Source organism: Rattus rattus, chromosome X (genome assembly GCF_011064425.1).
Source record: "Rattus rattus isolate New Zealand chromosome X, Rrattus_CSIRO_v1, whole genome shotgun sequence".
Lineage (NCBI taxonomy): Eukaryota > Metazoa > Chordata > Mammalia > Rodentia > Muridae > Rattus > Rattus rattus.
Genome location: NC_046172.1, coordinates 6,853,236 through 6,925,324, shown reverse-complemented (window position 1 = coordinate 6,925,324; position 72,089 = coordinate 6,853,236). Strand labels below are relative to the sequence as shown.

The 72,089-nt window shown below is 35.8% G+C and overlaps 1 protein-coding gene across 1 annotated transcript; it reads left to right on the top strand.

The window, feature by feature from the left end:
- The first annotated feature begins 51,884 nt into the window (after positions 1 to 51,884).
- Tent5d (terminal nucleotidyltransferase 5D) lies at positions 51,885 to 53,366 on the top strand. Its single transcript, XM_032890409.1, has one exon. It carries the CDS (start codon positions 51,885 to 51,887, stop codon positions 53,055 to 53,057), a length of 1,173 nt encoding a protein of 390 aa, XP_032746300.1. The 3' UTR covers positions 53,058 to 53,366.
- Positions 53,367 to 72,089: the final 18,723 nt, after the last annotated feature.

Genomic DNA, 72,089 nt, shown 5'->3' with positions numbered 1-72,089 from the left:
TTGTTTTGCCCTGAAGGAACAGCGGTTCTGAAGGACATTGAGCTGTTCTGAAGACATTGAGCGGTTCTTGAAGGACATTGAGCGCTCTGAAAGGACATTGAGCGGTTCTGAAGGACATTGAGCGGTTCTGAAGGACATTGAGCGGTTCTGAAGGACATTGAGCGGTTCTGAAGGACATTGAGCGGTTCGGGGAACGCAGCTGTACTTGGGATTTAAAGACTGGGAACCTTATAATTAATTCAATGGCCCTGAGTGCTTAGCATGCACCAGAATTCAACCACAGAATAGACACACACACACACACACACACACACACACACACACACACACACACACACACACACTGTGGGGAAAGAAAGGAAGCAAAGGTTTTCCTTTTGGCAAAAGAAGTTAAGTCATGATCAGTTTTGAGGATAGACTTGATTTATACTCAGGGACGAACAGCGCCTACAGAGAAGCCCAGCAGCAACAACCAGCAAGCTTTTTTGTTTTGTTTTTTTGGGGGCTCAATTTAAAATACGTGGATTATTTTTAAAAAAGGACTGTTTAACAATAGCAAAGGTTACTTTCTAAGTAGTATTTTCAGTATGTCTCAAGTATCAGATAAAAAGCTATGTTTATTTTGTTAGAAGACAGTAACACTTTAAGGATAAATATCTCACTTCTCTAGTACCCTGCTTCTTGGACAAGTTCTCACACAGCCTAGGCTGATCTCAAACCCCCTATGTAGCAAGTATAATCCCCAGCTGTAGATCACCCTCCACCACCCAAATCCTGGATTATAGGCATGTGCCACCATGCCCAGCTTAAATTGTTTTGTTTTTAATAAAATATTATGTGTGGCCTTATTTCCATTTGTTTTTATTTTCTTTTTTTCTTTTTTTATCTTTATTAACTTGAGTATTTCTTTTATTTACATTTTGATTATTATTCCCTTCCTGCTCTCGGGGGCCAAATATCCCTCCCCTTCTATATGAAGCTTCCCCTCCCCATCCTTTTCCCCCATTACCTCCCCCAACAATCACGCTCACTGGGGGTTCAGTCTTGGCAGGGAATAAAGGGCTTCCCTTCAACTGGTGCTCTTACTAGGCTATTCATTGCTACCTATGAGGTTGGAGCCCAGAGTCACCTCTATGCATAGTCTTTGGGTAGTATTTAGTCCCCTGGAAGCTCTTGGTTGGCTACATTGTTGTTCATAAGGGGTCCGAGCCCCTTCAAGCTCTTCCAGTCCTTTCCTAAGATTCCTTCAATAGGCTCCTGTTCTCAGTTCAGTGGTTTGCTGTTGGCATTACCTATGTATTTTGCTGTATTCTGGCTGTCTCCCCAGGAGACCCACATCTGGTTCCTGTCAGCCTGCAGTTCTTTGTTTCATCCATCTTATCTAGTTTGGTGGCTGTATATGTATGGGCCATATGTGGGGCAGGCTCTGAATGGGTGTTCCTTCTGCCTCTGTTCTAAACTTTGCCTCCCTATTCCCTCCCAAGGGTATTCTTGTTCCCCTTTTAAAGATGGAGTGAAGCATTCGCATTTTGGTCATCCTTCTTGAGTTTCATGTGTTCTGTGCATCTAGCGTAATTAGAGCATTTGAGCTAATAACCACTTATCAATGAGAGCATACCATGTGTGTTTTTCTGTGATTGGGTTACCTCACTCAGGATGATATTTTCCAGTTCCATAGGGCACATAGCAATAAAATGGCCCCTTGTGACATTCTGCTATGCTCATTGTAGCAAAATCAGTGTGATGCTCAGGTATCAGTAGAGAAGTTTCCTCCTTCAATATATTGGGGAAAAGGATTCACAGCTGGACTTTATAGAGAGAGAGAGAGGAGAGAGAGAGAGAGAGAGAGAGAGAGAGAGAGAGAGAGAAACTACTTTTTTTCTGTGAAAATAAACTTAATGTCTTTATCAATTTTCAAATGCTGGCTTAAACACCTTTGATTATTTGATTCTCTTATTATATAATGTAAAAACACACATTTGGTTAAAAGCTTTTGAAAACTTAATTGTACTGACTAGATTTTTGTCAATTTGAACCATGCTAGAATCATCGGAGAGGAGAAAACTTTCATTAAGAAAATGACTCCTTAACACGGGAATGTAGGTAAGTGTGTGGAACATTTTCTTGATTACTGATTGACATGGAAGTGTGCAGTTCATTGTGGAGGGTGCCCTACATAGATAAAGGCAGGTGGGCCTATGTTGTACAATACAGCAGGCTGAGGAAGACATGAAGAACGTGCCGATAAGTATCATTCCTCTGTCCCCTCTCTATTAGTTCCTGCCTCTAGTTCTTGTTCTTCCCTCAATAATAGAGTATGGTTCGGACATTGTGGCACAAAATGAGCACTTCTCTCCTTAAGATGCTTTTGGACATGGTGCTCATCAGAGAAATAGAAGCACTAAGGCATTAGTTATAGGAATGTTTGTTCTAAAGTCATTTACTGTTTTCCCAGTGTAACCTGGTTTCCCTTAAATAGAACTTTATTTGTATTGGGAGTTATTAGAATAAAATGAGACCAAGGACTTGTTTTGAAGATAACTCTGATTGGGGTTCCCCTTACCAACATCTGAGGAATAAGCACATCAGTAAGATGTTTGTGAATACATACATAGCATCTTGTTCATCACTCTCTTGTACCTACTGAGCAGAGAGCATTGACTTTCTGTGTTCTTTTCCTAATGCTTGCATGTACTATGAGTTTCCTTAAATAAGGTTCCAAGGGTAGTCATCCGTGACAATGGTTATTATTTGAGAGAAGCTGCTGGTAAGTGAAGAGGAAACCATAAACCAGGCAGAGTGGCATGCTGGAACTGGCAACAGGGTGTATCAAGTGACTGGAATTAGCACTTTTGTTCAAGGAGACATCCTGAGGCCACATGTGTCATTCTAATACTGACTCCCTCATGAAGAGCGGGAACTGACTTTACACTGAGCCATAGTGAAAAAAACCAACTGTGTTTTTTATTTATGATCCAAAAGTTCCACTAGAGAAATCACTAAAGCTGATAAACAACTTCAGCAAAGTGCCTGGGTATAAAATTAACTCAAATAAATCAGTAGCCTTCCTCTACACAAAAGAGAAACAAGCTGTACTCCTAAATTCAAGTGGAAGAGACAAGACATTTTGCTCCAAGAATTGACAAAGAGGTCTTAGGAAACCATAGGCTCACACCAGAGCAGAATGGACAGATCCTTGGTCTTCCATCTGCACCCAGGAGCAACCCTGTGGCACAGCTCTCCGGACTAAACCCACCACCTGGAGAGAGAGTTTGTCTCCCAGGAGGCCAAGCCGTCACTGTCACCTGTAAGTCCATAGAAGGAGATTCTACATGGTAGGGTTTATAACGTAAGACTATTTTAAGTAGTAATAAATATGACTCAAGAATATATAGGGCTTAACACAGAAGAATGTATGCAAAAGGTAAAGTTTTGAATTCTCACAATTTAACATATTATCTTTTGAATATCTGCTTACTGTCTGGATAAACAGAAATCATATATTTTTACATGGTATTTTAAGGAATCTGTTTAAAGGAATGAACTCTTTTGTGACTCTTGCTATGACCTAAGAGCCAGGTATTATATCGTGAAATTATCTGTCTCTCATCTAAAGAAAGATATAACCAATTAATAATACCGCATTGCCAAACAAGAGAAATAACAGGTATAGAGGCATACCTTAATCCTGAAGAAAATATTATAAAATATCGGTAAACAAGAAAGGACTGAAGGAGCTGAAGGGGTTGCAATCCCATAAGAACAACAATACCAACCAATCAGAGCTCCCAAGGACTAAACTACTACCCAAAGTCTGCACATGGACTGACCCATGGCTCCAACTGCACATGTAGCAGAGGATGGCCTTGTTGGGCACCAATGGCAGGAGGGATTCTTTGGTCCTGTTAAGGCTGGACTCCCACACCCCCTGAGGTAGGGGAATGTCCCGGAGACGGGTAGGCAGAAAGGGGTGGGTGGTTTAAAGGGGGAACACCCTCATAGAAGATGGAGGATGGAGATGGGATGGGATAGGGGGTTTATGGACGGGAAACCGGGAAAGGGGATAACATTTGAAATGTAAATTTAAAAATATCCAATAAAAAATAAAAAGAAAAAAGAAAAGAATGAAGGTATATATTATGAAAGACTTTCATAGAAATTATAGACCACTGAATTTTAGTTCTCTCATACAAATTAGGTCTCAATTCTATTACTTTTATTCATTTTTCTGACTTAAAAAATGAGTTCAATATCCATTTAGGAAATAGAACATTTCTCTGGCTTATTTTTAATCATGTAGGTATTTATGTATAATATTTATATACTTATGTTTGGAAAATAAATGGGATATTTTTTCTGAAATGGTATGTAATTTAACAAGTTACCTTAAACAGATTTGTTTTGTGTAGACAAATATGTACATTCAAAACTTATTTGGTGGTCCTATTTTTTAACTTTTTAAGTTACCATACAATTAATGGGATTCACTGTATTTTTTCATACATATATGATATGATACTTTGTTCTTTATCATCTAAATCTCTCCATTTTTAACTGCCTTCTGGAAGTTTTACATGAGTGTGTGGGGGGGAGAGAGAAGGGGTAGGGAGTTAGAAAGACTGTGTGTGTGTGTGTGTGTGTGTGTGTGTGTATGTGCATGTGTGCGGGTGTGTTCTATATATATATATATATATATATATATATATATGTTATATCATCAAATCCTCTATTTCATTTAAAAGAAAAACAGTAAGTTTTGTCCCAAAACAAGGTAATTATTGTGTACTGTGTATATAGATGGTATAATTTTGATTGTGAAGGAAATATAAAAATATGTGTGAACAAGACATATATATATATATATATATATATATATATATATTAGACACATATATATTCATAAACCCATTAGGAAGATAAATAAAACCATATAAATGTTATCGTCCCTTAATAATTTTTAGAGATTAAAGCTAAGCGATAGAAGTATGTGCACCAGATAATTTAGTCATTTCTGCATAGAAATATGTCAAGTATTTACACTGCATCAAAATATTTTCTTTAACATTAAGCTTCTTACAGTAATGAAAACTTTTATATTATTAACAAAGCTAATACACTAATATAAAATCTTAGTAACATAATTCTTGTCACTGACTTTCTAATACCATAAAAAAAAACTTAAATACGAAGTATCCAAACTGAATACCAGAATCTTGTGTATAATATCTTAATTCTCATGACGTAACCAAAAGTAATATGTAACAGGGAAAGCAGATAACTTTCCTTGTGTTACCACTAGAATCTGAAGTGAAGTTTCTACATAAGAGAAAGACATTTTAAGGAATTTCTGATCAATACAGTGTAAATGAAGAAGACCAAAGAAAGATAGAGGGAAGCGCTTTATGTTTTTCCTTCCTGATAAGCAAATATACCATGAAGCACTAAGGATTTTGCCATGAACTTCAAACATGGTATTATTCATCTTAGAGAGACAGAGAGAGGCAAAAATCTTCTCTTATAGGTAAAATATCACTATATGTTAATATCAACAAACAAAGATTGAATTAACATTTTATAATTGTATATGTCTCTGTGTGTATGTACCTTTATTGTGTTGTGTGTGTGTGTGTGTGTGTGTGTGTGTGTGTGTGTGTGTGTGTGTGTGTGTGTAGTATAGGAAATAGAACCTAGAATTACAAAATGTTCTTTATGCTCTACTACTAAATCATGTACCTGATACTTATGGATTTTTTTTTTTGAGACAGGGTTTCACTCTGTAGCCTTGGGTACCTGGAACTCATAGAAAACCACCTGCCTCTGATTCTATAGTTTCTCTACTAAGGTACACCTGGCTTCTTGGAGATATGTGGAGTTAGATTTGAATTTTATATCCTGACTCTGTCACGTATGATTTTGGGGAAATCAGTTGTCTGAATTGTAAAACGAGAGTAGTACCCTTCCCACAGAGATCTCCGAAGGATTAAAAGATAATTTATTTAATGTATTTAGCAAGCTACATGAAAACAATTTCAATAAATATTCAGAATGACTATTTTACTTTAATAGCATCAAAACCAGAGTGAAGTATTAAAATTATCAGTATAGTATGCCCATACTTTTCTGTGCATATAAACTTTCACTCAATTTTTAGTTAACCTGATTGATTTCAATCTTACTTGTGATATTTAATAGACTTTTTCTCACATGCCAAGAAAGTTGAATTTATGGTGTCACTAAAAAGATTCCTGCAGTGGCGACTGTGAGTTACATGTGCATGTACATTTCTTATGGAACTTATTACATAAATTCATCAAACATCGTAATGTGACCACATGTCCAATAATTAAATAAATGTTAATACTGAGAAAATAATGCGTGTTTTATTTCTTTAGTACCTTGACTCTAGTATAGATCTTAACATCATTTATTGCATGAGCTATAATTAGGATTTTATTGTTTTATGAAAGTATACTTAAAATTATAATTTATTCCACAAAAAGTTAAAAATATGGTTTTGGCTATCATTTTTATAAGGATTTCAGGGTTATTCTTTGTCAGTGGACATGGAAGCTAAGTGCTTTCTTTTCCCTCTTGACTTTTTTCTTAGTTTTTGAGACAGAATGTCATTCTAAAGTCTACACTGGCTTCAAACTCCTATGATCCTCCTACCTTAGCCACTCAAATTTTAAGGTTACAGATGTGAGATACCACACTTGGCTGTAAATCCTGTTTGGGCTTGATTTGGTTTGGATCAGGTCTCATTCGAACACAGGCTTGCCTGGTAAGGACTTTGTACCTGAGAGTGACCTTGAATTTGCAACAGTCTTCCTATCTAAGCCTCTAAATGTTCATTAAAATAAGTCATGTAATCATTTGGATCTCTAATGTAGGGTTAAAGATTAGATATTTATTGAATTGTTTATTGTTCTTTTGTTCCCATTTAAACATCAGTGGTCATGTGAAGAATATTGTTATTATTCCCATTTACAAATGAAAAAGAGGAACAAGTATTTGTAGAGGAATTTTTATCCAGCAACATAGATGCTCTGACAAGGGATAATATCCAAAGACCTTCTAGATCTGTGAGATCTGGCTAGAATACAGACACACCTTTAATTCCTGGAAAAAAGACAAGCAGATCTCTGAGTTCAAGGCCAGCCTGGTATAGAGCAAGTTTCAGACAAAGTTTAGGGTTCTAGGCATTATGGTCCATGCCTCCTTAATCCTGGCACTCAGAATACAGAGGCATGCAGTTCTGGTCAGGTCTGTTTAGTCAGGAGTTCTGTTGAGTCAGTGATTTGAGAAGCAGTACAGAGAGGGGAGTTCATGGCAGTTCAGTTGGTGGAGGTTCAGTTGGTGGAGTTCCGAGGCATTTTTTTAACCAGGACAGTATTACAGACAGGCTGCAGGGAGAACAAACTAGACATAGGTGAAGACAGAAGGAGCCAGAGAATGGACAACAGATTTCTAGAGTTAGTTTGAGGCCAAACAGAGCAATTCAGTCAGAAGCTGAGAGAAGAGAGTTTGAATCAGTGTGTAGAGGAGTTTCAGCCAGAACAGTTGAACCAGCCAGCCAGAATTTAGAAAGAACTAGAAAGGCTAAGCTTGTTTAGCAGTAAGCTGTTGAGATAACAATTATATCAGGCAAGTAAAAGTTACTTTTACAAATATTAAGTAACTTAGGAATAGTAATGTTATTTTCAATATTGACACTGAAGCCCAAGCATATTAGGCTTCCAGTACTATAATATTTCCTATTATGCAATGTTGCTTTATTTAAAACTTTTTAATGGATATTTTATATATTTACATTTCAAATATTATCTCCTTTCCCAGTTTTCCCCTCTCCCTTCCCTCCCCCCCTGCTTCTATGAGGAAGCTCCCCCTCCCACCCACCCACTCCCACCTTACCACTCTAACATTCCCCTACACAGGGGACATGAACCCTCACAGGACCAAGGGCTTCTCCTCCTATTGATGCCAGACAATGTCATCCTCTGCTACATATACAGCTGGAGCCATGGGTTCCTCCATGTGTACTTTTTGGTTGGTGGTTTAGTTTCTGGGAATTCTGGGGGTCTGATTGGTTGATATTGTTGTTCTTCCTATGGGGTCGCAAACTCCTTCAGCTCCTTCAGTCCTTTCTCTAACTTCTCTATTGGGGTCCCTATTCTCAGTCCAATGGTTATCTGCAAGCATCCTCATCTGTGTCAGTAAGGCTCTGGAAGAACCTCTCAGAAGACATCCATATCAGGCTCCTGTCAGCATGTACTTCTTGGCATCAGCAATAGTGGCTGGGTTTGGTGGCTGCATATGGGATGGATCCCCAGGTGGGGAAGTCTCTGGATGGCCTTTCCTTCAGTCCCTGATCCACTCTTTGTCCCTGAATTTAAGACTGTTTAAGGTTTGATGTACTATGATGGGCACTTTAAAAATACTATTTTAATTTTCACAGCATCTATGAGATATGAATTATGCTATATTATAAACAAAATATGAAGCCTTAATAATTCATATATTTAACCCGTGGTTACTTAGCTATTAAATCAGAGGTGAACTATGAATCTGTAATAATACACTAATTCAATTCTAATAAAACTCCCACACTTTTATGTTCAACTAACTAATGAGAAGTGACACGATTCAGTAGTTGTTTGAATGCTATCATAATGTAGTACAATCTTTTTTACTATACATTTTGAAATGTGCCAAGAATTAATTCCAGGTCTAAATATGACTTTATATTTCCTAATTCATTTCAATATAGTATAGAGGCTCAATATAGTATGGAGTATAATAGCTCTGAAAAATGTTATGGAATGAGTCTTAAATATATTAAGGGGTGCATTTGGTTTACAAACTAGGTTATTACAGGTGGGCATGCCTGTAATTCTGTGCCAGGATCACTGAAATAGTAGGATTATCACAAGTTTGAGAATAGCTTAATCTCCATTGCAGTTCTATCTCTGCCAGGGCTATATAGTAAGATGATGTCTCAAAACTAAAGATAACTAATAATCCATATACTTTTTAAATTTTATTTTTGTTATGGGACTTTGCTAAACAGGCCACACTTGCCTCAAACTCCTGACAATCTTTCTGCCTCACTTTCCCTATACTGGAATGACAGGTATAGGCCACCAAACCTACTTGTAAATAACTCAACATTTTCCAGTGTTGTTAAATTAGCTATGCATAGTAATCTAAATATCTATGTACACAATCTTGTGCCTGCTAAAAATACCCATTAAAGAAAGTGAATATAGATGTTAGTAAGAGATGGGGAGAAAGAGATTATGAAACGTCTTCCATGGCTTTGAATTCTTAAATCACAAGAAGTCAGATGGAGGCTGTATCTCAGTTGGTAGAGTGATTGTGCAGTATGCATAGAGCCTTAGGTTTAATTCCTAGTGTCATAAATACTAACCATGACAGAACAATTTACAGTTCAATGTCATCCGCAGTTACTTAACCAGTGAAGGCCAACTTGAGAAACACAGTACTCAGGCAAGCGAGCAAGCAAGCAAGCAGGCAAGCAATAAATAGATAAATAAATAAGTAAGTAAATAAATAAATAAATAAATGCACTGAGAACAGAATAAAACACATGTACACAAAAATATAAACTCTGCTATCATGTTTGAAATTTGATGATTGATGGCTTTTAAGTCAATGGGATCTTTTGTACAAACTCCTTAAATGCCAAAATAAATACTGTGCTCTGATACATATTTAATTAGGCATGTCTTCTGGCTTCCTTTAATCTCTTTGAATTTCAGTATTTTCAGTCAGTAATTTATTTTTGAAATGAAATTGCTTAACGTTAAACATTTTTTGAAGTGTGTACTAATTTTCTGACACTGTATTTTCTGATTGATGTAAATGTTCTGGCAAATACAATATACTTACAGACATTATATCAATTAAGAATTATAGCAGGGAAATTGTATTCACAGACTAATTGTGAGCTTCTATAGTTATATTTGTGATAGCATTGTATTTGCTGTGAAAAGCACCATGACCAAAAGCAACTGTGGGAAGGAAGGACTTATTTGTCTCACACGCCTAGATCACAGTCCACCATAGTGCAAAGTCAGGGCAGGGATTAAGTACAGATTCCTGGAGGCAGGAACCGAAGCGGAGGTCATGGATTCCTGTTGCTGGCTGGTTTGCTAAGTATGCTTTCTGATGTCCTCCAGGCCTATCTGCCCATGGGTGACACCAGCCACAATAGACTGAGCCTTTTCACATCAGTCAGTATTTACTAACATGCCTTATGAGCTTGACTGCAAGCATTTTCGTAGAGATATTTTCTCAGTTGAGGTTCCTATTCCCAGATATATGTCAGTTTTGGTCATGTTGAGGAGGATCACGAAAACAATTGATGCCCAATGAACTTGACACACAAACACATCACTATTAAACCATAGCCTTTACTTTCTTATTTTTTTTAAAGATTTATTTATTTATTATACACAAGCACACTGTAGCTGTCTTCAGATACACCAGAAGAGGGCATCGAATCTCTTTACAGATGGTTGTGAGCCACCATGTGGTTGCTGGGAATTGAACTCAGGACCTCTGGAAGAGCAGTTGGGTGCTCTTAACCACTGAGCCACCTCTCCAGCCCCCTTTACTTTCTTATTTGTCCCCAAGGTCTCATATTGAAACCAACATCACAGTATAAAACAGCATCACATTAAAACTACAGTTTTAAAATACTTATCACTTTAAAAGTCTATTTTCTTTAAAATATCCAGCATCTGTTTCAAAGTCTTTCAACTTAAGGCTCCTGTAAAATATAGAGCAAGTTGAATACTTTCTTACACTGAGTGAAGAAACGGGGTACAGCCACAATCAAATCTAAACAACAACAACAACAACAACAACAACAACAGCAGCATTATTTTATAATAAAAGGTCAATGCTTGACATCTGGAACCCATTCATGATCCTCTGGGTTCTAACATTCCAAGGCAACTCCATTCTTCCAGTTCTGCCATCCGCAATATTCAGCATGTCTCATAGGCTCAGGCAAGCTCCACTCCTCGGCTACTGTTGTCTGCTGTTCATCCCTTAGTCCTGGTATCTCCAATATAATAAACATTCTGGGATCTCGATTGGAGCTTGGGATGAGCTTTAACCGTAGCCTCTCCTCTAATCCTGTTGCAACATAGTGCCAGGTCTAAATCTCTCTTCATGCCTCCTTCAGTTCTGGGGTCTCCACTGATTGAGCTTGTACCATCACCAGGGGCCTCACCTGGCCTCTCACAGTGCCAAGTCTCACCTGCTCTCAGTGACCCCCTTCATGCCTTCAAAACTACCTGGTGACTAATATGCCTTCTCAAATTTAGCTGCCAGCATGAGCTATACCTATGATCCACTGTGAACCACAGGTTATGTTTGCTGACCCTGAAATCCCAGAAGATTTCATTTCATTCATACTGTTTTTTTCTAAACCACGGTTAATTCCTCAGCTTTGTTAATAATCATCAATTGTCCCAAGCAAAGGCTTCACTTTAGTGGTACTGGTTTCTTTTAAATCGTACTTGAGTTTTCGTCTCCAGCTAACTCACTGGTCCTCAACCACTTTAAGGGTTGAAAGTCCCTTCCACAAGGGGTTGCCTATGATCCTTGGAACACACACACACATTTTGCATTATGGTTCATCACAGTAGCAAATTTGTACCATCACAATACAGTTTTGAAGAAGCAATGAAACTAATTTTATAATTGGGGTTACCACAACATAAGGAACTATGTTAAAGGGTTGTAGCCTTAGGAAAGTTGAGAACTAGAGCTAACTAGATACCATGTATTCTTAATTCAAAATGTCAAATAAATGGCCCTAGCAGAGTTACTGCTTCCTTCTGAAAGAAACATTATAAGCCAAGCCTCTGTTGTGTGCATCATTTTCGGCATTTCAATCTTTCAAGCACCCACAACAGTCCATTAAGATTGATTTTTTAAAAGAAAATGTGCAGTATATTGGAGAGGTGGAGGGAGAAAATGGAAAGGAGGACTGATATAATGACTTTATAATCTCAAAAATAAAATAATTTTAAGAGAATTTTTTTAGAAAGGTTTGTGCACTAAATGCCTTTTCCAACTTCAAATTCTAGGGACCTTCCATAAACTTTCCAAACAACATGATCAGAACTATCACAGCAACATCCCATGAAACTGGTACTAATTAATGTCTATCAAAGTTTGGGTCAATATTGTGATGAACACCCTGACCAAAAACAGCTGCGAGAAGAAAGGATTTATGTGACCTATACTTCTGTGTCATAGTCTATCACTGAGGGATCTCAATGCAGGAACTCAAGGCAGGGACTGAAGCAGAGCCACGAAAGATTGCTGGCAGGCTCTTTTTGCTTCCTCAAACACTTCAGGACCACCTGCTCAGGGGGGCCACCAGCCACAGTGAGTTGGGCTCTCTAACATGAATCACTCAATCAAGAAAATGTTTCTTGGACTTGCCTAAAGGCAATCTGATAGAAACACTTTCTCAATTGACATTTCATTCCAAAACACGTCTAGGTTTGTATCAAATTGACAAAATATGCCATCCAAGTCATAATTATCTCTTACTGTGAATTTTGTTCAGTCAGTAGCAGTCAACGATGAAGACTGAGAAGGGAATGAATGGTACAGTAAAATAAAATCATTCTTAATTTACAAGAAATAAATGGAATAGTAGTATTATATTCATATTTTGTGGCAACTATAGTTGCTTGAGACTATTTTTTAAGTAGCAAGAAATTGTGACAAGAGTTGTTACCTAGAAAAATCAATGATGTAAAAACAAGTGAAATAAAATAATCTGCCTTCTACTAAAACGACAGAAAGGACAAGCTATCAATGAAAGAACAAAATTTTATCTCATCTTCTGTCTCTGTTCTAAGCAAGCTTTCCCCACCATGTTTGGGATTTTTACTTTCTCTGTAAACCTTCCAACCATGTGACTGCTTGCTTCTGTATCTGACGTCCAAGCTGCCTTAGCCCAAAGAGAATGGCATTTTCCCCTTTTCCTTTCCAATCTCCTCCTCCAGGAAGATGTTGTGATTGACAGCTTCTTTGCTCTGGGGTTTTTCTTTAAACTGTAATAATATTGTCCTTATGCTTCAAAAAATAGGAAAAGAAATATTTGGAAATACTGTCAAGCTTTTACTCAAATTTATAAAGAAAAGGATGAGAATCAAAACAGAAGACCATCAAAGTTTTATTGTCTTAAACAAAAGAACAAGTAAAATTGGAAAAAAAGACCTCCATTTTGAAGGAATAGAAGGAATGCCATACTTCTTACAGAAATAATCCAAAATTTATAACAACACATGTATATTTATTCTTCAGAAACTGGGGTAAAGAAAAGAGAAAAACATGTCTTTGAGGTGCCTCATCAGGAAAGTGTGTTTGCCACCATGCCTGATCACCAGATTTCAATTCTTAGAATCTACATGAATTTAACAGGCTCTCTCAGGTTGTTCACTGACTTCTATATAACAACTATGGTGCATGCACACACACACACACACACACGCACATGCACACACACACATAAATTAATAAAATTTAAAAACAAAATAAAAATGGTCCAGGAAAGCATATGTTCAAAATATTGAAAGTAAGAAAATAGGTATGAAACATGAAACAACTTTTTGACATTTACTATATTACAAATGTAGAGTACTTCATAATAAACAATAATGAGAAAAATTAGTGCTATTGAGAGAATATATAATTAGTATTGTATAAAATTAGCACAACAAAATTAAAATTATATGAATTATATGATTTGTTTCAGATTATAACAACCAAAGGAGGATAATAAACTACTCCTGATGTCATATCAGGTTAATAAGTCAAATGTGTCACAGCAATAGGCTTATTTTGTGACTTTGTATCATCAAATACAATTATACAAAGATAATTTAGAGGGGTCAGATCACATTTTATTTCTTTAGTTGAATAAATTGCTTTTCAAATGATATGTTATTAAACTGAAATATATTAATTTTAACAAAAGTAATTTAAAAACTCATACCTCAAAGAAATCCGAGATATATACAACAATTTAATTCAGCATTTAGTTAAGTTTTATAGTAAGTTATATAAGTAAGTGCTCATGAATCTTATATTGAACACAACAGAATTCTGAAGTCTGTAGCTTTTTGGTTTTAGTCATTGCCTAATTTTAATCTCCTTTAGATTTTTTTTGTTTATTTGATGTAATACAATTTCAATTTAAATCTTTGTTCTTGGTGTTTCTCAAAGTAGTTAAAGTATATGGAAGGTTTAAAAAAAGATTTGATAATAATTCTCTAATTATTCCTTCCTGCCCTTCCCATAACTATTTCAGTCCAACCTCTCACAGCTTCATTTAATCATCCATTCATAACTTTATCTAAAACATTTTCTATGTATTCTTATCTGCTTTCATCTCATCCATGGCATGTTTAAAGAGCTGTCTAAAACGGACTCTGGCCATAGCATAAATCAGGGTTTTAACCTGTTCCCCAACATTTGCAATATAGAATTCAACATTGTTAACCTTATCACATATGATGTTACAAAGCATAATTTCATTTGCCCAGACTTCTATATAATGTGTCTTAGCAGCAACTCAAGTTTGCCTCCATTTTTCTTTCTTTCTTTCTTTCTTTCTTTTTTTTTTTTCTTTTTTTTTTTTTTTTTTTTTGAGCTGGGGACCGAACCCAGGGCCCTTCTTTTGCCACCTAGGCAAGCGCTCTACCACTCAAACTAAATCTCCAACCCCTTGCCTCCATTTTCATGTAATGCTGTTTATTATCTCTTGGTTTCCTTGCTATGGACTTTTACTCGGTTTTCAATCGCAATATTTTTTTAAACCCCAAGAATTCTTGTTTCTCATATAAGATTTGGCTATGAGGACAGTAATAGGAATAGTTTCTTGCCCCCTTTTAAAAAGTAATGTCTTTGTATAATTCTGTCATCCCTTATACTGGCAGATTATAATGCCTTTTGTTAATGTTTCCTAATATATTGAACTATTTGAAAGTGGGAAATCTTTCCATCTTTGTCACCTGGGGCTGAAGCTGTCATCATGCTTGGAATCGATTAGGTAATTCAGAATTATTTATTATTGCCAAAAATTTAAATTCCAGGCTTATCTTTGCTAAATTCATGCCCATGGAAATGACTTTATCAAGCCGTAAGCATTTGCTTATAAGGAATCAAGGATTGCAGATCAACATGCTTGTATTTGTCACAAAAGTCCCTCTTAATCAAAGTGGCATATACAAATACAAAAAGAAATTTGGAAAATATATTACTTGGAGGTATTATTAATTGAATATTGCTAAATGGTCACTAAGCTGCCAACAGTGGTCATGATTATTGTCATTTGTATTCAGTAAATAATTTTTTTATTATTTAGGATAGAGTAATACAACACCCCTTCGTGTTAAAAGTTTTGGCGAGACCAGAAATTTAAGGCCCATACCTATACATAATAAAAGCCATATACAGCAAACCAATAGTGAATATCAAACTAAATGGAGAGAAACTTGAAGCAGTCCCACCAAAATCAGGGACTACACAAGGCTGCCCACTCTCTCCCTATCTATTCGATATAGTACTTGAAGTTCTAGCCAGAACAATTAGACAACGAAAGGAGATCAAGGGGATAAAAATTTGAGGAAAAAAATAAAAATATCATTATTTGCAGAAGATAGGATAGATAAACAACCTCAAAAATTCTAACAGAGAACTTCCTTACCTGTTCTTCAGCAAAGTAGCTGGATATAAAATTAACTCAAATTAATCAGTAGCCTTTCTTTATACAAATGATAAATGGACTGAGAAAGAAAATAGAAAAACAAGACATTCCCAATAGTCACAAATACTATAAAAATACCTTGGAGTAACTCTAACCAAGCAAGTAAAAGATCTGTATGATAAGAACTTCAAGTCTCTGAAGAAAGAAATTGAAGATGATCTCAGGAGATGGAAAGGCCTCCTATGCTTATTAATGCTTGGCAGGATTAATATAGTAAAAATGGCCATTTTGCCATAAGCAATCTACAGATTCAATGCAATCCCATCAAAAATTCCCCTCATTTCTTTATAGGTTAGAAAGAGCAATTTGCAAATTCATTTGGAATAACAAAACAACAACAACAGCAACAACAACAGCAAAAAACAGGATAGCAAAAATTATCCTCAACAATAAAAGAACTTCTGGGGATCACTATCCCTGAACTCAAGCAGTATTACAGATCAATAGTCATAAAAACTGTATGGTATTGGTACAGAGACAGGCAGATACACCAGTGGTATAGAATTGAAGACCCAGAAATGAACCCCACACACCTATGGTCACTTGATTTTTGACAAAGGATCTAAAACTTTCCAGTAGAAAAAGGATAGCATTTTAAACAAATGGTACTGGTCTAGCTGGATGTCTGTATGTAGAAAAATGAAAATACATCCATATTTGTCACCCTGCCCAAATTTTAAGTCTCATACTCAAAATGTTTTGTTACTGTACATTGTATGAGTCACAGAAACATTTCTTTCATTAACCCTTTTTGTTTGAAACTATTAAATATATATTTTATTATGAAGAAAATATAACTTCAATACTTTGTTCATAGATGTTTTAACTTTCTTTTCTTTATTTTGTGTGCTGAGAACCTGCATAGTTTCTGGCTGTTTAAACCAGATGAACTTCTTACATATTTTCTTTTCCTAATCAGTTTCTGTGCTCATTCCTAAACAAGAAAAGGAAAAATTGTATCCCTGTAACTAATAAAACTCATACTAATTTTTACTGCAAGTTGTATGATAATTCAAACATGAAATTTTCAAACTAAAGTTAGAACTTTAATATAAAAATTACAAGATTTCAACATTGTACTATACAGAATTATAAAAATGCATGCTGGTTAATTTTGTATTTGTTCCTATTTCAAGTGAAATAGAATCTTGATTGTATTGAACAAACCAATAAACATCGGGTACCATATTATATTTCCATGTTATTTTTTGTCTGTAGTGATACATTGCATACATAATATGTTCATCCTATTGTGTGATTTAGTTTATTTAAAGACTGGTTCTCTTAAGGAGTATATTATAGATTTTTTGAGACAATTTAATATTTTACTACTTGTAAATAAACTTTATGCTCTAATTGTATATTTTTTCTGATTTTAATTTTCCTCCCTTAAAAGATCAAGAAATGATTTAGATACTTAATTCTATTTTTTTATATAATGGTAACATTCATTTATAAATTTAATAAAGCACCAAATGATTTCTTATGTCTCTGAAATATTGCTAATTTTTTCTCTGCCATGATCGTAAACAAATTTATTTTCTAGGAATAGGTAGAGGCAGAAAGTTACTTATTCAAATTGATGGCTAAAATTTATCCTTTGCTTATTTTTCTCCTCTCAGTGACTCCTGTCAAGTCTACTTTTTCTTCAGACAGTGTTTTAAAACATAGTGGAAAGCATACACTATTAGGGATTCAGTTTTTTTTCCAACACATGTTTTGAAGTTTGTGATTAAAATTCTTTCTAGAAATTCAGCTTTTCCCTTCTGTCATTATGTTATCATGTATGTTGTTTTTATGTATTTTTAATTTATCTGTGTAGCCAGTATATGTACACCTAAAGTGTATCATTTAAACTTAATCTTTCTCCTCGTCAGAAAAATACATGTAAACATGAATTTTCATCAAAAATCTATAATACATGATAAAATTCAACCTAGCTTGGAAGGGATTATTCATTACTTTGAATCATCTCTTTCTTTTCGTATGCATTGCTCATGAGCCACATTAGGTGATTGTATATCATAATAAATACTTACAATAGGAAATGCAGAGTATATGTAGGGTATAATGAACAGCTATGTCAGGGACAGAGTTTTATCAGTAATGGTAAAATCTGTCTGGACTTCCAGGCTAATTTGCATATTTTACAAAATGTTCCAAGGATCACAAATATGTGCAAAAAATAACTTAGGTCTCTAAAGACCCTGAATGAATGTTCATCTGAAGTAGGAAATTGTCAATTACTTAGTTTGTTTTGCATTTGATTTAGTAGATTGCTTGAATCTCTCTGCAATTATATTATCTTCATCTCTAAATACCATAAAACGCTTTCTGCTGCAGTTTGTTTTTCTCTAGGCAATCATATTCAAACTCATGAGAAATACATTTTGAAAATTTTTCTCAATACCTTTGCTCAAAGTTTACTTTATAATCTATCCCAGCTATTTGATTTTAATGGTGCCAGTTTGAACCTCATTTTTCTATCATGAATTTGAAATATTGTATAGTTTTTACATATATTCATGTCGTCTTAAACATGAATATATGTAAAACAGCTAATAACTCAGAAACCACTTGCATATTTGAGGCACTGACCAAGAAACTTGAATATAAATCATATATTTTCAGAACAACCCTAGTAATTGAGATAATACTCTCTCCATTTTACAAATTGAATCTCACTTAGATAAATTCAGAAGTATTTTAAAGCCAGACAAGTGGCTGGAATAAAATGCACTGTGCTCCAGGGTTATTACTTCTTCAATGATTGCTAATTTTACATCTTTTAAAATTTGCTGTGTAATTCTCCCTTCCAGTTTAAAATCCTCTTGCTCTTTTTACTACTCATTTTAATAGGACTTGAATTTTCTTTGGTCATGTGTCTTTAATACCATTCTCTTTCTCCCATTTATTTTGTATCATTTACTTCATAATGCAATATCTCAAAATTCCCATTTTCTAGGAAATGTTCCCTTATGACCATCACCTTATTCAAAACAGTTCATGATTTATTCATATACTGTTTTAGCACTATATTGCTTGGTTCAGTTCTGTTGTTTTAAAATTGGACTTATATCATTGCCAGGTGTAATTTTTGCCACACTTTCTGTTCAAATACATCATTCCAACAAATTTAGAGAAAATATTTGTTAAATTGAATTTAAGTTCACAGGGGAAGTAAGTAAAGAAATTGAGAACATAAACATTTTATAATTTACCACACAGTTCATTCCTACTATATTCTATGAAACTCTAGAAAGAGAATTTGGCATCAATTCAGGGAAAATTTTTCATAATATAGGTTAGGTTTTTAGCTTAATTGCTTATCTTATAGTATGTTTTATGAAGAAAAGGAATGGTCACTTTCTTCTCTCAAATAGTTGGTCCTAGGAAATGATGGCCCTAGATACATAATAATAGTTCTCACCATTGACTAAACCATGTGTACACACTCACATACGCAAAGAAACAAATGTAATGTTTAATCCATATTATCCACGTATAAAGTCAACCTGGCCTTCACATTTACCACTTGAACAACATACACACATCAAACAAGCTGAAAATATATATCCTTTCTCTTCTTAAACGTCTCCTATTAATTTATTCAAACTTCAGTTTTTTATGATTTTAAGATAACTACAAATACATCTTTAAAGAAATCAAGAATGTTTGAGAATTATGAAAGCTGGCTAGTCATTATATTCATAAAAGTGGCATCTACTGTTTTCTTTTTTTATACTGCTAACTTGTAAGCTTATGCTGCACCAAGAACTGACATGTGGGCTACAAAATCAGAGCAAGTAGCATAGTGACATGCTTGACAGATAAAATGGTCTCTGTTTGTTCTTAACTCAAAGCAGCCAGAGTTGTACTTTTTCTACACAATAAAGGACATTTTAACATGCTAGTCTATGGTTCTATTTTATTTCTCTGATAGTGACATTTTAATGGCTATTCATCACATAAGCAACCAAAATATAAGTATGTTGGCCGTGACTATATGTACTGTAAGTATAAATTTGAAACATTTGAATTAGCTTACTGGGTTTCATTTGTGGGTAATAAGCCTAGACTGTTGGTTAGAGAGGTGTCTCGATTAAGTTAGTACAGATACTGTTAATGTTGTAGCATTTCTTTAAGAGACCAGTTATTATGAAATTATAATTCAGGTAGTAAGAATTTTACAGGATCTCAGGATCATCAATAGAATATGTGAGGACATGGTGAGATGAGGTATAGAAAATAGCTAAAGCCGGGGTTGGGGGATTTAGCTCAGTGGTAGAGTGCTTGCCTAGGGCATAAGGCCTGGGTTCGGGTCCCCAAAAAAAAAAAAAAAAAAAAAAAAAAAAAAAAAAAAAAAAAAAAGAAAATAGCTAAAGCCATTGAAAGCTTACAATTTGAAGCCATTACATTTTATGGTCTGATAAATTCTCTTTGTCATCTACGGTAACCTGGACCCTCCAGAGATCCCAGAGACTGAACAACCAACCAAAGGGCTAGCATGAGCTGGACCTAGGCTACACACACACACACGCACGCACACAGACACAGACACACAGACACACACACACACACACACACACACACACACACACACATACACACATCAGATCAGATCAGATGAGCAGCTTGGTCTTCATGTGGGTCCTCCAACAACTGGAGCTGGGATTGTCCCTGAATCTGTTGCCTGTCTGTGGACCCTGTTCCCCTAACTGGGCTTCTTTGTCTTACCTCAGTAGGAAAGGAGATACCCAAGAAGGCCTCCCCCTTCTAAGAGGAGAAGGGGGTAGGGGGGAGTATACGGGAGGGGGAGCTAGGAGAAGAGACGGGGCAAATATTGGGATGTAAAGTGAATAAATAAATAAATAAATAAATAAATGAAATAAATAAATAGGATGTGCCAAACATAATTTAATTTGTTTTTTGAGTATTTTCAATGAACAATGTTATATAGAACATTGTTTCTCTTCTTGGGTCTAGGGAGATGGCTCACCAGGTAAAGTGTTTGCCACACAAGCATAAAGTCCTGGATTCAGATCCCAGCCTTCACATTAAAATGCCTGCATTCCCAAGTGTGTGTGTAATTTCAATATCAGGGGAAGGAAAGAGAGGGGGAGGGAGGAGACACACACACACACACACACACACACAGAGAGAGAGAGAGAGAGAGAGAGAGAGAGAGAGAGAGAGAGAGAGAGAGAGAGAGAGAGAGAGATAGATCTTTGGGGCTTCCTGCCAAACTATCTAGTTAACTGATGCTTTCTAGATTTAGTGAGAGAGTTCTGTCTCAAAAGGAAAGACGGAGAACAACTGAGAGAAAAATCTTTCATGTCTGCCCACCACTGCACCTACAAGTAGTTCATATTCATGAGTACATGGAAACATGTACATATTTCATATACCATACACAAAAAATTTTCAAATATATTGATTTTCTTCTTAAATTTCTTCTAATTTATTATTAAAACTTTAACTAAATATGGAAAAAATAAAAAGGGAAAAGAGACCTGCCTAGCCTATATTAAAACGGCAGGCATGATCTACATCTGAATTGGAAAGATTGAAGTAGAGCCACATATCAGAGTTGGAACATAAATTTAATTTTAGGGAACACCTTATATTAATAAGGTATGACAAAAGTATTCAGTGGAGTTATACAGTGGCTTGTATGTTCACATTTGTAAGGTAGTGTTTTCATAATATATTGTACTTTTACTCACTATTATCTAGCACAATCTTAGTCCTGTATTCTGAGCCTTATAAACATGCCATTGTCTACAACCAGGGTTAGCATGGGAAGAAGGACTTGAAGCCTCTTGTATATTTTATAATTTTATATGTATAAGAATAATTCACAGTGTACTGAAATAGTCTTATTTAATAGAAACTGTAAAACTAAAAATAAGAAACATTAAAATATAACTGAATTTGAAGATAAATATTTTAAAGTGATTGGTCATGAAGTAATTTTATTCAGAGAAATATAAATAAATAGAAATGATCTTTCCCATTTACCAACATGAAAACACTCTCTCTCTCTCCCTCTCTCTCTCTCTCCCCCCTCTCTGACACACACACACACACACACACACACACACACACACACACACACACACACTGATACCAATTGTCCTAGTTTCTATGCAGTCCAGGCTAGACTTGAGCTCACTGTACAGCTGAAAATGACTTTGAGCTCCAAGTGTGAAGATTTTATATATGTCCCTCACAACATGTATTGCAACATGTTATTTTTAAATGTGGAAAACTTTTCTTATGTTTCAAGCATATGTTTCTTGTATTACCTGAATTTAATGAAGGGTAGAATGCAAGACTCCATTTCAAGCATTTATTTAATCAAAGGTATTAGGAAGATTCTCTTTCCAGAATCTGCAGGGTATATTTACAAGGTGCAATGAAAAAGGCTATTTGGCATGAACCACCCTGTAGTCTGTTATACCCCCACTTCTCTTTGTAACCTTTTAGTTTATATATGTAAATTTATTATGCATTTAATTGATTATTACTGTATTATATAATTCACCTGTTTACTACTACCACATATACCATTTTACTATTAACTGTGTAAATATTACAAAATGAATAAGCCAAGACACAAGACATCTGCTATTAAGGAATATTAGAAATATTTCATTTTTATAATCAAATATGTGGGTAATATTAAAAATTCAAATAAATGGAAATTTTACTTTAACAGTACCCACTATTAGAACACAAATTCCCTTTTGCTTGAGTACTTGTTTGGGAATCTCCAGTTTCTGGCAAGGTGCCTAGGCAATAACAACTTCATATATATAGTTTATAATTATTTGTTGAATACTATATGCATATCATTATTGCATTTGTTTAACATTATTACTGAACAGAAAAGCCACCTTTTCTGTGGTAAGAGATAATAAACAGAATAAATAAAGTAGAGAATTTTAAAATATAAACTATGCCAAGGATAAAACATAAATAAAATGAAAACAATGTGAGGTTAGCCTCTGGAGAAGCAACAGAGAAATCTTACTTAAAAGGTAACTTTTAAATTAATACTCTCCTGAGAAAAATGTTAAAGGCATGGTAGATAGATTATGGAACCATATTCTAAATCATATAATTCTCAGTTGTAGTGTGCTAAGCATGTTTAGTGAGCATAAAAATGGTCAGTATAGTTGGAGTTGATTGGGAAAGAGCAATTGAAACACATTAGACAAATAATAAGGATATGTAGGCCCTTACAGGTCATAGTCAAACTTAGTTTATTTGTATTTTATTTTGGCTTAGTATAGTGGGCATTTTCTCTAGAGGATTCAGTCTATAAGTTTTAAAAATTACTCTGGATTCTTTATAGATAAGATTGCTGAGAAAGGCAAGCACATGGAGACCTGATAGCAAAGTGTTACATTAATATGTGCAAGATATGCTAGATTGGATTAAAATGAAGGGGATGGAATGGCAAAACGTGACTTGGTATTGGTTATGTATTAGTGGTAGACAGTACCAACTCATTTTGATCCTTTACATTTAGGTGTGAAATAAAGTCAAAGTCCATGACAACATTGTTAACTAAGTGTATGAAACCTCCATGGAAATATCCTTAAGGCACAGCAAGTGCTCTTATGAACTCAATTTTGAAAACATCAAAATCAAGAAACATACAAATCCATGAAACTAATTAGTACTCAAACAGTATTGAAGCATAAAGTAAAAACCCTAGATTTGAGCTTACTCCAAATGTAGAAAAGCAAAGCAGTAGAAAGCTAAAGAAAGAGATGGCCAAAGAGACCCATCCTAGAAAGGGAAAGGAGGATCTGAAAGGACTGTTGAGTATTGACACTCACTGTCAGTGTTTCAGTAAGGGGAGGACTGAACAACAAGTGTAGGATTTAAGAAGATAGAGTTCATGAGCACATATTAGTAAAGTGATGTGAGGAAATTAACTGGAGATAAACATAGATTGTAGGGAGTATTTCTATAAAGAATAAAGAATGCATTAAATAGAGAATTAAAGCAGGAGAGTTTTTTAATGTGGAAGAAGTAATAGAAGATGCTCTGTTATTGAATAGGAACTAGTAAAATCATACGGAGGGGAAAGGGGGTTGCTGAGACAGCATCTTGTGCATTTGAGAGAATAGATCAGGATACCCAGGTTTAGGGATTTTCTTTTGCACGAGCATGGATAATTCGGTCATTCTCAATAGTAAAGGAGATGTAAACCTATGTAGCCACACATACAAAGGAATATACATAAGTTAAAGTTGCCTATACAACAAGTCTGTTTTCTCATTGGGGTGGGAAAGATGATGCTCAAATAAGAATGAGGACTGGGGAAAGGGTATTTGGGTGTCAAGGAAAAGAGAGACAGTATAGGCAATTGTCTGGAATACATAAGAGTATGAATAAACTAAGAAACTTTAATAAGACTGTGTGGCTATAATAGAAGTTCACTTGCTATTAATTGTCACTAATTTTAAAGGGTGACTTCTCAGTAAGTTGTATATTCTTCCCAAAGACACATAATCTGAACGAAATTGCTATTAAATTAATACATTCAGTTTGATTTTATAAAATGTGTTCATTCCTCAAGCACCAAAATTTTTGAGCATTTTAAAAATATTTGCTTAGTTTAGTTTATGTGTATGTATGCTTTGCCTGAATGTATGCCTGTGCACCGTGTCCATGCAGTACCCACAGAGCTCAAAGTAGGGCACCAGTTGTTAGCTTCCCTGTGGGTGCTGGGAACCCAATCAGTGTACTCTACAAGAACAAGAGCTCTTAACGTTAGGGTCATTGCTTCAGCCCCCGCAGAACTCTTAAATATGTTTCAAAAGGTGTCAATCAAATTGAGTTTCCTTTTATTTCTATTTTATGGTTACGGGTGTTTTTCCATACAGGTACATGTGTGCCTGTGTATCACTTGTGTTCATGGAGGCCAGAAGAGGACAATAGATGACCTGTAGCTAAAGTTACCAGACATCTATGAAAGCTGCCATGTGGGTGCTGGGAAGTGAGCTTGAGTCCTCTGGAATGACATTCAGTACTCTTCACCAGAGTCCTATCTATAGCTCCAAAGGTTTTAAGCATTTGAAACATGCTATGCATATGCTCAGTGTTGTGTAATATAACTGTCAGAAAACATTAAAGGCCTTTGGTTTTATGGGGCTTTCAGTCTAGGTAGTGTGTGAAATAATAAAGAAATGGTGGTAAGAAGACAGGAGTATACTTAGGAAATGACTAGTTCCAAATCTCTCCTAACATGCAATAGTGTAATAGACTGACACAGTAAGCCAAAGAAGGATGACAGACTCAAACCATTATTTGCTTTTACAAAATGGGATTTTCAGAACATGTATGACTAGAGAGGAATGATGATAGGGTTATTCTTTTTTTTTTTTTCCCAGAGCTGAGGACCGAACCCAGGGCCTTGCGCTTGCTAGGCAAGCACTCTACCACTGAGCTAAATCCCCAACCCCGATAGGGTTATTCTTAATACAACCTAAAGGTGAGCTTTAAGAATGGAGGCAGTACCAACATATAACAAAGACACATGCTCCACTGTGTTCATAGGAGCCTTATTATAATAGCCAGAAGCTGGAAAGAACCCAGATGCCCTTCAACAGAGGAATGGATACAGAAAATGTGGTACATCTACACAATGGAATATTACTCAGCTATCAAAAACAATGACTATGAATTCATAGGCAAATGGATGGAACTGGAAAATATCATCCTGAGTGAGGTAAACTTAATCACAGAAAAAACACATGGTATGCACTCATTGATAAGTGGCTATTAGCCCAAATGCTTGAATTACCCTAGATGCACAGAACACATGAAACTCAAGAAAGATGACCAAAAGGGAATGCTTCACTCCTTCTTTAAAAGTGAACAAGAATACCTTTGGGAGGGAATAGAGGCAAAGATTAAAGCAGACACAGAAGGAACACCCATTCAGAGCCTGCCCCACATGTGGCTCATACATATACAGCCACCAAACTAGATAAGATGGATGAAGCAAAGAAGTGCAGGCTAACAGGAACCGGATGTAGATCTCTCCTGAGAGAAACAGCCAGAATACAGCAAATACTTAGGCGAATGCCATCAGCAAACCACTGAACTGAGAACGGGACCCCCATTGTAGGAATCAGAGAAAGGACTGAAAGAGCTTTAAGGAGTTTGAGACCCCATATGAACAACAATGCCAAGCAACCAGAGCTTCCAGGGACTAAGCCACTACCCAAAGACTATACATGGACTGACCCTGGGCTCTAACCTCATAGGTAGCAATGAATATCCTAGTAAGAGCACCAGTGGAAGGGGAAGCCCTGGGTCCTGCTAAGACTGAACCCCCAGTGAACGTGATTGTTGGCGGCAATGGGGGGAGGATGGGGAGGGGAACACCCATAAAGAAGGGGAGGGGGAGGGGTTAGGGGGATGTTGGCCGGAAACCGGGGAAGGGAATAACAATCGAAATGTAAATAAATACTCAAGTTAATAAAGATGGAAAAAAAGAGTATGACTGCACTAGAAATCAAATTCAGACAGGCTTTGGCATAAAATTCTTAAGTCTCCAGAACTCTGGTTTCTACAGTACACTGTGGTGAATAATAATTGGGATTAAACTACTGCCACTGCACTGAACATTAACAGACTTTTTTTGTCTTTTATCAATACCTCCTAACAATAAAGCATCTTGGTTATCAACAAAAAAAAAAAAAGAATGGAGGCAGTAATAATGAAGAATATGAATAAACATTAGCTATGAGGAGTAATAAATATTCTTTCACATGTGAAATTGAGTAAGATGCTATACAATTGATTATTCTGGGCCTTCTATGAGGAGATAATTAGAGGAAATGATATAGTTTAGCTTATATGAAACCTATAGAAATAATTTCAGACAACTATTGGAATGTTCTGCAGAATCTTAAAAGAATTTATGCATAATTTTTACAGAATGACCATTTTCCATCCTGCTAAAACAAATACAAAGCGCCTGTGTAACTTGTTAAAACAGTGTAATGCAATCATTTCCTTTTGATGCTTCTCAGTAACCCTCAGTCCTTTTTCTGCATTTCAGGGAACTCCTCTCATTAATTGTATTTCCTATAGCCTTATTTCTTTAGATGGACTTTGTGTTATCTTACTTTATACATCTATCTTTGTAAGCTATGAAACCCAAGAGGCTTTTAGGTTTTAGGTTTTAGGTAATTTTTCACTTTATAAACCTATAGTATTTAAAATTACTTGGTTTGTTTATAGATGTGAGTGTTCTGAGACTAAGATTAGTATGCTTGTATTATTTTATTAAAATACATTTGCTAAGAGATAAAAATAAATACACGGTGACTAAATTTACCATTTAAAATCAAGCTAAGTGTTTGCTACCTTTACTGGTAAAACAGCTATTCCTGTCTCATGAAGTCCGATTTGTCAATCTGCACACATGTAGCTTCGGGAATATGAGAGAAAAGGTGGAAAGAATGTCATAGCCTGAGAATGGGGACAGTGCTGTGAAAGGTTGACCTCTGGACACAGCATAGCTGTTGTGCTCCTTGACTCTCAGCAGCACTGGTCACACACATGACCTGTACAATAGCGAGGCAGGTTTTGTTTTTACTTTATTCTTTTTTTGCCCCCTCCCTGTCCTTACCTCACACAGCCACTCTCCCCATTCATCCCTTTCTCCTCTGAGAGGGTTGAGGCCCTGCCCTGGATATCCCCCAACTCTGGCATACATAGTCTTTGCAGGGTTAGACACATTGTCTCCCACTGAGGCCAGACAAGGCAGGTCAGTTGTGAAACAGATTTCACAGACAGGCTTTAGAGACAGCTCCCGTTCCAATTGTTAGGGACCCCACGTGAAGACTGAGCTGTATATCTGCTATACATGGGGCCTTGGTCCCGCCCATGTATGTTAAGCCAGTTTATTCCAGCACGGTGTTGGGAGGGGTAGTCAAGGATCCATTACTAGTGGAGTAGCTATTGACCGTTCATGACCATTAGTAAAGGAAGAATTACTTTTCTTTAAGGCTATAACTCCTGATAAGTACACCAATCTCTAGGGAATGGCCCTCCCACACAAGCATATGTGGGTAGTACTAACTATATTTAGTGAATTATTTTTAAAAAGGCATAATTGGGGTGGTAGTGGACATTTTATGTTATATGTATATGAATTTCTCAAGAATAGAAAAATATTTTAAAAACTCAACTGTTCTTAATTATGTCATAATGTAATTTTATTACACTAACTTGATAGAAAAATGCAGATTTGAATGCATAGATTTAGTTCCAAAATTCTGGCTAAATTGGCATCAAATCTCTTTATGCTGTGTATATTAACCTTCTGTATAAATTATAGTGGCAGTCCCCATGATAGTAAATTTGAATAAATCAATCTTAAGTGGCACAGATAAGATTACGTACAGTATTTATAAAGTAACAGTACCAGTATGGAAAAAAATCTTTTGAAATGTAAAAGAGCTAGAAGTAGAACAGGAGGTATAATCAGTGGTCTACCATTTGCCTGCCGTATGTGTAGCCCTAGGTTTTCACCTCTAGTAAGGTACAGAAACAAGAATGGTAATCATTTAAAAACTTCTATCATTTTTTAAATGGTTGGGTGGCCGGATCCCTCTACTGGAGGCAATGTCTATCTACTGGAGGTGATCTCTTAAGGTCCTATGACCCTGCTGTTGGGTATTTCTGTGACTTATCTCCATTGGGTCCTGGGAATCTCTCACATCTGGGAATTTCTAGTAGTTTCCAAAGTTTCCCATCCCTCGCTGCTACATATTTCTATTCCTTCTCCTGGACCTCTGGATTTATCTCCTGTCTCTTCTCATACCAGGTCCTGCCTGACCCCCTTCCCCCTCCCCTCTCCCATCCAGTTCCCTCCCTCCCTCTGCTTCCTGTGATTATTTTGTTCTCCCTTCTATGTGGGTTTGAAGCATCCACAATTTGACCTTCCTTCTTGTTAAGCTTCATTGTCCCTGTCTAAAGGAAATACAGGGATAAAATGGAACAGAGACTGAAGGAAAGGACCCACCATGTGATCCATTCCATCTGAAGACACCAAGCCCTGACACTATTATTGATGCCAAGAAGCACTTGCTGACAGGAGCCTGGTCTGGCTGCCTCTGAGAGGCTCTACGAGCACTGAACTAAGACAGATGCAGATACTCACAGCCAACCATTTGACAGAGCCAAGGCACCCCAATAAAAGAGATAGGGAAGGACTGAAGAACTGAAGGGGATTGCAACCTTATAGGAAGAACAATAGTATCAATTAACTGAACCCCTCAGAGCTCTCAAGGACAAAACCACCCACTATGGATGGGTCCATGACTCTGGCTACATATTTAGAAGGGGGATTGCCTTATCTTGCATCAGTGGGAGGAGAAACACTTGGTCCTGTGGAGTCTTGATGCCCCTGAGAAGGGGGATGCTAGAGGGTTAAAGTGGGAGTGGGTGGGTTCATGGGGGACCATCCTCTTAAATGCAAAGGAGAGGGGGATGGGATGGGGAATTTGTGGAGGGGGAACAGGCAAGGAGAATAACATTTGAAATGCAAACAAATAAAATGATTAATAAATAAAAAATAAAGATACATTGTGACCTATTAAAAATAAAACAAAATTCATATCATACATCATAATAGAAGATTCAGGGTAAAGGTTTAATTAAAAGTAATGTCATTATTCTCCATAGAATAACATTTATTATATGAAGCACACTCAGCAGACTTTATTTCAAGATCCTATAGATAATGTCCATCTTCACCTTTAGTCTAACTTTATGAGAATATAGCAAACTTGCTGAAAGGCTGTTTTGAGTAATGCAAGCAGTACTGTATTTTCTTCCCTTTATGTAACTTTCATACACTATATTTTGATCATATTCAATCACAATTCTCAGATTCTCCCCACCCAAACGACATATTAATTTGTTCTCCATCCTCCTCTCCCTTCCCTTCCCTGGGTCTCTTCTCCCTCCTTCTTCTCTCCCAATCTCCCCTCCCACTTTTTCTTAAAAACAAGCAATCCTCCCACCCCAACAAACAAACAAAATTCAAGACAAAGGACAATAGAACAAAAACAAAACAAAGTGAAAAAAACCCTCCTATCACCCTCCCCCCCACACACATGCACACAAAACTATGAGGTCTATTGTGTGTTGGCCTCCTAGGCATAGAGCTTCACATAGAGTTTGGTCAGTATACCCAGAGACACTCCATAGGGGGGTGGAAACTGGCTTATTCTTTCCCAGTAGACATCAATTGCAAATGACTTCTTCGTTTAGGGATATGACATTGTGTTCACTTTCCCTATCAGTGCTGGGATTTTGTTTGGTTTGAACAGGTCTTGGTTGTGTTTCAATAGTACTTGTGAGTTCAAATATACATCAGTATTGTTGTGTCTGGAAGATGCTATTTCCTTTCAGCCAACCATCACCTCTGATCTTTACATTCTTTCTCCCTCCTCTTCCACATAGATTCATAAGCCTTAAAGAGAGTAGTTTGCTAACGGCATTCTATTTAGCAGTGAATTCTACATAGTCTTTCTTCCTCCCCCATTCCTTTTCTCTCTCCTTCTCATTCTTCCTGTCCCTATACCTCTTCTTCCTTCCCGTCTTTCTGCATAATGCCCAGTTGTAGGTCTCCTTGTCAGTTACCATCTACTGGAAAGTGAGACTTCTGTAATGAGAATGAGCAGTGTACTTATCAATGGATATAGCACTATGTAATTATGAGTCATTTTGTTGCTATGTTCCTTTAGCAGATTAATAGTAGGTTTTCTCCAAGGTCACATGACCTGTCTAGTCTCAGTTCTTAGACACTTTAGCACTATCAGGTGTGGGTTTCATCTCATAGAATGGTCCTTAAATTCAACCAAAAAGTAGCTGGTTGGTTCTGGGGTCTGAACTCCAGTAGTTACCAGAAGACACAGTTTTAGTTGCTGAAGCACAGCTCTGGTATTGAAAAAGACTCCTGCACAATTAGTTTTTCTGACCTGTATCACCAGGAGTCAGGAGCTTTGTGAAGGTTCCCTCCTCCAAATGGGAGGAGAGAGAGAGGTGAGTTTCAAAAATTCATGGCCAAGTTCTCATTCTCGTCTGGGGGACCACTGCACATTAATAAGTACAAGGCAATTATATTCTGTTGTGAGTTATTAAATTGGGGGTAAAATATCATAAAATGGAGTCTTTTTTCATTTTTTTAGAATAATGGAATTTTTTATTAATCATTCCATTTGTTTACATCTCAAATGATATTGCAGTTCCTGGTTACCCCCTCCACTAACCCCCACCCCACATCTTCCCTCCCTCCTCCCCTTTGCCTGTATGAGACTGACCCCACACACACCTACCCACATTCTCCTGTCCTACCACTCCAGCATCCCCTTAAGCTAGGGCATGAAACTTCCCTGGGACCAAGAGGCTCCCCTCCTGTTGCTGTCACGCAAGGCCATCCTCTGCTCCATATGTATCTGGAGCCATGGATCCCTCTAGGTACACTCCTTGGCTGGTAGTCTACTCTTTGGGAGCACTGGGTGGTCCATCCAGCCAACATTGTCCTTCCTATGGGGTTGCAATCCCCTCCATTCCTCCAGTCCCTCTCCCAGCTATCCCACTGGTATCCCCGAACTTAGTCTGTTGGTTGGCTTCAAGCATCCACATCTGCATTGGTCAGTTGCTGACTGGACCTCCTCAGGAACCACCACACTAGTTTACTGTCAGCAAGCACCTCTTGACCACAGCAACAGTGTTGGACTTGGTATTTGCAGATATGATGGATCCCCAGGTGGGCCAGTCCCTAGTTGTCCTTTCCTTCAGTCTCTATTCCATTTTTTGTCCCTGTTCTTCTTTGGACAAGAACATTTCTGGGTTAAAAACTGTGAGATGGTAGATGGCACCATCCCTCGACCAGGGGCCATGTCTGTCTACTGGAGGTGGTCTCACAGGTTCATTCTGCCCCTTCTCTGCACATTTCAGCTAAAGTCATCCCCCTTGAGTCCTGGGAGCCTCACATTTCCCTAGTGTCTGGTAACCTAGAGTGTCTATCCACAGTTCCTGCTACATATTTTTGTTTGATTTCCTGATCTTCTGTACCTCTCTCACATCTCCAGTTCCTGATATTGCCACCCTTTTATCCTCCCTTCCTTTCTCCCTTCACAGTCACACATTCCCTCTACCTCCCACAATTGTCCTGTTCCCCTCTCAATATAGGACTGAAGCATCCTCACCCTTGTATGGTCCATATGGTCTGTAGATTGTATAATGGACTTTGTGAACTTCTGGGCTTATCAGTGAGTGCATACCATCTGTGATCTTTTGTGACTGGGCTACCTCACTCAGGATGGTATTTTCTAGTTCCATCCATTTGCCTAAGAATTTCATGAAGTCATTGTTTTCAATAGCTGAGTAGTATTCCATTGTGTAGATGTACCACAGTTTCTATATCAATTCCTCTGTTGAAGGGCATCTGGGTTCTTTCCAGCTTTTGGCTATTATGAATAAGGCCACTATGAACATAGTGGAGCATGTGTCTTTGTTATATGTTGGGGCATCTTTTGGGTATAGGCTCAGAAGTGGTATAGCTGGATCCTCAGATAGTACAATGTCCAATTTTCTGAGGAACCTCCAGACTGATTTCCAAAATGTTTGTACCAGTTTGCAATTCCACCAGCAATGGAGGAGTGTTCCTCTTTCTCCACATCCTTGCCAGCATCTGCTGTCACCTATATTTTTGATCTTATCCATTCTGACTGGTGTGAGGTGGAATCTCAGGGTTCTTTTAATTTGCATTTCCCTGATGACTATGGATGTTGAACATTTCTTTAAGTTCTTCTCAGCTATTCAGTATTCCTCAAGTGAGAATTCTCTATTTAGATATGTACTACACTTTTTAATAGGGTTATTTGGTTCTCTGGAGTCTAACTTCTTGAATTCTTTATATACATTGGATATTAGCCCTCTATCAGATGTAGGATTTGTAAAGATCATTTCCCAATCTGTGAGTTGATGTTTTGTCCTATTGACAATGTCCTTTGCCTTACAGAAGCTTTTTAATTTTATGAGGTCTCATGTGTTGATTGTTGATCTTAGAGTATAAGCCATTTGAGTTCTGTTCAGGAAATTTTCCTCTTTGCCCATGTGTTCAAAGCTCTTTCCCACTTTCTCTTCTATTAGTTTCAACATATCTGGTTTTATTTCATGGTCCTTGATCCACTTCAACTTGAGCTTTGTACAAGAGGATAAGAATGGGTTGATTTGCATTCTTCTACATGCTGATACCAGTTGAACCAGCACCATTTGTTGAAAGTGCTATTTTTTCAACTGTTTAGCTCTGCTGTCAAAGATCAAGTGACCATAGGTGTGTGAGTTCATTTCTGTGTCTTCAACTCTATTCCATTTATCTACTTTCCTATCTCACTACCAATACCATGCACTTTTAGAGCTGTTGAAATAAAATAAATGGTTATTCCCCTAACATTTTTGCCACTAGTGCACAAGTATTGCTTGTTGCCAGGTTTCTATTGTCGGTCACAAAGTTTGTAGTTGGATAATATTGATGATACTTATCATCTTTGATAACTTTCATAGTACCTTCAAATACCATAAACACTAGTTAGTAGGAAAGAAGGCTCTAGCTGGGCACCAACTTGATTTCTTCATGTTCAGTGACATGAATAAGTGATATATTTGGCAATAGGGACATATCAACAAATTGATGAGAGTAACCCAAAGCATTTGCAAAAGATTGTGATTTTTGGATGGGTCTATGGTATCCACTTGGACCAATGACTCAAGATGTAACCCATTCCTGACACTGGAAGCTGGATTTAGTGCCATAAACTATCGAGGTGGGCATTGACCCCCTACTATTTTGTGACTCCACTTAAATTCCTTTCACATACATATATATTTTAGGAAGATTCTACAGTAGTAGGTTTCCACATGGATTTTGAAGAGTCCTTAAGTGTTAGCAGTCTTTCCCCACATTCATTCCTTTACCCTGTAGTATTCTTTTTGAAACCTAATAGGCATCGAATTTTTATCCTATTTCTAACTATTCAAAGTTGTATTACCTAGGACAAATTAATTCTTTCCTCAGATACTAATCTTTAAAATATAGAAAACTATATGCTGGGGATATAGATCAGTGAGAAAATATATAGTTAGTATAGATGGGGCTCTGTGTTTGATTCTCTGTACTACAAAATGTGAAGATAATAAGCTCCACTTTGTGTGATTGTTGTAATTAGCTGTTGTAATGACTGTAAGTAGACTATTGATGCACAATGCTTACTGAAAGCTTAACAAATGATGGCATCCTTTACTTTTCTCTTCTACTTTGCTTTATTTAGCAAGAATTTATTTCAATTAACAATTTAAAGAAAACCATCTATTTGATGGACTGTAATGATTTGTAAGTAATAATTATAATTTTGAGGGTGTTTTGAAGTGTGTGCGGGTGTGGGTGTGTGAGGGTGTGTCTCTGTGCATATTAATAAGGCCTAAAACTAAGGCCTATGCAAGCTCAGCAATTGTTCTCCTGATGAATCATAGCTCTGATACTCCTTTGACCTGTTTTATTTTGAGCCATGGGTTCAAGGAGTTGTCTAGTCTGGTATGCAACTCCCAAAACTTTACAACTCATTTTTTTGTTATTTATGCTGTCCCTATACTAATGGGTGTAGTATTCTTTTTGAAGAAAAGAATGCCCGATGGAATATAATGTTTGAGCTACAAGGAAATTTACTTCCCCTCCCACAGGAGTATCAACTGAATAGGAGCTAGTATCAGCACTAGCTCCTTAGGTTTATGTGCTGTTGGGCCCTTCCTCCTTTCATGCTTGATCTTATGCAGGTTTGGTGCAGGCAACCACAGTCGCTGTGAGTTCATGTCTGGAAGACAGCATCCCATAGCACTCTTTTCTACTTTCCTGCTCTTACCTTCTTATTACTCCTTCTTCTGAATGATCCACCAAGTTCCCAATTGTGAGGGAAGGTCTATCTAGATGATCTAACTATGGTCAAGCGCTCTCAGTTGTTTAGTCTCACCATTAGAAATATGAACTATTGTGCGTCTCCGCCTTAAACAGTACCCTCTGCAGGAAGAAGCTTCTCTGAGCAAGGTTGAGAGCAGCACAAATTTACAGATAGAAGTTTCTTTCTAAGTATTTATGTTTACAATCCTTTTATCTGCCACTTATGTTTTGTGTCTTTCACAAACACTGCTTTTTTATGTTCCACTAATTGCATCAGTAAGTCTATGTCATTACTCCTTAATGATTAAGCCATCTGTAACGACTAACAGTCCCAGTCAACTACATTCTCAAACTTTAAACAGTTGACTCTTTTCTCTACTGGTAGCTTCAGAACCCCTTTTAGGGATGTTTGTCATTCTCTAGTTTAAATTTCAAAGTAATTGTCCTGGTTTCTACTTACTAACTCTCCAGAGAGCTCTACTCTTATTTTCTCACAACTCAGTGGAGTCCGGTGTTCTTTCCTAAGATGTAAGAGGTCACTCAGTGAATTTAACAGGATGCGTGTTTGAAGAATGACCTTAAATTATACTCCAGAATACAGAGAACTGAGGGACTAGCTCAGCTATAAAACATTTTAATGAGTATTTGCAGGTTTGGGTTTGAGCCCCAATAACACCCATGCCCATGTGTGCATGTGTACTTAATAAAAAAAAAAGTGCAACACAGGCAATCAAGTAAAATTATTCCAACTTTTGGATTGAATGGACCTGAGGCCAGGATTTTAGATTGTTAAACAACTATTTAATGATAGCTGTCTTTTACTTCTGTTTTGTCTTTACAAACTTTCATATTGATCATTGCATGATATACTGGCTACTATGGTTTTTTGCACATATAATACACATAAAAATTAAGACTGTTTTAACAAGATAGATGAATGTTTGAGTGACTTTCAAGAGATATTTTGTTGTTTTACTTTATAGTAATTTCCTGGATTGATTATTGCTGACCAATGAAATCTTTGTGATATCTTAGGACTTTTGCACAATTAATCATTCTTGTATATTGAATGACAACTTAAAATGTCTAATGTTTTATCTACTTAAAACTTTTTCATTCTATGCCTATATATGTAACTCTTATCTAATTTTGAGATATTTTATCTATTCTATTCATGTGTTGCTTTATATACTTTATTCTCTGTTTTTTCCTTCTGTTTTATAAGTTCTGATTATTTACATTCTTTTGAGGGAAAATTAAATGAGATACTTAAAGTAGCATATGTCACATTATAAAATTTTTAATCTTTAAACATATATTCAAAATGTGTAAAATTGAAAATCTCTATTCAACATTCCATCCTATAACAGATAGAGGGCTTATATACAACATATACAAAGAACTCATGAAGTTAGACTACAGGGAGACAAATAACCATATTAAAAAATGGGGTTCAGAGCTAAACAAAGAATTCACAGCTGAGGAATGCCAAATGGCTGAGAAACACCTAAAGAAATGTTCAACATCTTTAGTCATCAGGGAAATGCAAATCAAAACAACCCTGAGATTTCACCTCACACCAGTGAGAATGGCTAAGGTAAAAAACTCAGGTGACAGCAAATGCTGGCAAGGATGTGGAGAAAGAGGAACACTGCTCCATTGTTGGTGGGATTGCAGACTGGTACAACCATTCTGGAAATCAGTCTGGAGGTTCCTCAGAAAATTGGACATTGCACTACCTGAGGAACCAGCTATACCTCTCTTGGGCATATACCCAAAAGATGCTCCAACATACAACAAAGACAAATGTTCCACTATGTTCATAGCAGCCTTATTTATAATAGCCAGAAGCTGGAAAGAACCCAGATGCCCTTCAACAGAGGAATGGATACAGAAAATGTGGTACATCTACACAATGGAATACTACTCAGCTATCAAAAACAATGACTTAATGAAATTCATAGGCAAATGGTTGGAACTGGAAAATATCATCCTGAGTGAGGTAACCCAATCACAGAAAAACACACATGGTATGCACTCATTGACAAGTGGCTATTAGCCCAAATGCTCGAATTACCCTAGATGCACAGAACACATGAAAATCAAGAAGGATGACCAAAATGCAGATGCTTCACTCCTTCTTTAAAAGGGGAACAAGAATACCCTTGGCAGGGGAATAGGGAGGCAAAGTGTAGAACAGAGGCAGAAGGAACACCCATTCAGAGCCTGCCCCACATGTGGCCCATACATATACAGCCACCAAACTAGATAAGATGGATGAAGCAAAGAAGTGCAGGCTGACAGGAACCGGATGCAGATTTCTCCTGAGAGACACAGCCAGAATACAGCAAATACATAGGCAAATGCCAGCAGCAAACCACTGAACTGAGAACAGGACCCCCGTTGAAGGAATCAGAGAAAGGACTAAAAGAGCTTGAAGGGGCTCGAGACCCCATCTAAACCACAATACCAACCAACCAGAGCTTCCAGGGACTAAGCCACTACCCAAAGACTATACATGGACTAACCCTGGGCTCCAACCTCACAGGTAGCTATGAATAGCCTAGTAAGAGCACCAGTGGAAGGGGAAGCCCTTGGTCCTGCCAAGACTGAACCCCCCCCCCCGTGAATGTGATTGTTGGGGGAGAGTGGTAATGGGGGTGAGGATGGGGAGGGCAAGCCATATAGAATGGGAGGGTGGGGTTAGGGTATGTTGGCCTGGAAACTGGGAAGTGGAATAACAATTGAAATGTAAAGAAGAAATACTCACGATAATAAAGATAAAAAAAAAAAAAGAAAACAGACTAAGCAAGCCACTAGAAGCAAGCCAACAAGCAACATTTCTTTGGCTTCAGTGTCAGCTCCTGCGTCAAGGTTCTTGCCCTACTTTCCCTCCATGACAGAAGGTTCTATGATACTGTAAGCTGAAATAAACCCAGTCTCCCCCCCCAAAAAAAAATAAAAATGTTGCCTATTTTCCATATATTCATTTAGAAAATTATATTTCTTTGCATTTAAGTGTTTTCCTTCCATGCAGGGTTTGTTTTTTTATAAATTATTTATAATTGCCGAGTGGTGGTGATAGATGCCGTTACTGCCAACAATTGGGAGGCAAAAACAGATCAAACTCTGTGTGCTGGAGGCCAGCCTGGATTTTAGAGCAAGTTCAAGGACAGCCAGTGTTATACTACACAGAAAAATCCTGACTTGGAAAAACAAAAAAAAATTCCCAGTTATTTTGTTTTGTTCCATGGGAAAAAATAATCAGGCATCTGGACTTTTCTTAAAAATATACTCAGTCCTTTACCCATTTACTGGAAAGCAGTCTGTCTAAAATGAATCATTTATACTTCCAAATAGTTTATTTATATCGTTACTTCATAGTGTATCTTTTTAATTTTATAATCCTATCAGAATATTTATGACATAATAATTATAAGGTAATAAGATATTATGGTGGGAACTTCCCCTTTAGATGTGGACTATTGTCAACTTCAATTTCAACAAAGTATGTTATGAAAGGTGATGGGATCCTGTAGAAAGGAAGTTTTATTCTCATTTTGGAACTCAAAACAAATTATAAGTGTTAATTAGACTTCATTTTGACGGTGTAAGTGTATTTTTACACAGTATTCATTTGTGAAGTATAATAAAAAACAAATACACATTACTTTTTCAAATTAATTTCAAAATTTAGACCTTAATCCTAAAGTCACAGTAGGTGTTTTAAAACATATAGAACACTTATATCTGGCAACCTGTGAATATCTGTATGATTTATTAACCCATATTATTTTTAATTCTAAGAAAAAACAAGGCCTACCGGCATAACAGTAAGATGGAGACTTGGTGAGAGGAGAGTTGCTGAGAGAGGAAGGGAGTAAGAATGGGTGTATGAAGTTATTAAAAGCATAAAGTAAGTTTAAATAATCCTTATATAGCCTACTAAATGTCTCACTTTAAACCATGGTCCTAGATATGAGCATTATTGATGCAATAGTATATCCTTTATCTCCTAGCAACAGTAGCCATAGTGTTGTGAAAAGTAAGGTACAGAAACTGTGGGGATATAAGTCAATGGGGAACTCTATAGAGAAGGAAGTTAGTTTTAGATCTGTAGGTTGTTAAGTCCAAATTCAACAAAATATGTTGTCAAAACTGTGGTAAGATCCTATACAAGGCAATTTCATTACTCTGCCTTTCAGTTGCTACCGTGAGTCGACATTGAAATTGACATCTATGTTTTGTTTTACTTAGTAACATTTTATTCAGATGAAATGAAGTTCTATATTGAATATTATAGAAAATATAGTTTATGACTAATTATGCTAGTAATCATAACTGGTGAAACCGAGCCATTAATTAACTGAAAATTTATCAGTAATTATTTTAATATATTTTCTGAGCTTATGAGGAAGATATTAAATATATCACTAATATATTGGCATTACCTAGAACTTCATTTATTTATAATTCTAGGTTTAAAGAATTACAACCCTCCTTAGATTGACTGGCTACATAGACTGATAGTGAATAGTTTACCAAGTTTATCTTAAGGTATTTCTAAACTGAAGCATACAAGAGTAGCAGTATGCTTATTAGCTGTCTTTTTTAGATAGCAAGAAGACATTAGTTATGTCATTTTGTTGAATGAAAGTTACAATAGGATAGTATTAAGGTATGCATATTTACACTTTAGGGATTTTTCTATATTTTAAATTTTCACACCTAGAATTTTTCCTTCAAATAAGCATTCATGAGTCGTCCCTTTCGTATAGTCCTTAAGTACCTTCAAAGTGTGTTAACATTTTTTCCTGTAGCAGAAAATTTTAATGCAAGTAAGAGAAACGAGAATTAAATTAATAATATTAATATTTAATACTTGATTCCACTAAAGCAATCCTATTTTAAGCTTTTAGTGATCGCAATAAAACAATCTTTTTAAATAATGCCGTTGTGCTCCTGTTTTTATCTGCAGATGTAGGAGAAAATACGGAAGCTCTGAATGCTTCTAACCAAATTGAGAGCAAAATGTGTTGAAGTGAGGGAGATTTCCCCATGATAATACAAGTTGTGCGGAAATCTGCTGTAAATAAAACAAGGCATTTGTTTCAGCAAAACTGCCCGTGGGCATAAACTTTAGTTTGCTTTGTGTTGATAAGGATTGGAGAAATACTTGCAAGCTAAAAAATCTCTCTCTCTCTCTCTCTCTCTCTCTCTCTCTCTCTCTCTCTCCACACACACACATTGTTATTGGCCACGCACACACGCACTTTGCGTGTGTGTGTGTGTGTGTGTGTGTAAATTATATAGGTAAGTGGTGAGAAAAGCTGTGAGGGCCAGGCAGCATTTGCAACTAGAAAGGGAACTTGATTTTCCATTTTGGGAGGAAGAAAAGGTAGTATTATCATACCAGGGAAAGTTCTGTGCTAAAGGAGAATAGAAGTAATAGATCGCTCTGCCTATGCTATGAAAAACTCACACAACTTGAAAGTACGGACCACCTTAAATTGTATGACGACAAGTTGCCATGGAAATGGTTTTACGCTACGAGAAGGGGATGAGCCTGAGAGGAAGAGAAGTCTGTGGAGTGGGTGAGTGGTACTAGAGGGGTGTGTTGGGGAAGTCATTTCAGCACCCAGTAGCTCCTGGACAGCAGCAGTGTAGCAGCCTTGCCAGCTGTTGCAGGAGCTTGCTTTCTCTCTGCTCTTTTCCTGAGGCTCATTCTCTCATCCACCCTTCCTTATCTCTCCCAGTCTTTTGCAACATTTTTAAATTTCTTTTCGTTTCTTTAACACCCCTCCTGATCTCTCCCGCATGCTTCAGAAGCCTCACTTTAGCATTTCTCCTCCCCTTCCAGTTGCTCCTTGACTGGTCGGATTTGAAGAGATCAGCAGTTGGTGAAGTGAGTTCTAAGGGCTGAGAGGGTATGGAAAGGGGCTGGGGAGAGTCATGAACGGAGGTTTTGTTGTGTGCTTAGGAGGATTTTTGTTTTGTTTTCTTGGACTATTCTGGTGAGTTCCTACTTTCTTGCTTCTTTGGCTAGTATTTGCGAGTCATGCGGAGCATGAGTGCGATGTTGATTATGATTCTGGAGTCCTCTTCGGTCTCTATATAGCCCTTAATCCCTGAATATTGACAGGCATATACATAAAAGTAATTAGAGATCTTAAGTTACTCGATGAATGCTTATTAGGCTTTCGGGTTTATAATGAGTGGCATGTTAGTTAAAAATCACTCTGTACAGAGAGCATGATATTTTGTCTGACTGGGTAGCTTTGGCGTCCATCCAGGAAGCTCTTTGCACTTTAGAGACTTCTTAGTGGTGCCCTACTCTCGCATTCCATTGAAAGCAAACTGGAATTGTATCTGGCTAGTTGATCTCTCTAAATTTTGCAGCAGTTTCCAGAGGCAGCAACTCTGCTGGGTAATACTAGAAGCAAAAAGAGTGCCAAAAGTAGCTATTGAATTTTCATAGTGATCATCCTCTGCCAGACAATACAAAAGAGGAATCGGAAGAAAGATCCTATACTGTCATGTTCGTGCATTTTTCACTGTAAAGGATTTGTGCTGAACCTGAAAGGAGGCAGGAGATGATTTACTCAGAAGAGTGCACAGTTTTAACATTTAAAAGCAACAGATGATTACAGCACACATGGGTGTGGTGGTTAATGCCAAGGACCTCACACACACACACACACACACACACACACACACACACACACACACACACACACACACACACCACACATACCTCCACCACCACCACCACCGCCACCACCAAAACAACATCAAAACAATCGGAAGAATTATGTGCTTGTGTATTAGGCAAAAAGAGAACATGATAAGATTTGTTTGTCTGTTTTTCTGAAATTAAAAGCACAGGTTTAACCTAATGGGAAGGCATTTTTTTTATAAGCACCAAGCTTTTTAATCCAAAGGTGCTCTGTTTTCAGCCCTACAGGTTCTTTTCTTCAGGAAAGTAGGTGCCTGGCATGTTTCTTAATTCTTTAATTTATATTTCGTCTAAGCCTTTGCACTGAAAGGCCTGCTTGCAGCATGATTCCGCCTACATACAGGGATTTTGAGAAGTTTCTTTTCTGTACATAAGTGACAGAATATTGAGTATTTGTGTAAATATATCTAGTGATAATACTTGATTCTTTGAATAAGAAGTGGACTTAAGCATATTTGAAAAGACATTATCATAATATGACGTGTAGACAAATATAGAAATAGTATTAGAATGGAAAATATGTGACTGTCTTATTATGTACCATAATAGAATTAAAATCTTTAACAATCTCATCATCTTTTGGCACAAGAGAAATTGATGTTTTCTGTCTCCTGGCATGGTCCTATCTCTCTTGATTATAAACCATATGTCCTCTCTAAGAGCTATGTCCTTTCTAGTAGTTTAAAATGTGCATAAATAACTTCATTCATAATGTAACTAAGGATCTAATTTTTTAAAACTAAGAACAGTTTAAAGTTAACACCCTTCAGATAAGCTTCAGTTTTCCTAAAGCACATTTGTTAGTAGCTATAAATTTGAAAGTGATTATCCATTTCATTAAGGGAATCCAGGACAAAAGAATTATTGCAACTCTTTTTGGATATGGACTATATTGAAACTAAAATGAGTTTGTGGATTGGCCTAAATTGAACTCATTTTAATATCAGTAGTGAAGTGATTCATTCTTCAGAACAAAATTTGGAAATGACTAATGTTGAAAATGAGCACTATTGAGAGCATCCTTGTGAATTTTAAACAAGACTTGTAACATCAACAGTGCATTATGACATAAATGACAGTTATTTCAATGGAGTTATTTTTCTAAATCTTGACTATATAAAAATTTCATGTATACAATAGAGAAAGCTTAATATAGACCTCCAAACAGCTTAAACTTACTATGAGTTACTCATGCTTACTTAAATAAGTTATACTTGGTTGTTGAAATGTTACATATCTGCATTATAATTTCAAATTTAACAATGCATAAAATATTTGAACATGTTAATATTTTGAATGTCTATAGTTTTAATTAAAAATCTTTATCCTTTGCTATATCTAACCAGAAAAGGTTATAGGGTTACTTTTTTAATTAGATTTTTTAAACTAATAAAATGTGCTAAGACAAAAAATTCCAAGAATAAAGAAATTAATTCATTTTGTCATTTTAAGAAATCATAAAATATCTGAGTATTATAAATAAATAAATGCTGGCAAATATTTTGTGATTATAATTTTTATAAACAAATCTGTATAGACTTTAAAAAGCAAATTATGTTAAATTGTATCTTATAGATAACAGAGATTTTTTAATATAATACATCTATAGTTGAACTACACGCAGAAATTTGTTTCATTTGTAAGCAAAACCTGTTTTGAAATTAGTAGTGCAAAGACATAATGAATTCAACGTAAAAACTAGTTCTTTTGTTATCTTAATTTCCATTTGTATATGTGTGTGTGTGTGTGTGTGTGTGTGTGTGTGTGTGTGTGTGTATGTGTGTATGTTAGATTCTAGAATAACTTGTTGTAGTAACCTTAATGGCCACAGAAAATATTTTTCATGATATCACAGTTAAGAACCATCGTTCATATTTTATTTATTTTATGTGTATAAGTATTTTGCCTGCCTATGTTTATGTACCACATTCATACTTGGTGCCCACAGAAACAAGTGTCTCAGAAACCCTGGAAATGGAATTACAGATAATTGTGAGCCACCGTGTGGAGGCTAGGAATGGGACACTGGTCCTCTGGAAGAACAACTACTACTCTTAACTGCTGAACTATATTTCTAGCCCCAAATCTTTATTTGGGGGGTTTAAATATAATCTTAATTAGTCTATCGAGTCATATCCATCTCTTTGAAAAGACATACATTATTATTTGTTGGACATTCTAAGCATTACTTTGTGGATATTATAGATACTCAGAAAAATATGTATATTTACTTTGGGCTTAGCTTAACTGGCTGCTGGATAAACCTTTTGTGTGTAGAATGGCATTATAAATAGCAATGACTTTTACATAGGAAATTAGATTTCTGTGTATTTTTTTGTTGATTCCCTTCACATTAATATTATAAGGCCTACCTATTTAATTTGTTTTAACTTTAATTTTTGTTTCTTTAATTTGCCTCTGTAATACACCTAAATACCACAGTTCTCTGCTAGAATAAGTATCACCTTTATCACATTAAAACAACTCACTTGCTTTGATACAGACTACTTATACTAATTACATTATCCTTGTTTGCAGTGTTAAGAATGAAAACAAAGTCAAATCTGAGGATGAATCGATCTGGGGGAGAGCTGAGGTGGGAGGATACTGGGAGAAGTGGAAGGGGAGACTGTAGTTGGATATAATTTATAAGAGAAAAATTTTTAAAGGATAATTTTATTAGGAGTTTCTTATATTCTCTTCATAGTTCTTTCTCTCCTTCACATTTATTAAATCCAAAGACTATGCTTTTGGGAAATCATTTATTTGACATTATAAATAGTAGAGGAGGGCAAATGACAAAACAGTACACATCTTACATTTTTATCAGTGATCTGGACACAGTGCAGGACCACAAGCAGATAGTACTTCTTTCTGACTTTTGTTTAGCTTAGTAATTTCAGTCATCATACAATTAATATCATAGTAATGATTCTTTTAAACTTGTAGTCAAATATAGGTGTGCCATTGTCTCTATTTTTGTAGTGCTGGAAGTTGATCCTTGTGCATTGCATATGACAGGCAAGCACTGTAGCATTGAGGTTCATACCTAGCCCCTTAGAGGTTTCTCCTTGTTAATGTTATGGGCCAGAATTTACCTTTAGCAGAGCAAAAGCAATGAAAGGGATTTTGTGAGCTTAGTAACATATTCTCATGGTTTTGATTTTCTTTACTATTAATGTTAGCCAGGGTAATCTGTTTACTATGAAAATAACAAATCAATCTGTTTTCATCATGATATAAATATGATTTCTTTGGAAAATTTTATCTTTAAAGAAAATGTTGAAATGTTTGTAAACTATATTTTAATTAAATATGTCAGTTTCCTTTCTCATGGGCTTTAATCTTCTCTTCAACAGATGTAGTATATCAAATAAAATGTGAAATTTAGTAATCAAATAATACTTTATACTTCTTAGAATCCATGAAATATGGTACGTTATATTACTAATATCTGTGTGTTTATTTAACCATAGGTGGTTACCAATCTTGAAGTTTTCTAAAGTAGGAGACACCTACCCCTCTCTATAAGCATTTACTGTAAGTAAAGTAACTAATAATATTTATGTTTTAGAACCATAATATAAGGTGTAAGTTTGTTAGTCATCTAATTGAAAAATAATATTGGACTGTTAGACTGTTTATAAAGCCTTTTTTTTTTTAGATTTCTTTTTTTTTCTTCCTTTTTTCTTTTTTTCTTTTTTTTTTTTTTTTTTTTCGGAGCTGGGGACCGAACCCAGGGCCTTGCCTTCGCTAGGCAAGGGCTCCACCACTGAGCTAAATCCCCAACCCTATAAAGCCTTTAAAAGAACATTGCTTGAATTAAAATTCTGTTTTATACATTGTAATTTTTATTTTAATTTATTTTGTGCTGAACAGAGGTTAACATCAATTGTCTTTTTCAGGTTCTCTATCTAATTTGGGGGGATAGGGTATTCTCAGTGAGCCTAGAGCTTGCCTTTTCAGCTAGAGTGGCTGGCTGCTGAACCTTTAATAAGGCTCTCTGTGTGTCTGTCTGCCCAGCACTCTACTTATGGATGTGCACTGCCATGCCTGGTTTTTTATGTGGGTGCTGGATATCTAAACATGAATCCACAGATTTATACAGTACTTTATCCACTGAATCACATCCCCCACCCTCATTGTAATATTTTGTTTATTCTTTATGAAATAGAAGTTGCCAAGTCATGAGGTATGCCTGTTGATAGTACTGGTTCTCTATCATTTCTTCTATGTTTCCTTTAGTGATGATTCTTTGTTAGCTTTTTATTGATTGTAAATTTCACATCATGTACCGCAATCCCACTTATCTTCTGGCCCTTTGTATTTACCCTATGACTTTGTAACATCACACACACACACACACACACACACACACACACACACACACACACACACAAAAGCAATAAAAAATTTGTGGAAGCTGTAGTATTATAATGTGTCACATAGTATACACTTTTGCCCGCACATCTTTACAGGCAAATGTTCATTGCAGTGAGCCATTGGTCTGGTTCAATACCTATGGCTTCTGCTACACTGTCGATACTGGATCATCACCAGAACTCCTCTCAGATATCCTGTTATTGTACCATGTCAGAGAGATCTTGCAGCTTTGGTTCTGTAGGATTAGCCCCTTTACATCCTCCACCAGTTCATCAATGGGGTAGATATCAAAGCCCTTGATCTGGACCTGGGTGGTAGTTGTCTTCGTTAGTCCACCAACCACCCCTGTACTCTCGCCATCGCCAGGATGGGCTCTTCAGCACTGCCCCCCCAACACACACACACACACACACACACACACACACACACACACACACACACACACACACCTCACTCACTGCCTTGGCCTGCAAGGGGCAGAGCAAGCTCCACCTCAAGGCAGATACATAGCCTGGCTAACTCTCTTATACTTACACCCTTGGCACCAGCTCTTCAATCCTTATACCCTTGTGCCAGCTACTGTGCTAACCAAGGAGAGGTACAGAGACCACTCTCATGACCCCAGAACCAGCTCTTCAGCCTGCCACAGGTGGCAAGTACTGAGGATAGAGGGCTTATCTCCTGTTCCCACACCACCTCACTCTAGAAGAGTAGTGAGGCCTTCTGGGCATATCTACTGTACTGCCCAAGTGAGGTGCAATATCTGCTTTACCTAGTTCTATAGCTGGTGAGGAGCAGAGTCAGTTTTCCTCTTCTCGTGATCCTGGGGCAAGCTTACAGGTGGGAGCAGGATGGGTTGTATCTGTGCATCATCCATGCCACTTCATGGCAGATGAGTAGCAGGGCCAACTCTCTGGAGCTTATGCCTTTGGGACCAACTCCCCTGCTCTCCAGGCACCTGGGCCAGTTCTATTATACTACCTAGGTGAGGTAACTGCAGGGCCTCTCTCTGGGGTGTTGCAGTCAGTGAGGTTGATGCCAGTTCTGCACAGCCCTTGGACATCAACATGGTCCCAGGCCACAGCTCAGCCCAAAGATATCTGCATGGCCTTTGGTAGTAATATGGAGACATGAACATAGACACAGACCCCTGGTGCTGCATTGCTAAGGTCCCAGGCATGGCCCTCAGCAGCACGAACCAAGACTGGACCATGGCCGCATGTAGCAAGACCTATTATTCACATCAGGATACTCTGAACCTTCATGGCTCCAGTCCCACCTCTCTTCATACTGTTCAAACTGTGCTACTTCCCTTTTTCTCCACCACATACTTGCACACCATAGTAGCTCCTGCTGTGGGCAGGCATGCCACAGGTGGGCCTCTGGGTATCTTCCTAGTGATAGAATTCTTAAAGTATAGCCACATTAATACCATCTGGGAAGGTTTAAGTACATATATTAAGGTTCCCCCATGACCTACTTATTCATAAACTGTGAAAGTGGGATCAAGAAATATTTCACTAACTGTGCATGTAATGAAACATTCTGAAAGTTCAGAACCACATTTCAGGACAATGGTTTTACTAGCATTTCTTTAGTGTGCATGTTTGAATATGTATGTATACATATACTATGTAACAATATGATCAAGAACATCAGATAATTTGTGTGTAATATGAATTGGAATGTTCTTTCATTATTTTTCTTTCTTCAGACTGGTTGCCTCATGACTTTACTCCATGATAAGATGAAAATTCATATGTTGTCCGGAACATTCACAGAAGCATCATATTGAATATAGAGAGTTCTCAAACGTTATCTTTACAGTGTAAGTTGTAAGTCATTCCTCATTGTTGTTGATGATAAACTTCAACATAATAGTAATATAATTGGAAACTTGTCAATGAGTTTTATTTTTACTTCTGTGGTCAGAAGGATAAGTTTGTGACAAGGAAAACAATTTTAACTATATTATTATACAAATGGCAATTTCTGACCCTTGGTTGGAATCTTGAAAATCCACTTGCCTTACCTACATTACAGATGAATATAGCCCATTAAATGACTGAAGCAACTTAGTTTTAATTTCAGTGTCTACTATAGACATATAGATTGTTAGATCATATTTATTTTATGCATACTAAAATTAATTAAGCTAGATATGAAATGTCTTAGCTTAAAGGATGATGAGCTGGAAGAAGTCAGACTCAGAATCTGGTCTTCAGGAATGGATTAATATGAACCTCACATTCTAAGAATGATTAAGACTCTCACCTTTTGTATCTATGTTCAGGCTCATGCAGCAAATTTGTAAAGGAGATTTTCCTTGAGTTGCACATTCTGTACATGAAAATATATGGTTATACTTTATGTTCAAAAACCACACATTATGTAGCAGAGAGCTCTTTTGAAACCAACATTGTATAATAAACAATGCGAATACTTTTGTTGCACTTCTAAATTTATGATGATAGGCACACAAAGATTATATTGAGCTGAGCTTTCTGGAATATAAAATTCTGTTTCCTAACAGACTATTTAATATTTCGTAATTAATATATAGAGAATTCACTGTGTTATATGAAGATATGACTGTTCAGTTACATATGCTAAGTCAAATTACTTTAGAGCTAGAGGTATTTATCAGAAGATTAAAAGAGATAATAGTTATGTGAGAGAAGTGTAATGTTATGACCAAATTTTGAATTCATGTTAGTAGAGATGAGCATTATAGATTCCATATTAATAAAATCATTTTTTTCTGTTCTATCATGCTATACTTTATTTTATTTTGTGTGATTATATATGGCTATATGTGTATATATGTTATATAATATAAATTTATGTAATTGCATATAATATATTACATAATTGCATATTTAATATGACATAATATAATATGTTATATATTATATATCATGTTATAATATAATATATAGTAAAGTATATTATATAATATATAATGAAATCTATTTTTAATATATTATACATATTGCATTATATAACAATAAGTTAAAGAAACTGTGGTATATGAAAATTTTGTAATTCACATTTTTTGAACATATACAGGTGATCAGAAAATGGCATTTTAAAATTCTTAAGTTAGTAATAACGTGCTAGTTTAATAAATGTAGTTCATGTAAACTAGATGTTCATTTAGTTTTAGCTAGAGAATACTAAAATAAAAATCTTAACTCTTCCTTTCTTAAATTTTCATTTAGAAGATTTGAAGTATTTAATGACCAATGACAACATTTCCTCACATCCTAGCAAATTAACTTCCTGTGTTCATTTTTAACAAATGCCAATGATACATATATAAGGACACACACTTAAATATATAGGCTAGTCTAGAGACTAGAAGCCTTAGAATCATTAGCAGAGATGGTCAAGTAAACATAGATTGCTGCTCAGGAATCAGTGATTAACAGTTTGTTTGGACCATATTCCTAACATAAAGCAAAAAAGAAATGTTAATCTGTATTTTCGTTGTAAGATATTAGTATGCTTTTATCTGAGAAACAAAATGCTTTTCCATCCCTTTCTCCTATAATACCTATGTGTAGATCCAAGCTATTCAGTGTCTGCTCCTAATTTGTTTTATCTGAAAGATACCTTTTTGATCAGTTACTCATTTATTTTGCTAGTTCGTTTAAGCTTGATTTGGATTGTCTTATTTTTATATAAAGTTCCTATGAACCTCTATGTAGAAAATAATTTCTTAATTTTTAAGAAAATATATACTGAAATATTAATACTCTCTCACAGGTTATTGGCCTAATATTAAGCCATTAACTCATTTTTAATAATATTAACAAGGTGAAGTTCCATTAATGACATAGAAATTTCCACTTTCAAAACAATGTGAATATTTAGGAAGAATTTTAAAGCTTATGACAGTGATTTAACTTAGATAGTTATACTTCTAAAATATTTATTAGATAAAATATAGAACTTCCTAAAATGTTAACATAAGTCCAGATTTTGTTTTGAACTCTATTTTCCAGACTGATAAGATGAGCATAATAAATTATTAACTTAAAATAAGGTAGTGATGATTCTAGAAGGATGTATTTTAAAACAGTCTTATAATTGCATATTGAATGTTCTATCATCCAATGGGACTTCTTGCTATTTTCCTTGTTCATTTTGCTTACTAGATTAATTATTGAATTCCAAAAACTTAATTTCAAAGTAAGTCAGTTCAGCCCACCCATGTTTAAGGTTTGACCTGCATACTCACATGGTACAGATGAATACAATTAAAATGCTTTAAAAGAAACAAGCGACCCATTGCGTAAGGTGTCCTATTATTACATAATAAAAATATACACTGAATATTTAATTCATATTTATGAGGTAATATATAGAGGAGTATGATAGGTTTGGTATTCTCACTATAACAGGTCTGCTTTTGCTTAGCATTACCCAAGATTTTTCTATATATACCCCAAAATATATTCTATTATTCTAGTTTTGCTTGAGATATTTGCAGCATTGAATTCTAAATATTTCATTATTCTGATAGTTTCCTACATATTAAAGATAAGAATGCTATCTATAGAAGTCTGCTTTCAGAAGTTTTTTTTTTTTTTTTTTTTTCATTCCTGGAAATAATGCCTAGTTTGGAAGAGTTAGGAGGAAGAGCTAAAGTAGCTGAAGGAGTTTGCAACTCCATAGGAAGAACAACAACATCAACCAACCAAACCCCCTAGAGCTTCCAGAGACTAAACCACCATCCCAAGAGAGCACAGGGATGGACCTATGCCTCCAACTGCATATGTAGCAGAGGATGGACTTGTTGGGCACCAATAGGAGGAGAAGCCCTTGGTCCTGTGAAGGCTCAATGCCCCAGTGTAGGAGAATGCCAGGACAGGGAGGTGGGAGTGGGGGGTGGGTGGGGAGCAACTCCATAGAAGCAGAGGTAGAGGGTATAGGAGAGGGCTGTTATGAAGGGAAACAGGGAATAACATTTGAAATATAAATAAATAGAATAACCAATTTGAAAAAAGACTATATCCATGATAAACTTCATTTACTTTCCTAGATTAATTTGTTTTAACAGCTTAATAGAGTATTGAAATATCCACATAATCATGTTAGATGCCCTAGATACATAACTATGTATTGTTGTAGTCAACATATTTATGCATATTATAAAAATGAAGTTCTTGATGATACTCATTTGTAAAATTTTCTGAGCATATTATAATTAAATACCAGCTATCAGATACCTGCATTAGAAGTTTTTAAATCTCCAGAATCATACATCTCTACATTCTTATTTAAATTTGTGTATATATTTCATAGTTCCATTTTTCATTTCCACTAACAGTCATTATTTCTTTCACCTGACATTAAATTTTCTCAGAATTTATAGAACAGGTAAAGAGTCAAATGCTATCCTTATTCTTAAAGAACTCATAGTATTAATAATATAATAGAATATTACTGTAATGGCATTTAAAGTAAGAGTGATAAAATATACAAAGCTCAATAATATATTTGTGAATGCTTTTATATTCATTGAATAAAGATATCATTTATATATTAGTTCCATCTTGCCCATGCTGTCTCATCTCAATTTTTCCACCTCAGCATTGTTCTATGATTCTCCTATAAGTAGTATTTATATGACCAAACCCCATCATTTTTGTATTTACGTGAGGAAAAAATAGAAAAGAACACTTTATTTTATGAATTATATAGTTGCAGTTAATCCTTGAGAACCTGTTTGCATTCAATAACGAGCCAAAATTTCTTATGATCATTATTACCCTTACTTTCTCTTCTTTCTAGTATTTTTTGTTTATAAAGTATTTACTTTTTTAAATATATCTTTTTGAACATTTTTATATGCTTTAGGTGTAACATTAGTTTTAAGATGCTGACATTTCCTCCTAATATTTTTCTTGCCCCCTAGTTGTTCTATTGACTTCACAATGTCGGAGATCAGATTCAGCAATCTCACTTGGGATCACATTGTAACACTGGACCGTGTGTTAGATGAAGTAATCCCAATTCATGGAAGGGGCAATTTCCCCACGCTGGAGGTAAAACCAAAAGATATTGTTCATGTTGTAAAAGATCAACTCATAAAGCAGGGCATTATTGTTAAAGATACAAGATTGAATGGCTCTACAGCAAGTTACATACTCGCAAGCCATAATGGAATCAGCTATAAAGATTTGGACATTATTTTTGGTGTTGATCTTCCAAGTGATCAAGAATTTCATGTAGTTAAGGATGCAGTTTTAGGCTGTCTACTTGACTTTTTACCAAAAGGTGTTAAAAAAGAAAAGATTACCCTAAAAACCATGAAAGAAGCATATGTGCAGAAAATGGTAAAAATTTGCAGTAACAATGATCGTTGGAGTCTCATCTCCCTTTCAAACAATACTGGGAAGAATGTAGAACTAAAATTTGTGAACTCACTCAGACGACAATTTGAATTTAGTGTAGATTCTTTCCAAATTCTTTTGGATTCCATGTTAGATTTCTATAGTGTTCCAAATGCCAAGCTCACCAAAGAATCCTGTCCTGTTGTGGTGGCTGAAAGTATGTATGGCGACTTCCAAGAAGCAATGGTCCATTTGAAATACAAGCTAATATCTACCCGAAAGCCTGAAGAGATCAGAGGTGGTGGCCTTTTGAAGTATAGCAATTTGTTGGTTCGTGACTTCAAGCCAGCCTGCCAAACAGAAATTAAGACTCTGGAACGTTATATGTGTTCTAGATTTTTCATTGACTTTCCTGATGTAGCAGAACAGCAAAAGAAAATTGAATCGTACCTCCGCAACCATTTCATAGGTGAAGAAAAGAGCAAGTATGAGTACCTTATGACCTTGCATGGAGTTGTGAACCAAAGCACTGTCTGCCTCATGGGATATGAAAGAAGGCAGACCCTTAACATGATCACCCTTTTGGCTTTGAAAGTACTTGGAGAACAGAATATTTTACCTAGTACAGACAACGTAACTTGCTTTTATCAACCTGCTCCATATCTAGTTCTTGAGGGAGGGTACCCTAGTTATTATGTAGCATCTGGGCCACCACTGGTTTATTTCCAGCCCTGTCATACAGTGCAGTTCCCTGTGCAAAATGGTATGATGTAAGAAATACACGTACCAGGAGTTTTGCTTAAGCACCTATGAAAGGCAGTTTTCCACGTTCTGTAAAAAGTTAAGATCTATTTTTGTGTAGTTGCCAACTATTTTTCAACAGTTGAAGCGTCAAAAATCATAGTAGATAAGGTGTCATCTCCAAACTGACATTTGAACGTGATCATTGAATGCTGTAACTGTAAAATATTTCAAATGTAGTAGAATACTTGAAATGATTCTTCAAGTCTTACTGACGCAGATTTACTGTGAGCAGGATAACATGAGTGCCTATTTGGCTAACATATGAAAGAGCACTTCTAATGTTTTCAAAAGAAGTGTACTGAAGATATACTAACAACATTTTTATGTACAACTAGTTCCTTGTTATACTGTTTTTTCCTTAGCAAATAATAACAGGAAATTTTTGTTCATAAATTGAAAGTATCTGATTTCAAAGATAATTTTAAATGATGTTAAAACAATGGATTGTAAGCCCGTGTTCCCCAATACAACTTATAGGCTTGAAAACACTGCTAAAATTTAAAGAACCACTTGGAAAAGTATTCTGGAAAACAGGAATGTTTCCCTTATCTTGTAAGAATTCAGCTAATCTGTGGATCAAAAAGTACCTTTCAGAACAACCAAGAACATAACTTACTATGCAGGGATTTTTGGAATGTAATTAAGTTGAAATGAAGAAAAAGACCAATTCTGAACATGAAACTATTCTGTCATCATCTCTTAAGATAAAACTAAATAGAAGACAAAAAGAAAAATACAACCACCAATGACAGAAAATTAGAGATTTAGCCATGACATTTAAGATTTCTTTTACCTATTTCGTCAGTATCCTAATACATCTGGAAATGTTCATCATTAGATATTGAAAGCACTTATTACTAAATGAAAGATTTTTTCCAACACCAAATATTTGTTTCTAGTATCTTCTTCAATGTTAGATTTTAGTTAATACTACACTTTTTCAGTATTGCATATATTCGCCATTATTCTGAATATCTTCTCATTACATCAGATATCCACTAGCAAATCTATGAGTGTGGTTTAAAATGAATTTTCATACATGTTTAAAAGAGCTGTTATATGGTATGATAATAGCAAACTATTCTGAATGAATGTCAATCAGGCCATCGAAAAATTTAAGTATTTTCCTATCACACAAGAACCAGCAGTCAAAATCTTGAAATGTGCTACCTATAGATTCTATGTAAAGTCATTTTTCAGTATTGTAGTATTGAATAGAATAGTACGATTTCTATGGAATTTTTCAAGTAGCCAGTATTTCTGATGTTTTCTACACATACATCACTGGGCATTGGTGTGTTTAAATAATTATATGTGTAATACAAAATCCCAAGACTTTAAAATATTTGGATTTACCTTTTCAAGTGGAGTTAAAATAAAAATTATTAAATAATAAATTAAGAAATTGTATCACTGTATCTATCTACATCTTGTATTAGCTAAAACATAATGATCATTCTCTGTGTTCTCACATAAAAGTTTTACTTTTCAGAAAGTGGAAATGCATATACATAAAACTGAAGTTACTCATCAGTAACAAAAAATAATTCTAAAAGAGACAGGGGGTTACTTGAGAATAAGAGGATTATGTTAGTGGTATGGTTGCTAAAGGTTCAGTATTTCCCAAGGTTCTTCAATAATAGAATTGTGAAGGTGTCTGGGAGCGTCTTATCATATCTGCCATCCCATTGCTTCTTACTGGTATTTGCTCCGATCTTCCTAAGAAGCTATTTTTCCATGTCATTTTCCTAAAGCTTTAAGTTGTAATGGAGGGAAAATAACCCAAAAGGTACATGCTTTCTTCTAACATTTTAAGTGTCTTGATTTCTTTGGAAAAAGTTCAACATACACATATACATATATGTATATATTTTCTCAGGTTAGAGGTTGCAAACATGTTGAATGGGAATGATACCATGGGACAAAAAGCTGTAGCCTGTTCCTCATGACTTTGTTTCTCTAAATAACATCACCATGTTAAGCCTTCCTTTATTGGCTACTAGCCAGAAAAATATGTATTCAGTACCATGTCCCCAGTACTAGTGTAACTAACTGGCCTATGTATTCAGTACCATGTCCCCAGTACTAGTGTAACTAACTGGCCTATGTATTCAGTACCATGTCCCCAGTACTAGTGTAACTAACTGGCCTATGTATTCAGTACCATGTCCCCAGTACTAGTGTAACTAACTGGCCTACAAAGCAGCACTAATTCATTCTGTTTATTAGTTTACTATGTGGGAGGGTTTTTTGTAGGTAAACAGGTGCCAACCCTTTTGCCTGAAATCACTCATAGAAGTCATTAAGTTATTTTTCAAACTGCATTCCAGCATTTGCCATTGCATTACAAGATATACACCATATTGCCCTTGACTATTCTAACTAATAATAAAATCGAGTAGCAACCTTTATTGTGGAAATTGTTTTTATTTTTTACCCCAGTAATCTAATCCAAGAAAAAAGGATGTATTTCTAACAATTCTATCAGTTAATTTGGTTTCAGCCCCAAGCACATAGTTATTGTTATATTCAACAAATGTCTGTATGTTATAAAAGATCTAATAGGGTATATAAAAATTTTAAATCCTGAAAGTCTTCTGATAGTCACTAATCTACAGCTTTGAAAGAAAGGAGTGTTTTAATTGGGTGATATGTCAACTGTAATATACACTACTTGGGAAACAATTTTATGTCATTTATGATATTTGAACATAACACATTTTGTTTTACATTGCTTTCTTATGAAAGATGTGAGATTATTTGAATTAATTAGAACAAAACGCATTTTTAATAAATTACACTTTGAGAACTCAAAAAAATTTATATATGGCTTTTTATGCAAGTAGTTTATATGCCTCTTTCAGCAGTCAAACCTCCCTGTCCTATAAAAGAAGTACCAAATAGATAAACCTTCAAATCCCTCAGAACAAAATCATTAACCCCTGTAAATGAATAAAATGGCCTCCTTAAGAGAAATAGTACATCAAGTAGTTATTCCACAAAATTATCTGAAAATTTTAATTATGGCTTAATATCAATTAATTTGGTGATTTATTACATAATTCTAGAATAATAAATTATTCTCTCTAAAATGCTAACTAACCCATACACTTTATAGATATGACCCATAATATATACCTTAGGCTAAATTATAGCACCCAGAAGTCTATGATTGGATTCTTGTTTAAGAGTTTTGAAAGGTCTACAGATAATGAGTAGAGCCGAAGAAGGGTCTCAGAAAAATGATGTTACAGATTGTGAGCATCCCAACTAATACAGTACCCGGACCATTTTATTTTTATGGCAATAGAGCTTGAAAGTATTCTATATAAAATGAAGGTTTAATTAAAAACAAAAAGGTAAAGATATTATCAAATTTCTTAACTTGTAAATTCAAAATTAAAAGGGAATTCCTGTATATTTACATTAGTCTCCTCCAAATATTTTGAAAATGAAAGGTATTAGTTAAACATTGATACTTACATTTTCTATTTGAAAGTGTTTTACAGTTTTAACTGTCTTCCACAAATAAAATTAGAGTCGCTACAACCCATATTAACAGTATCTGAATAAAGAAAACTGTAAATTGAACTTTTATTCAAGCCGCATAGATTAGATGACTTCCTTGAACTTATGTGTATCTTCATAACTTACCTTCTTTACAGATTTAAGAGTTTAAAGGCACCTTTGGTGCATTGACTCCTCAACCAATGGTTTTTCTAGCAGTAAACTCCAATACCTGTTATTCACTAACTATTGAATTTTGTTTTCACTATCAAATAAAATTCTTTCTGATTCTCTCTACAAGTTGGGAATGTAAGTTAAAACTGGTTTCATGAGTAAAATGATCGTATTTGAAAAGCATTCAAGTAATCTTTAATGTCAAGAGCAAGTTACCCTTATATCTAATACCAAATCTGTGTATCAAAACAGAAACTATATACATGATGTTATATGAGTTAGTCATGTTGAGGGCTGTGTATAAACATGCTAGTCATAGAGCTATAATAATTTCAATGACTGTCTATTAAAACAAGGAAAATACTTGCAGAAGAGATGTACTGCACGTGGTGATCTTGACAGCTTCCAAAGATAGAGCATTTATACATTTTTCTGTAGGAAGATTTTGATGTTATCTTTATTTAAAATATATGTTTAATATATGAGACAATATTAATATTATTAATAGACTATATTGATACATATGTACATTGTTGATGTTAAAATCTGATTATTACTTGTATTTTTCAAACATACATTCTCCTTAATAGTGAGAACTTGAACATCTAGCTTTTAATCATCCCAGTTCATCGTTCATCATTTTCTAAATGGCACTTCTGTTTTTCTTATTGACAGGATAGAGAAGTTAAAACTAGGAGTAAGTTTTTAGTGATTATTTTACAAAAGATTAAATCCTAGTAAGGAGCATTTCTGGAACTGTTAATTTAATAAGACTCTGTTGGTAGATGCTCCATTCTAGAAAAGTAACTTTGTATGCATTGTATAGAACCCAATTTCAAGCTCTCTGATTTTCAAGATATCAGTTGCCAACAACATGTTAACAATCTTAAATCAGAGGCTGTGATTCTGGAAATATATTTTAACTTTTTGATTCTTGAAGAATTCTTACAATCTAAGCAAATAGACATAAATCAGTCAATTGGCTTTTTCTGTCATTTAATGTCCAGATGGATCTGATTTATAAGCTACCTTTTTCAGTAAGACACATTCAGCCATTGTATACAATGTTTTGTGATCTTGACATTTTGGGGGGGGATTTTTTATGTAGTTACATTAAAAGCTAACAGTCAAATCACTAAAATGTTAAGATCAGAGGCCATGCACATTCATAAAAATTCATCTAACAAGTTACATTAAAAGATAATTGGTAGGATTTTGCCTTCATCAATTATAACCTAACATCAACACATATTGAATAATTTACTTCAATAAATTCTACATATTTCATTCAGTAACCTTAACTATCCTAGTAAGATTAGAAATAGACCATTTCATTAGCTGAAATTTTCATATATCCAAATATTAATCCATTAGAGTTATATGATATTGTTTTATGGCTGTGTTTGCAGTTTTATAGGTGACAGTGCAAAAATTGACTTAATGAAGACCTCCTGCTATTTTAAAACAGGTCACATACACCTTGAAAACACTGACACTGGGTTTTAACAAAGTAGCATTCTCTTTGGCACCTTGGACTTACTTGCTAAACTTTGCTTAGTCTCTGTTTAGATTGTATGAGCTGAATGTCACTAACTTTTTCTGGTAGTTCAAAACTATTAGCAAGCACAATGCATTTTTCTTTAAAGTTCTCCTTGTTAAGGGGATTTGCTGGCCTGCAAAACAAAGGAAATGCTCAGATAATTCATAATATAAACATGAAAATGCATAATGAATAGTAAAATATGAGGCTTCATCACTTATGGACTACACTACTGGATTGCATCTTCTCTGTCAAGATCCAAAATGACTATTGAGTACAACAAAAACCTTACAATATCATTCCAATAAATTTATCTGTCTAGAAGTAAAGTTAGAGCATCTCACTTCAAAACTAAGCAATTATATCCATAAGTGTTTCTCTTCAAGACATGTTTCAACAATAAATTAATTCAAACCCAATTTAATAACATTAAGGAAAATGTCAGTGATACAAATTATGGCTAGATGGGGAAATAAATAAAACCATTTTAACTGTAGTTGCCAGGTCTAAGTAAAGTTGCTTATAGCATTCTCTACTACATCAAGAAGAATGATCTTTTAAACACTGAATTGTTTGTGCTTTGTTTTAGAAAAGCAGGCAATATAAATATAGCTTTATAACATTTAAGGTGCCTTTCTATTTTTATACTTCATATCACCACTTTTACTCTCTTAGGGCAAACCTTTTGAAGTGTTGTAATAACTTGCCATGTTTCTGTAAATAAAATTTTCAGGACTGTTTCAGAAGTGGCATATTTAAACAGGTGTTGAAATGCCTAAAGTTTGGTGAACTGTGAATATTTGCTTTGATGTTGAATATATGTTACATAACAATAGTTTTTTATGATGTTATACAATTTCGAGACTTGTATTACACTTTTGGAAATGTATTTTGATGTTTGAGGAAAAATTAATATATGAAGAGTGAAGTATCTTTTGTGGAAACTATTTTTGATTCTGATAATAGTGTAAATGTACATTTTATTGTTCACCACATAGCTCTTATACTTGTATCCTTTGATTTCTGAGTTTGTACAGTTGGTGGAGATATAGTATAGATGTTGTTATTAGATCAAAATGAGTTTTGAAATAAAATGACTGCGGAACACACAGCAGTGCACCAGCTGCAAAATGGGTAAATGCCTATTATTTCCAACACGACCACATCTGTTACTTAAAAGGAGTTTTAAAAAGAACTTCATTTGTTTTGTTTTTTTTTTTCATAGAATGTTTATAGAATTACAGCTCTCTTTAGAGATTGCAAATATAGGATATGAGAAGCTACTGGCTTTTTTTTTTTTTTTTTTTTTGCTTTCCAACATTTTTTTTCTCCATCTTTATTAAATTGGGTATTTCTAATTTACATTTCAAATGTTATTCCCTTTCCCAGTTTCCAGGCCAACATCCCCCCATGTCCCCTCCCCATCCTCCCCCCATTACTACCCTCCCTCCAACAATCACGTTCACTGGGGGTTCAGTCTTAGCAGGACCAAGGGCTTCCCCTTCCACTGGTGCTCTTACTAGGCTATTCATTGCTACCTATGAGGTTGGAGCCCAGGGTCAGTCCATGTATAATCTTTGGGTAGTCGCTTAATCCCTGGAAGCTCTGGTTGGTTGGCATTGTTGTTCATATGGGGTCTCAAGCCCCTTCAAGCTCTTTCAATCCTTTCTAAAGATTCCAGAAGCTACTGGCTTAAAGTATATTATGGTTTTGTGTAAGTAACTGCTGTCACCATTCATGACAAAACAATTAACACTGTCTAATACAAAATACTACCCACAAAACCTAAGAATATAAATGATTTGTACTCATTTCCCTCATATTCATTTGACTTTTTCCATTGGTAAACCTTATTTACTATAGTCCTCCATTCAAATTACTGTTACTTATAATGCATGCAATGAGATCATAATTGACAATAGATGAAATTACATGCCAGAATCATTCAGAGAAATGGAACAAAGTTATGTAATCTACATTCCTCCGTGCGCACGCATGCACGCACACACGCATGCATGCACACATGCATGCATCACACCCATAGCAGAGCTTGGTAGTATTTTAAGGCTGTATATGCTAACCACATATCCAAGTGAGGATAAGAGTGAACGTGGTTTTGAATAGAGCCATTGTTAAAAGAATGAATACTGGCAAGAGTAATGGGAATAAGAAAAGGCCCTCACTGTCATCTACTTGAGATTTAAATACCCATAGAAACTGTCTAGCAACATTGTAAGGGCCTTATTTCTGGGGGAAAGAGAAGCAGTAAATTTCCTTAATAAAGACTAAAGTAATTTTTCTACATGATGTGAGTTATTAGATGACTAAGGTTTGAAATCATTAGATGGTTGTGAGAAAAAGTCAAAATGACTCATTGTCTTTTAATCCTTTAATATATGAAAGTAAGTTCTGCCTTAAGTAATCCTTAAAAACATTACCAAGAATACCAGTTTCCATGCTCTCAAAGTATAGACAACTTTAAATTTAGTAATAAATGGATATTTATAAAAATCCCAGTATATTCCTGTATCTATTCCATGATATTTTGCTTGTGACCTTCAAGGTAAATCATCCCCGGATATATAAAAACACGTTATATTTATATATTTCATCAAGCCTGGTGACTGTTTCATTCACTATTTTAGCATTAATAGAAGTCAGATGACAATGGTGCCATTAAATTGCTTACATAATTTCTAATTACACTGAGATTGTTATACTTTCATTCTCTCTACATTATTTCCAACATTAAAATAAAAGCACACATGTATATTATATAATGTATTTGTGTGGATGTACATACATGCACTTTTAAGTATACATGTACATATGCACATACATTCTCATATCTCACCAAATAAATCTGGTTCTTAACAAGATTATGTAAAATTAGTATCTGATAGAAGATCGCCTTTTGTTTTATTTTAAAATTTGAATGTATTTTTCACATTTTAAATAGTTATCAGTAAAGTTATATATAAAGACAAAATTATTATTAGTGCACTATTTTTCATCATTCCTAATATTAAGTACTGTTAGAAATACATATAACCTTTCCTAGTTGCTTCCTGTTATGTTGTTAATCAGTGCATTGCACAATCTTTGTTTCTGAACTCATAAGGAGTTTCTATAGAAACAGTAAAAGAACAAATTTATAATTATAATGACATGAAAAAATTAAAAAATGGAGTCTCCTTTAGACAATAAATGTATCTGTGAAATGGATCTCACACTTCTTTCAGCTATGTAGTGTAGACTCCTTTACTCCCACATCAGGTCTTGCATGGATACATATATATGGCAGATACAATAAATATATTCATGGAGAAAAATCATTTTTCCAATATTAAAGACACTTATTTTTTCCAAGTTTAAAGAAAATGGCTTACCTAAAGTCAAAATATTGTAAGAAAACCATCTTTCTGGACACAGGAAGATGGGGGTAACAGTGGATGAACTGAAAAGTGTGATTGGCATTGATCTCATAACACTGCAGCGCTTCTGTAAGGCAAAGGACACTGTTGTTGGGACAAAACGGCAAATGACAGATTGGGAAAAGATCTTAACCAATGCTACAACAGATAGAGGCCTTATATCCAAAATATACAAGAACTCAGAAAGTTAAGATTGCAGGAGACAACCCTATTAAAAATGGGTTCAGAGCTAAATAAAGAATTCACAGCTGAGGAATGCCGAATGGCTGAGAAACACCTAAAGAAATGTTCAACATCTTTAGTCATAAGGGAAATGCAAATCAAAACAACCCCTGAGATTCCACCTCACACCAGTGAGAATGGCTAGAATAAAAAACTCAGGGTGACAGCAAATGCTAGCAGGATGTGGAGAAAGAAACACTCCTCCATTGTTGGTGGTTTTTGCAGACTGGTACAACCACTCTGAAACAGTCTGGAGGTTCCTCAGAAAATTGGACATTGAACTACCTGAGGACCCAGCTATACCTCTCTTGGGCATATACCCAAAAGATGCCCCAACATAAAACAAAGACACGTGCTCCACTATGTTCATAGCAGCCTTATTTATAATAACCACAAGCTGGAAAGAACCCAGATGCCATTCAACAGAGGAATGGATACAGAAAATGTGGTACATCTACACAATGGAATATCACTCAGCTATCAAAAACAATGACTTTATGAAATTGATAGGCAAATGGTTGGAACTGGAAAATATCATCCTGTGTGAGGTAACCCAATCACAGAAAAACACACATGGTATGCACTCATTGATAAGTGGCTATTAGACCAAATGCTTGAATTACCCTAGATGCACAGGACACATGAAACTCAAGACGGATGATCAAAATGCGACTGCTTCACTCCTTCTTTAAAAGGGGAACAAGAATACCCTTGGCAGGGAATAGGGAGGCAAAGTGTAAAACAGAGGCAGAAGGAACACCCATTCAGAGCCTGCCCCACATGTGGTCCATATATATACAGCCACCCAATTAGATAAGATGGATGAAGCAAAGAAGTGCAGGCTGACAGGAACCGGATTTAGATCTCTCCTGAGAGACACAGCCAGAATACAGCAAATACATAGGTGAATGCCAGCAGCAAACCACTGAACTGAGAACGGGAACCCCGTTGAAGGAATCAGAGAAAGGACTGGAAGGGCTTGAAGGGGCTCAAGACCTCATACAAACAACAATGCCAACCAACCAGAGCTTCCAGGGACTAAGCCACTAAAAAAAAATATTTTAAAAGAAAATGGGGGAACACTGTGGTTTTATGGAAGGTTAATTCTTATAGAGCTTGAATATCTGTATTTTTTAATCTTTATTAACTTGAGTATTTCTTATTTACATTTCAATTGTTATTCCCCTTCCGAGTTTCCAGGCCAACAACCCCCTAACGCCTCCCCCTCCCCTTCTATATGAGAGGTCTTCCCCTCCCCATCCTCCCCCCATTACCACCCCTCTCCCCAACAATCAAGTTCACTGGGGGTTCAGTCTTGGCAGGACCAAGGGCTTCCCCTTCCACTGGTGCTCTTACTAGGCTATTCATTGCTACCTATGAGGTTGGATCCCAGGGTCAGTCCATGTATTGTCTTTGGGTAGTCACTTAGTCCCTGGAAGCTCTGGTTGGTTGGCATTGATGTTCAAATGGGATCTCCAGCCCCTTCAAGCTCTTCCAGTCCTTTCTCTGATTCCTACAACGGGGGGCCCGTTCTCAGTTCAGGGTGTTGCTGCTGGCATTCGCCTATGTATTTGCTGTATTCTGGCTGTGTCTCTCAGGAGAGATCTACATCCGGTTCCTGTCAGCCTGCACTTCTTTGCTTCATCCATCATATCTAGTTTGGTGGTTGTATATGTATGGGCAACATGTGGGGCAGGCTCTGAATGGGTGTTCCTTCTGCCTCAGTTCTAAACTTTGCCTCCCTATTCCCTGCTAAGGATTTTCTTGTTCCCCTTTTAAAGAAGGAGTGAAGCAGTTGCATTTTGGTCATCCTTCTTGAGTTCCATGTGTTTCCATCTGTAATTCAAGCATTTGATAATAGCCACTTATCAATGAGTGCATACCGTATGTGCTTTTTCTGGGATTAGGTTACCTATAGGATCATATTTTCCAGTTCCATCCATTTGCCTATGAATTTCATAAAGTCATTTTTTTGATAGCTGAGTAGTACTCCATTGTGTAGATGTACCACATTTTCTGTATCCATTCCTCTGTTGAAGGGCATCTGGGTTCTTTCCATCTTCTTGCTATTATAAATAAAGCTGCTATGAACATAGTGGAGCACATGTCTTTTTTATATGTTGGGGCATCTTGTGGGTATATGCCCAAGAGAGATTATAGCTGGGTCCTCAGGCAGTTCAATGTCCAATTTTCTGAGGAACCTCCAGACTGATTTCCAGAATGGTTGTACCAGTCTGCAATCCCACCAACAATGGAGGAGTGTTCCTCTTTCTCCAAATCCTCGCCAGCATTTGTTGTCACCTGAGTTTTTGATCTTAGCCATTCTCACTGGTGTGAGGTGGAATCTCAGGGTTGTTTTGATTTGCATTTCCCTTATGACTAAAGATGTTGAACATTTCTTTTTTTTTTTTGGTTCTTTTTTTCGGAGCTGGGGACCGAACCCAGGGCCTTGCGCTTCCTAGGCAAGCGCTCTACCACTGAGCCAAATCCCCAACCCCTGAACATTTCTTTTAGGTGTTTCTCAGCCATTCGGCATTCCTCAGCTATTGAATTCTTTGTTTAGCTCTGAACTCCATTTTTAATAGGGTTATTAGTCTCCCTGTGGTGTAACTTCTTGAGTTCTTTGTATATTTTGGATATAAGCCCTCTATCTCTTGTAGGATTGGTAAATATCTTTTCCCAATCTGTTGGTTGTCGTTTTGTCCTAACAACAGTGTCCTTTGCCTTACAGAAGCTTTGCATTTTATGAGATCTCATTTGTCAATTCTTGATCTTAGAGCATAAGCCATTGGTGTTTTGTTCAGGAAAAATTTCCCAGTGCCCATGTGTTTGAGATGCTTCCCCACTTTTTCTTCTATTAGTTTGAGTGTATCTGGTTTGATGTGGAGGTCCTTGATCCACTTGGACTTAAGCTTTGTACAGGGTGATCAGCATGGATCAATCTGCATTCTTCTACATGCTGACCTCCAGTTGTACCAGTAACATTTGCTGAAAATGCTATCTTTTTTCCATTGGATGGTTTTGGCTCCTTTGTCAAAATTCAAGTGACCATAGGTGTGTGGGTTCATTTCTGGGTCTTCAATTCTATTCCACCTGTCTATCCATCTGTCTCTGTACCAATACCATGCAGTTTTTATCACTATTGCTCTGTAATACTGCTTGAGTTCAGGGATAGTGATTTCCCCCAGAAGTCCTTTTATTGTTGAGGATAGTTTTAGCTAGCCTGGGTTTTTTGTTATTCCAGATGAATTTGCAAATTGTTCTGTCTACCTCTCTGAAGAATTGGATTGGTATTTGATGGGGATTGCATTGAATCTGTAGATGCTTTTGGTAACATGGCCATTTTTACTATATTAATCCTGCCAATCCATGAGCATAGGAGTTCTTTCTATCATCTGAGATCTTCAATTTCTTATATCTGTGAAATGTGTATAATCTTTCCAAGCATTCTACAGCTTTATCCATAAAATAACTTTCTGTATCTTTGATTAGTTCTATGCTGAATCTATAAGCTCAGTACAATAATAGCCTACACTGCAACACATTGTATATTCCTGTCAATTAACAAGGAAGGTGTATAATTTTTGATGGATTTCATTGATAAGTTTTGTAGTTTCCCACAGATTTGAAAGTCATTGTTTTACATTTTGCTTCATTTTAATTGCTATCATTTCTCACACTGTGAGGATGTCTTTTCTACAAGTCTCTTTCCCACATTCATATGCTTTGCTTTCTGACATACCACACATTTGATATCTTTTGAAGTTGGGTATGTTCACCAGTTCATATACAACTGAAAAGTAAAACCGGTCTCCTCCTCCCTCCAGATTCTTTTATTTGCCAGTAACTCCCCTATCCACAACTGATTGTTAACAAGGCCAATCTTTTCATGCCCAGTGAAAGTAACCATCACTGCTGTGATTCAAGTTCACAATAGCTTTTTCATACCCAGAAGATGGCATTTTGTAGTCCTTCTTCATGACTTCTAGCTCCTTCATTCTTTCTACACATTTTACATGATGTTCCCTGAACTACAGGAGATAGTGGTACAAATTTATTTATGATTCCACTCTCAACCAACTATCTGTTGATCATCAGCCATGATTTTCTGCATTCACTTCTTTATTATTACAAAGTGAGGCTTCTTTCCTTAAAGGTGAGAGTTGTTTATGGGTATAAACATTGATATTTAGAAGGCAGTTTGATAATATATCAAGTTACTAAATGATAATGGTTAACTTCCCCAACTAAACTATTAGTTCCACATCCACATATTTTTGATCAAGGCTATAGGGACATATGTGGCTTCCATTGTATGGAACAGTTCTCAAATCCAATGGGAAAATGGCCTTTTTGCACAAGTGGGCACATCTTACCTAGCAGAGCTGTACTAAAGTTCATAAGGGTCACAGCTAGGTAGGACTGTGACAACCCCCCACCCCCCAAGCAAGCATTGCACCTTCTGGTACCATGGATGCAAGCCAGAAGAGAGAATATGTCCAGCTCAGTTCTATCTTGTTTTCTCTATATCTTACAACTAATGTGTGTGCTGTATTTAGCAATGGAAGATTACCATCTAGTTTTGTTCAGAAACCAAGAAACATGGCAGAGCCTCTCTGGGGACAGCTATACCAGGCTCCTGTGAGCATACACGTCCTGGCATCAGCAATATTGTCTGGGTTTGGAGTCTGCATATGGGATGGATCCCTAGGTGAGGCAGTCTCTGGATGGCCTTTTCTTCAGTCTCTGCTCCACTCCCTGTCCCTGTATTTCTAGCTTTTTGAGGTGTCCTCTATGCTGATCACCATAGTAACTCTACCACCTTACACTCCTAGCAACCGTGTAAGGATTCCTTTTCCCCACATCCACACAAGCACTGGTTGGAATTTGTAAATTTTGCAAAATTTTATATTGCTATTAATGTCCTTGTTTTCTAAATATCAAACCAATTAGTTTGTTTGTAGGATATGAGGAAATAACTTCCTTCAGTATTTGTGCTGTATCCTTAAACTTTGGTAGACCATTTATTATTTGAAAGGAGTTTTTATTGCTTATGATCTTCAGTATTTTATATGTAGGAAAAAGACAGTTTTATTATTTCTGTCTTACTCAACATATCTTGTAGTTCATATGGTCTTTTTTCCTTGATTTTCAACTTGATTGGCTTGAGAAGTTTCTAGATAATAAAAAGTGCATCTTGAGAACATTTCGACAAATGCTTATAAGGAAAAACACCCACCCTGGATGCATTTGGTACTTTACCATAGGTTGGAGACACAGATGAAATGGAAAGCAGTAATAGATAAAATGTCTCAGGAGAGGTCTTCTCTCAACCTCCCATTCACCAGGATATGAGCTGTTCTGTTCTGCCAAAACCTCCTGCAAATGATGAACTGAAAACACTTGAACTATGCACAAAAATATACCTTTTGTCACATGAATTGTCTTAGGTAGTTGTTAGTGCCAAGAAGCCCAAATATCATAGAAAATTGATTAGTAAGATGAGTCATTGTTATGCTATCTGACCACATAGGTCAGAAGTCTGAGACCAGTAGAAAAATTTAGCGAAGACTAGATAAATTCTATAATGCTATAAATAGAGCTTGATTATTGATTCTGTTGGCATCTCAGATCAGAATGCTACACAACTGTAGGCCAGGGGGAATAATATCTTCTCAAAATGGAGGCTGATTTTGGTCCCATCACCCGATGGCAGCTTTGCTCTCTTAGGTAATACAGTGTTTATTCTGCCATAGTACTATGAAAATATGTAACTTTCTTTATAATTTTACAGGGGCTCACAGCTGAGTTTTGATGAGTCTCATAAGACAGATTGCATTTAAATCATAAGCAAATTTTGTACAAATTATTTATTGTGGCTTTTTAAATTGTACATAGGGGAGTTATGTTATACTATTGAAATTTTGAGTACTGTTTTCTTTAAGGAGATATGTTTACATGTCTAAATGACAAGGTGTTAATCTTGTTACTTTTAATTGTGAATATCATTTTGATTGTATAATGTTCCCCAAAGGAAAAAATGAGTTCAGAATTATTGTTCCATTGGACCTGATTCTTGATGGCCCCCTAAGACAACCCTCATCTAAGGACACAAGTCTTATTTCTTGTTTTTATTATTGTGTCAAACAATATAAGTCCTTGTAAAATTCCAGCAATATTAAAATCATCATCCATAATGACTAATGGCTAGTATGTATGAGTATGTGTATATATGATGGACTGTTCTCCCATCCTGTCTAAATTTTTTCCAGTCCCTTACTTGTGTTTTCTGAAATCACTTCCCAAATGATCTACTTGCATCCAACGTCTTGTCTTTAGGGATATTTTTGAGAAACTGTAACTTAGAAACCTATGGAGATATGGATGCCTTCGACTACATGTTCTGTAAGACTACATTTCAAGCACATATTTAACATACAAATTAAGAGACTCTATTATGACATTTCCATACATTTCCATAGCGTACACTGGTCATATTCACCCTCTGTATAACTTTTTTTATTTCCAACTCCCCCTTTTTGCTGCCCCTTCCAAATAATTAGTAGTTACTCTTCTAAATTCATGGCCTTCCCTGCCCACCCCTGCTAACTATTTTCTATACATCAAAGGAAATGTATTAAACTTGACATTGGGCTCTGGTTTATGTCACTTAACATGAAAATCTCCAGTTCCATCTATCTGTTGCTAGTGACAAGTTCATTCTACTTTGTGTCTGAGAGAAACTCTGATATATATATATATATATATATATATATATATATATATATATTACATTTTTCTTACTAGTTCATGCATTTATGGATACCTAGACAGATTCCATGATTGAGCTATTGTGAACAGCACCGTAATAAATATAGATGTGCAGAAATCTATATAGTATGCTTAGTTTTATTCTTTTGGGTATGTACCCAGAAGTGGTATGAATCAATAAATGAATGAACCTATCTCCCTCATTCCTTCCTTCCTTCCTTCCTCCCTCCCTCCACTTCCTCCTTCTTTTTTTCCTTTTTTTGAAAAAATCTTCAAATTAATTTTTATACTGGCTAAATTGTTACATTCTTACCATCAGTAACATAGAGTCAATGTCCCACTGTATTCTCTCTACCAATGGTGTATATTTTATTTCCTTCTAAATAGATTTTTTTACATTTATTTGCCTATTTTTAGTGTGTGTATGTGTGGGCAGAAGAGAAAGTGTATAATACAACTTGCAGGAGTCAGTTCACTCCTGTGAGAGGGTCCCAGAATCTAGCTCAGATAGTCAAACTTGGCAGTAAGCAACTTTACTCACTAAGCCATCTCAAAAGCCCTCTTGCCTTTTCCTTGATGTTAATTATTCTTTTTGAGATGAGACAAATTGTAGTGTTAATAAAACTTGCACATATCCACAAACCAAAAGGAAAAAATAAGAAAAGGAAGGGAATAAAAATGAAAATATTTTATTCTTATTTTGCAACGTCTGTGGAAATCAATTTAAAATGGATTAAAGACTTGATCCTAAAACTTGAAACTGCAAAACACCTACAAGTAAACACAGGGGAAAAATATTTGTTAGTGATTTTGGCAATTGTTTCTTGAGAGTGACTCATGAAGTACTGGCAACAAAAAATAGGGTTATTAGTCTTATATAAAAATTAAAAACAGAGTGTCTGCAGAGCAAAACAACAAAAATGGTACCCAGTGGGAAGGGAGGCTGCATTTGAAGACCACATATCTGAATAAGGGGTCAAGTTACAAAAGACAGAAGTATTTCAGTAATAGCAAAATAAAAGTTATAGAAATAAAGCAAATGTTACTCTTGGTGTCACATATGTGTAATCCCAGCACTTGAGGTTAAGACAAGAAGATCAGGAATTATAGTTCAGTCTGGTCTGCTTACTAAGTTTCAGGCTAACAAGTGCTGTATATTAAGATACTGTCTCAAAACACATAAAGGAGGAGACGAGGAAGAGGAGTATTGGCAATGATGTAGAGAATGTAAAACTTGACTAGTGTTGTAGGGAGTGTAAGAAAGGTGTATCAGTGTGCAAAAAAAGGTACAACAGCTATGGAAGAGAAGATGAAGTTACCCAAAAATTAAAAACAGCTTTCCTGTGACATCATAACACTTTCACTATATATTTAAATGAAAAGAGTTAGAGGGAGGACTGAAGGAGCTGAAGGGGATTGCAATCCCATAGGAAAAACAATATCAACTAGCTGGACCACTCCCCCTGCCACCAGAGCTCCCAGGAACTAAGCCACCAACCATGGATGGGTCCATGTCTCCAGCTACATATTTAACAGAAGATTGCCTTAACTGGCATCAATGGGAGGGGGGGCCCTTGGTCCAATGGAGGCTTAATGCTCCAGCATGGGGCAGGGGTGTTGACCAGTAAGGCAGGAGTTGGTGGGTGGGAAGGGAGCACCTCATAGAGGAAAAGGTGAGGGAGATGAGGTGGGGGTTTTCAGAGGGGAGACCAAGAAGGGGACAACATTAGAAATGTAAATAAAATAACCAATATAAAAAAACAGCAGAAATCAAGATCTCTAAGAGATATGTGTACTCCCATGTCTACTGTACTGCTTTTATAATGGGCAAAGTATATCAGCACACACACACACACACACATGTCCATCAACAAAATAATAAATATAATATTGAAACATGATAGTATGTTGTTTATTTTTACAAGGAAACTCCACTCTTCTATGAGTTGATATGTCTTCAGAAGATTAATTATACAAAGTTAAACAATCCACTCATAGACAAATCCTATGTGCTTCTATTTCTCTTGACTATAATTGTAATATTAATATTAAAACAGGATATACTGATTGCCAAATGGGACAATTGTTTAGTGATTATAAAGTTTTTGTTTAAATACATAAACAAGATCTTTGGATTAGCTATATAGTATAGTATTTTTAGATATCAATACAGTATGGCGTGAAGGTCAAAATTAGTTATGTTAAATGTCACTTAAACCCTACAAAACAATAACTAAAACAGACACAAAAGGAACCTATATTAAATACATATTAGATGTGTTTATTACCTTGTTTGTGGTGATAAAATTCTCACAGCATACATCTCCCACTTCAGTCTTTCTCCCTCTATAATCAATAGCAAATAGCATTTTATCTAGTGGTTCAAATCAGCCAAAATATTTTGTGAATCTATAAAGAGAAAATAAACTCAGTTAATGAATGTCTAATTCAAAAGTTGCCCACAAATCATCATGCTATGTGGTAGGAAGTTTTACTTATAAATTCCTCTGTAAACCTTAACTTTTTCTATAGATATCAGACATCTACACTCTAGCTTAAACTTTTATGAGCATAGATCAATCAAAAGGAGTTCATTGATCTCTCATGTTGCCTGTTTCTACTTTGCAGAAACTAGGTAAATTGATTTTTCTATTATGGTATTGAATAAGGCTCAAGTACTTAAGTAAATGAGCAATTGTTCCTATTTATTGTATCACATTTTATATTGAACAGAGTCAACAACTCTTCATTTTTATAACATTATGAACAGAAGATGAAAAGATCAGAACCAAATTTTTTTGTTTGGATGAATACCTATTTCCAGTAGAAGATGTTTTAAGCTGGTTACTACTGCTGTAAAGAAGGAGTTTCTGCTTTATTTTAGATTCTAATCAAGTATTGCTGTCAAAACTAGTTTGTTTATTATACATCAAGTGATATGGGAAGTCAGGTTTCAACTGTTTCCAAACAAAAGGAAAGATAGGAGAGATCGGATAAAATCCTGGCTAACTCTACAAGCAACAGTTTCTCAAAGACATTGACAGTCATCTCATGAATGAGATTCCCCTACAATTTATTCTGCCTCTTGTCAAAATTTTATTCACAAAAAATTTACACTGCAATATATGAGTAGGAAGCCTGTTACTGAAGACACTGCCTCAAGATGTACTGTAAGATTGAGGGAGAGGGCGAAATGAAACTTGTGGATTTGTGTTACAGAGAAGTAAAGTGCGATAAACAGTGAAAGTAAAGTGATGATTTTATCTTATTATATTTTACTTTGGTGCATTTTGTTGTTTATTTCTTAGAGGCTGTTCTTTTCTAATGAGAGAGAGAAAAGGGACATGATCCAGA

What these genes read in the sequence shown, in the direction of transcription:
- Tent5d (XM_032890409.1), top strand. Translation starts at nt 51,885, where the DNA reads ATGTCGGAGATCAGATTCAGCAATCTCACTTGGGATCACATTGTAACA.